We start from the raw sequence: 68983 nt of genomic DNA on the forward strand, positions 1-68983 counted from the left end.
ATTTGAGGATTGGGAAAAGCTGTGGAAAGTGGATTTGAAATTCACTCCACACCAGTACAAGTAACAAAAATGTACAAAACCGGGTCAAATATATGTTGGAAATGTAAAGAAAAAGAAGGTACTATGTATCATATGTGGTGGGAATGTAGAGAAGTTTTTAAAAATTGGGAAATGATATATAATGAATTGAAAAAAATGTTTAAAATGACATTTGTAAAGAAATCAGAAGCATTTTTGTTAGGGATTTTAGGACGAGACCTGCCAAGAAAAACAAAGAATTTATTTATGTATGCCACAACAGCGGCAAGATTCTTGTTAGCACAAGGAGGGAAGAAGGAGGAAATCCCAACGAAAGAACAATGGCAAGAAAAACTGATGAGTTGTGCAGAGTTGGCAAAGTTGACACACAAAGCCACTCCCGAACTACGGAGGGGGGGGGGTTGCGGGCGCACGCACCCACCCACATTCTCGCGGGGCTGGCGGCAGCCCCGCGGCACTCAGGGATGCTACCTGAGGGCACTTAAGGTCAGGGCAGCCCGGGATCGCCCCTTTTCCTCCGCTGCAGCAGCCGCGTTTTGCAGCCGTGTTTTGGATCATTTCTTGACGAGGATTTTCCCTGGATTTCTCCGAGGTTTTTTCCGAGGATTGCTCCCTCCCACCCCTCAACACTGCTTTGAGCGTCATGGCTCTGAGACGCTCCCGCCCGGCATTCCCCACTTCGATCACCGCTTACCAGCTGAGCCCGCTCCGGTTCTCATCATCGTATTTATCGGTTCCGCGTTCCCAGCGGCTCCCGTCTCCTGCCTTCCTCGGCCGTTTGGAGGACTCAGCCCCTTTAAATCAGGTTTTGCTGCTGGGGTTCTAAGTTTAGCTTTATTTCAGCACAGCGGAGCACCGCTGCGTGTGCGAGGGGCGGGTGCGGCTGCAAGGATCTTTGGGTTGCCTATAGCTCAACCTTAATTGAGGGGTTGTGGAGCGGCTAGGGATTTTTTCTTTGGCTTTGGGGCGTGAAGCCATTTGCGGGGCTGGTGGGATTTGCGAGCTGCGAGGGAGCGTTTCGTGAGGCTGCAAGTGAGTGCTTTTACTTGGGGGCTTGGGGCTGCAAGGGAGCGCTTTTATTGGGTGGCTCGGGGGCTTGAAGCCGGGGGGGGGGCTCCTCCGCTTCTTTGGGGTTGTGTTCTTATCTGTTGCCTGAGTTTATTCTTGCCTTGGTCCGATCGCCGAGCACGAAGCGGCACCGTTGCTAAGCTACGGGTCCGCCCCCGGCCGCCATTTTGTAATCGCCCACGTGGCTTTGAGGTGGCAGCCATTTTGCGATAGGCAACCAAGTGTGGGAAGGCCCTCTCACCACAAGGCCAGGCGGACAGCATTGGTCTTTTCAACACAGCTGCTGGGTTATAATTCACTGCTAAATAGCCCTATTATTGCATGAAAACAGACGCGCGAAGGGCCGATACCCCTTAGCTTCTAAGGCTTTATACATCGATCGGTACAGCCCAATTATTTGATTTTAAGTGAATTTAGGCCTCTAAGAGGATTGGCGGCTGATTCCCAATTGTGCTAAGGCTTATTATTTTCCTGCAGTATATCTTTAATTTGCTGATTTGGCTAAAGTGCGGAGGCGCCCAAAAGGGATTTGCCTGCTCAAAGCAGTGCATTGACTGGTAATGTGAACTGGTTATATATTGAATTAATTAAATTTTTTGATTTAATTGGCAATTAATTCATTTGGTGGATAGAATACAAAGCCTTAGCGTGTGGCTCTATAGGGCTATATTTAATTCTGCAGGGATAGCCCTTGCTTGTTTCCCAAGAGGCTTGCATTGGCCAACATTTTCTGGCCCTATGGCTCAGCCTAATATCATTTAGTGTTGGCAACAGCGTTTTAACTATTCATAGAGGAAGGTCACTTCCAAGTTAAGCAGTTCGCTGTCATTTCCGCTTACTCATTTTAGTTTGGGTTGGCAATACCAACAATATAAAGGCTTAATTTTAGCCGAATATCTAAATTATCAGTTATTAATAAATAGTATTTCAATAATAAAATAAATATAAATAAATAAATAAATATTAGTTATAAATAAATAAATAATTATATATAAATAAATAAACAAATAAATAAATAGAAATATAATAAATAAATAAATAAATAAACAGCACAAAACGAAAGAAATAGCATAAAATTTTGCATATTACATAATTAAGAGATAGTTCAGTAGATATTCAAGTAGTATGGCAAACAGGGGCAGCGCGCAAGCACCCCAGCTGGCTGGCGCCCTAGTGCCCATTGCACCCGGTAATCCACAAGCCATAGCGCAACTTGTCGCGGCAATACAGGCCTTTTATGCGCAATGCGGGCCTCCGGCAGCCCCAACGTCCTCCATAGTGGAGCTACCACAAGATTGCATACCTGACACCCCACCCAGCCAGCAGGGCCAGGCAGGGCCCTCCTCAGCTGGGGCTGGCACGGCCACGGCACAGCATGGCTCCAAACGGCCCCAGACACGCTTGCAAACCGCACGTGCACAGCAGTCCAAGGCTAGTACCCAGAAGGCCAGGCCTGGTGTGCAGAAGGCCAAGACCAGCACCCAGAGGTCCAGGCCATCTAGGGCCACCTCCTCTAACGCAAGTCAGGAGGCTTTAGGTGTTCCTAGTGTTTTCCAGGAAACTCCACCCCAGCGCAGTTCGTCGGAAGGGTCATCCTCAGACGATGAGTTGCCACCCCAGCAAGCAGCGTCGGCGTCGAGCGACCCAGCTCTGCGAGACAGCAGCTCCCGCGGCGGAAAACGGAAAGCCAAGAGGAAGCACGTGTCCAAGAACAGCAGGAGGAAGGACCCATCTGACTCCGAGGAGGACACAGGTACTTCTTCTTCTGAGAGTGATAGTGATGTGCCCATGGAAACGTACTGGGGGGAGGGCGAAGAGACAGGTGCCCCTTTGTGGGTCCATGAGAGGCGGGCCAATTCGCACCGAAAAACCTTTAATGGGACCCTTGAGTGGAAAGATGGGGCGCTAGTAGAGGATGTAAAGGTTTCAACTCACTCATCTACCGATTTTATCTTGGGAAATCACCTTTCTAAGAGGAAAAGGGATAAGATACTGAATGGGGATTTCATAGATATGTTCACGCTGCTGCCGCCGGCACAGGTAAAGGGAAAAGGGGAGAAAAAGAGGTTTTACGGTAAGAAAAGATACAGGACCCCTCGGGCGGAGCGAACATTTGAAAACTGTTCCCATCCCAACGAAAGAACAACGACAAGAAAAACTGATGAGTTGTGCAGAGTTGGCAAAGTTGACACACAAACTACGGGAGAAGGACAATCGTGACTTCAAGGAAGATTGGGAACTTTTTATCAACTATTTTTTAAAAAAAACAAAATGACTTGGACTCCTTGGCAGGTTTTGAATAAACATCCACAAATTTATTAATAGAATATATGATAGATAAGGTGCTGGTATGTACAATTTTTAACATGCAGAGAATAATATGTGCAAGCAAATCAGAGAGGGGAGCTGAGGGAAGTCTTTGGTGGGGGGGGGAGAGGGAGGGATGGGGAGGGGGGATAAAAAGGGGGGAGATAATGTAATTGATTATTTGGATTGATAATTTGTTTTGTTGAAATTGTCTAATAAAAATATATTTTTAAAAAGTAAATACATGTTGATCAATCGCGTTTCTATTGTTTGCTATGACAAACTACGCAGAACTATATGCATTTCCACATAAGTAGATGACAAAGTGGAATGCTGATTTATGCAAAATTAAAGCAATTGCAGTGGAACAGAAAACACTGGCTAAAAGTACAAGTGGAAATCAGGACAGACAGAGGCATTTTAGCACATTCCTACTGAGAGTGAAAATGTTCTGGTGTTTAAGTGGATCCTTCTCACTAGATGCATTACAGACTCCTCTTCTTTCTTTCTTTCTTTCTTTCTTTCTTTCTTTCTTTCTTTCTTTCTTTCTTTCTTTCTTCTCTTCTCTTCTCTTCATGAATTTCCCTTTCCACTTCCCTTCGTATTTCCCTCTTCATCCTCTCAACCTCTTCTCATTGTACTTATTAGAGTATATTACATGCTGAGCGAAATGAATATAATAAATCATTTGCTGCCCTGGCAGCTGCTTCCTTTTCCACCTCCTCACGTATTTTCCTCTTCATCTTCTCAATCACTTCTTGGTCCTCCTCTAGCATGTCTTCCGTGTAGCAGGGGGCTGCCTTGTTCTTTTGGACCAGGTGGTCGATCATCCCAAGCAATTCGGCCACCTGCTCCTCTCTTTCCTGCCCTTTCGCCTTGTTGTTGAAAGCCAGGCATCTCCCTCCACACTGAGCGATCTGGTTCTGCAGATCCTGGTCTCCCTCTTTCAAGAACTCTTTCAAAGGCCTATCGTCCAGGTCTTCCTTCCGGGTGAACAAGATGATCATGTAGTCCTTGGCTTTGCAGCTAAATATCTTCTGGATTAACTGAGCAACGGCTTTCTCCTCTTTGCTGAAACGAGTCAGCTGAATGACTTGTATGATGACATGGGCTCCTGGGTAGATGTACTTCACGCAGGTCTTGATTTCCTTGGTAGTCACATCTTCTGGAATATTTGTGTCGAAAAAGCCAGGTGTATCAACCACCACAATTCTCCTACCACCAATGACAGTGTCCTCTTTCTGACACTTTGCTGTCACGGAGGTAGGAGAGAGGCGTGATGAAAACCTTTTGTCACCCAGGATGGTGTTTCCTGTTGCGCTTTTCCCAGCTCCAGTTTTGCCGACCAGGACGATTCTCACTTCTGCAAGAAAGAGGCAAGAGATGGTGAGCAACTCTTCTGCATTGTCACCAGAGAGGAAACTGAGGGGAACATGGGCACCAACCCTCCCCTGCCCATCTCCATCACCCAGGAGCTGTGGGGAGGGAGAAACAAATCGGTCAAGTTCTCCTTCCCTCAGGTTCTCCTTTCTCCAGACTTAAGTTCAGTTCTCCACTTTTTGGCATGACAATCTGTACACATTTAAGTGAATTTAACCCAATACATGTGCACTTATTCCCACTATAAACATTTCTGCAAGCAATTTCCCCTAATATAATTCATTTCTCCACAGATATATGCTTATTTGTGTGCAAGGTCCCAGGGTAAGTTACAAATAAAACACAAAGTTAAAAACAGGTTAAAATTACAGAAATAAGACGGGTGCCAAAGTTAGACACCTCAAGCTTCAAAAGAGGTGCACCTTCAGCATTTGCCAGAAGCTGCACAATGAAGGCTCCAGGTGCTCCTCTCTGGGGAGGAAGTTCCACATCTATGGGGCCACCACAGAGAAGGTCCTGGGCTGACCTTTTGTAGGTGGTAGAACAACCAAGAGGACCCCTTCCCCCAATCATAGCACCCAAGAGGGTCTGCAAGGAAAGAGGGGGGTCTTTCAAGTATTGGAGACACGAATCATTTTGGTCTTTAAACACCAATGTGAGCACCTTGAATATGGTCTGGAAACAAACCATGAATCAAGCTAATGTCTCTCCCATGGTTACACTGATTCCATCCAACACCGTCCAGGAATCTGCGAGAATGAGATAAAACCAGCTCGGTCTTACCTGTGCTTCTCCCAGCCATATTCAGACAAGCAGAAAAATTCACAAGCCAATATTCAGGATTTCTAGATTGGAAGCAAAAGGAAACAGAATCAGCCAATGGGGAGCTTTCTGTATTAGGCAGAAATGTGTGCTGCTCCCCCCAAAAACTTGCCTCACAGAATTCTTTTTACACTTTACAGAGGGATCTTCCTAAGTGTCTGCTGTCCCAAATATTTGGCCATCATGTGTGCTGAAAGGAAAGGATGTCTTGGGGAGAAATGGCAGGTCCCACAAAACAGGAATGGCCCTCACTGACGGCTGCCCCAGAATGGAGGCTGGTCAACTGGGGCAAGAGGGACACTGCCCCACCCAGCCCAGCTGGCTTTCCCAGCCCCCACTTGCTCCCCCTTCCTTCCTTCCTTCCTTCCTTCCTTCCTTCCTTCCTTCCTTCCTTCCTTCCTTCCTTCCGCTCTAGGGTGCAGCTTTGAACATCTTCTTCCTCCTCAGCCTCAGAGTTGCCTTGGTAGACGTCAGTAGGGAGGAGGATGGGCACCACAACAGAGAGAGTTGACTCCACCCATCAGTGGTTCTGGCTCCGCCCACTCTTGGGCTCCCTGCCTCCCACCCCTCCCCCAATCCAAATGGCCACCCCTGGGACTGGGAGTTTCTTTTTCTATTAATGCTTTTTATTAATTTTTTGTTACATAACATAAACCCAAACATTAAAATATAACAACAGCAGCAACAAAAACTAAAAAGAAAAACAGAGAACAGATAATGAACACATAACCATATAACAAATAACGAACATATAACCATAAATCCATAAATTCTTGCCCACAAACTTATGTTACCCTACTTTATATTTCCCATTCTTCTTCTTTCATTTCTAATAGACTTCCTTCCTCCTCAAAGTGGGTCTATTTTCCTACTTGTTAAGCTGTTTCTTTCTCAATTCTTCATTCCTAACCTTCTCTGTCCACTATACTTCTAGCGCAAATTGTGGTTTGTGAAAATTATTCAAAGCAAATCCAGGTTTTTATTTGGGGACACTGATTTTTAAAAATAATCTCAATATATTCCCCACTCTTTTTGGAACTTTTGGTTAGACTGTCCCCTAATTGTGTCCTTCATTTTTGCCATTTCAAAATATTCAAATAGTCTATCCTGCCATTCTTTTTTTGTTGGTACTATTTCACCTTTCCAATTTTTTGCTATTAGTATCCTTGCTGCTGTTGTTGCATATAAAAATATTCTCTTATTTTCATTTGGGATGTCTGAGTCTAATATGTCCAATAAGAAAGCTTATGGTGTGTGTGTGTGTGTGTGTGTGTGTGTGTGTGTGTGTGTTTAAATATTTTTTTCAGCTCTTCATATACAGTATCCCAAAAATTCTTAATTTTTTTGCAGCTCCACCACATATGTAATAGTGTCCCTTCTACCTGATTACACCTCCAGCACATATTAGATTTCTTTTTAAAAGATATTTAAGGTATTTTGCTGGGGGTTATATACCACCTGTAAAACATCTTCCACAAATTTTCCCTTAACGAGTAACAGGCCACAAATTTCCATTCTTTGTTCCACAACCTTTCCCACGCTGATAACTGAATAGTTTTACCCACGTCCATAGCCCACTTAATCATTACTTCTTTCACCTGCTTATCTTTTCCCTCCCATTCTAAAAGAAATCCATACATTCTAGAGATTACATTTTTCTTATATTGTATTAATTCTTTGTCTATTTTTTATTCTTTATTCTTTTTATTCTTCTCTCGCAAAACCTTTTTTGATATCTATCTTAAAGACCTCATTTATCTGATGATATTGGATCCATTCTGTCAGATTATGTTTAATTTCCTCATATTTTTTCAATTTCAATTTATTGCCTTCTTCCCCCAGTAGATCTTTATATGCAGCCCACTCCATTTCCAAATTCTTCCTTTTAACTGCTATCTGGGTTCTGGGTTCCAGCAAGTCTTTGTATTTTTCCCATACCTTATATAATGGCTTCCTTATAATATGGTTCACAAAGCCTCTATTGACTTTCAATTTTCTTTTGTAATTGTTATATGTTGGAAATCAATAAAACTATACAGTGGTACCTCAGGTTACATACGCTTCAGGTTACATACTGTCAGCGGCTGCCTCAGGTCCCAGCTCACAAAGGACCAACGCCAGTTGCTCTTTATAAACAAAAGTCTTTATTGTGGTTCATTGTTGGTTTGACATCCGTGGCGCGCAGCGCTACGTCTGAGTCCTTAGACCGGCGAAGTCCCGTCTGAATCCGCCCCTCCTTTACACCAGTTCAATACCCGAGCTTTGCTCCACCTCTTCCTTTCCTCCCTCTGCTCCTTTCGCCTCCGGGTCCTCCTGCCCTCTGGGGTCCCCACCCTCCTGGACTCTTCGGAGGCGGATTCTTCTGACTCCTCCCCCTGTCTCCGGCGGGCTTTGGGACCTGGCTCCCAATCCGGATTTTCTGCTGTCCCGCGTGCCTCTACATTTGAACTTGGCGCGCGCGCCCAGCCGCCCACTTTCCTCCTAACGGCTACACTGCTCCCTTCACTGCTTTCTCCTTCCGGGAGGCTGGCCGGCCCTGCTCTCTCCTCCGCCCCTCCACTCTCTGACGGAGGCGTAGTCAGTCCTGCCTCACTCCCTCCTCCTGCAGGAGGAGGCTTTTGTTCTAATCTGTGGGATTCTTCCCCCGCGCTGTGCTCTGGTGGGGAGGCTACCCCTGATTTCCAGCTGCCGCTTGGCGACTCCCCACTGGCCCCCCTTGCCCTGACCCTGGGGGCCTCCTTCTGGGAATCTTCTGATTCGCTGGAGAGACTCAGGGAATCTCTCTGGTCACTGTCACACCCTCCTGCGCTCCCCTCCGATTGTTCCCCTTCGCTCTCCATCTCCTCCTTCTCCTGTGGCTCAGTCCCTGAGCCCCTGACACATACGCTTCAGGTTACAGACTCTGCTAACCCAGAAATAGTACCTCGGGTTAAGAACTATGCTTCAGGGTGAGAACAGAAATCATGCTCCAGCGGCACGGCAGCAGTGGGAGGCCCCATTAACTAAAGTGGTGCTTCAGGTTAAGAACAGTTTCAGGTTAAGTATGGACCTCCGGAACGAATTAAGTACTTAACCTGAGGTACCACTGTACTTATTAAAGAAAAAAATAGGACTTGCAGCTAGGTAAGTATTCATAGTGCAAGTCCCACTGAACTCTAGACCAGTGCTTTTAAAATCAAGAAGATCTGTTCCATAGAACTGGATTGGGATCAACGGATCTGCATCCTCAAAGGGATTCTCATCTGTCTTGACAATCTGAAAGTGGGATAAAGTGGCTTGGAAGTTCAATTCAGGGGAAGGTTCTTATTTTATTTTATTACTGCATTTTTCTTTGCTTTTCCCAGAGCTTAATTTTCAAAATACCACCTTGTGAATGTACATTTTTCTTGCCCTTCAAGTGTCCCCTGAAAAATGAACCGTTTTGGTAAGACCCCAAATCCACACAATACCTTATTTTAGGGCAACTCAAGGGGAGGGGAGGAAATTCTTTTTAAAAAGCTCCAAACTTTATTTGGTAACCGCACTTATCTCCAGCCCAAATAAAGGCCACCTGTGCAATTGCATGTGCTCACATGGATCATTTGGAACAATCCCACCATTCTGTCTCCTGTGTAAAACTTTCTGGGTTGGGAGTGGGGAGGAAGAGAAAAGACCCTGATCACAGGGCAGCCAGGAGTTTTGTGGGGGGGGGAGGGCAGAGCCGACATGATTTGTCAGTTAAGTATTTTTATTGTTTTACTTGAACTAGGTGGGGGGGCTGTGCCCCCTGCCCCCCCTTAGCTATGCTCATGACCCCGATACCAGTTAAACAATTTCACCTCCCATTGACTTTAATGGAGCAATTAAGCCAGCCAGTCTTTCACTAGAAAGTTCAGCACAATCCCTTGTCTATGTAGACTCAGAGGTAAGCTTCATTATATTGCACTGGTCTTACTCACATGCTAAGTGTCCCAGGATCAGGGTCTCAGAGATGCTCAAGGGCTTCTGCTTTCAGACTGCAGGCCCATAAACCTAATCCTGCAATTAGGTTAGTTTTGTATTTTGGTTATTATTGATCCCACGGACGTATTTCAGGACTGAAGGCTAGGTATGTAGGGTGGGGGTGTCAAGTATTTTTTGTTCCCCCACAAACAAACCCTATGCACATTTTCATGCAGTAAGCTCCACAGAACTTAATGGGGCTTCACACACCCCCTCCTTAAATTGTACTATTAAATTTCAAAGATATGGGGCTTTTGCTCCAGTTAGAACCACAGCATTTTAGGCTTAGAGCAGACATCTCTCTCTCTCTCTCTCTCTCTCTCTCTCTCTCTCTCTCTCTCTCTCTGTGTGTGTGTGTGTTAACCCTGGCCATTGAGAATCCCAGCCTGTGTGTCTGTGTACCCAAATGCGGGGGGGGGGGGGCGTTGCCAAGCTGGGTCTTTGACCAGGGCGAAACAAAGGCTACTTTTGCACCTGAGAACAGACTTCGGAAGCCCTTGAGTCCAACCACTGAACAAATTCATTATGAGAATTGGCAGACTTCACCCCTTTAGAAAGGGTGACCATGTCTGCAGATTGCAGCCATTTCTGGCAGAAAAGAAAATCGCCCCAGAGTTCTTTACAAATGCTCTTTAAAGGGTACCCTGTGCGGAAACCGAAGTTTTCTGGGCCACCCCCTCTTGGTCCCATAAATTCATCTCCATTACCCCCTAATCTGCTGTGTAAAAAAGGTAGGTAGTAACACAATTGTAACATTTTGCACGACAACAACAATTGCACAATCATTCAAAACTATTTCGTTTAATTCATTCAACCATGCTGGTGAACTTGATTCAGTGATACCAGCTTTTCAAAGCCATTTGACCTCCAGCGTCCCCCCTGCCGCCCCCTTAGGCAACCCCACTGCCCCCCAACCCCCAAGCACGGGGTGGTACCTCCCAGTTTGGGGGCCACTGCCTGGCCGGCTCTGCCTGCAGGTTGGCAGGCTTAACTCTGTGAGGAGAGGCTCCTTCGCCTAAAAGTTTCACAGGACGGAAAGGGGAAAGAATGTTACAGCCATTTCGAGAGTCACAATTGTCGGGGGTGGGAGGAGGGGGCGGAAACAGAGCTGCGTTTCCTACATATCTGACAAGTCCCAAATTAAAAGGCGAACAGGAAAGACACGGAGCATCTCCAACACAGACTGATCTGCTTCCCAAACCTGCAGACTCGGACCTTCAACTCTTGCAGCTGCTGCTCGCGCCTCCCCGGCACCAAGCTGTGGGTCTCTAAGGGAAGTGTGGGGTTCCTCTGCCTCTCGGGTGCTTCTGCAAGCCCCACAGAAGACTCAGTGGGGCGAGCAGAGTCGTCTCCGCTTGGCAATTCTCTTTTGGTGAATGAGAAACAAGTCAGAGAAACCTCCCTGACGTCTGAGAAAGGGCTCTGGGCTGCTAGCCAGAAATATTTGGTGGCACTGCAGGGTGAGAGGGGGGCTGGATTCGCCCCTCTCCGTTTTATTCCCCTCTGAACCGAGTCCCTGGTCCACGAGAGAGAGAGAGAGAGAGAGAGAGAGAGAGAGAGAGCGCCCATCAAGCGCAGCTGCTCTCTCCAAGCAGCGCAGACAACGCGGAGAAGAAGGTGCGCTTCTTTTTCTGCGTTTGGGAACCCCAGGCGTCGCCTTGCGCAGAGTGGGGCCCTCGCTCCGTCTCGCGCAATGTCTCCTGCACTGACTGGCAGGCGCTTCCCAGGCGCAAGTCTCTCCCCCAGCCCCACCTGGAGAGGCCGGGGATCAAACCTCGGACCTTCTGCATGCAGGGCAGCTGAGCTGATTCTCCCTCTTGGCGAAAGATTCCCTTGCTCTGAGTTCGAGTGCGGATGGGCTGGAGAGAACAGAGGAGGGAAGGGGGAGATTCCACTTTGACCGGCGAGCCGAGGTCTTGATCCCTGAATTATTTTCCCAGCGCCCTCCACCCCTCCTTTCCCGATTCCCAGTGATTTGGGAAGAGATGCCAACGAAGGATTGATTTTTCAGAGGGACCCTTTCTCTTTCCTCTGCCTCTCCTTTCTCTATCCAATTTAATAGAGAGATTTCTTTCTTGCAGGGAGAAGCTGTGTGCCGAAAAATCCCTGGTGTGGGGCAGAAGAAGTCATTTCCATTCCTCCCCCCTACTGATTTTTTCTTTGTCTTTTTGTACCCCCCCCCCCATGGCAAAGGAAACACTTGCAGCTCTAATTCTGGGATTTGTCAGTCTCCATGTCTGCAAATTTCAGGCAATTCTGGCGGGGGGCGGAGGGGGAAAGGACTTGTTCTTTTCAAAATAAGCTTTAAAACCCCTAAAAAGATGTTCCTGCAAATTGTCAGGCTCAATCCACCATGGAGGGACTCCTTTAACTGCTAATTTAATAAAAAGGAAAAGATTCATTATTATACACGCAAGCCAAAGTTTTGCTTCCAAGAGCTTCACGACTCAAGATTTTCTTCAAAAAGTTTTTATGTGTTTTATGTTAAGATAACCTCAAATTAATTTTTAAAGGTTTTTTGGTCCAAAATTGGGTGCAGGAGAATTTTTTGAAATTTTCGATTTTCAGGCGATTTAGGCTAATGCAATTTCTGCGTCAGTGTAGGAAAAACCTCCTGTTTTGCTTATTTTTCAATGATTGGGCTTATTTTGGTATCAAAATAAAGGTAATTGTGGTCTCTTTCAAAATAAGGTATAAAAATGGTATTAACTGCCACAGAAAAGGGTCACCGACTATTCAAAGTGAATTTTTGTCATTTTATTCCTGGTAGGTTCAATAAGCCATAGTGCGCAAACCACAACTAACACATGTATCATACTTTTGTTGTAGAATGGGCTAACCATGTACTTGTTATAAAAATAAGGAGGGTGTTTTTTGTGGTTATAAAATAGATTGATTTTTAAGTAATTTTTTTACAAAACAAATTACTTCTTTGGACAGGTTTAATGTCTCTTTGAACCTGAAATAACTCTCACATTCATGAGAATAGTTAAAATTGTAACCTCTTATGTTACAGTGTCATCAGATATGTTTTAAAAATTAAGTTTTATTGATTATATAATAATAAAATGCATCTCAAACCCCTTGTTCATTTTATGGTGTAAAACACTTCTGCAAGAAATTGCATTAGCCTAAATCACATGAAAATTGAAATTTTCAAAAAATTCTCCCATGTCCAATTTTGGACCAAAAAAACTTTAGAAATTAATTTGAGGTTATCTCATAGGTATCTACACAAAAAAATTTTTTGAAGAAAATCTGAGTCATGAGAGCACGGTCGAGTATTAAAATCAGGTTGTTTGGCGTGGAATGACCCAAGAGCTCTAACCCAGCCTCTAGCAACAGGTCAAACAAAGCAGACCTTGAGCATCTCTGAGGCAGGTTGAGATACAGAAGAATTAAAGTCAAACCTTGTGGCTGGTGCTCCCTGCTCCCAAATACTAACCTGTGGTCCGTCTGAGGTGTGGGTCTCCCTCCGTGTGGGTCTCCTCCTTCTGCTGCTGCTGCTCTTGGCTGCTTCTCCAAGAACTGCAGGAGACCAAATGCAGCTCCTCTGAAATTATCCTCCCAGAGGGCAGTTTTGTCCTCTCCTGTAGCCAATAGAAACAGAAATGCAATTCCGGGAAGCTGTTTTGGCTTCTCAGAACATGATCTGGCTGCTAGCCATGAATGCTTTTGGGGTGGGTGGGTGGGTGGCGCTCATGCTTGCCTTCTCCATTTTATTCAGCTCAGAACAGAGTCAGCCATTGACCGAGAGGGAGAGAAGAAACTGCAGAGCAGAGGAACCATCAAACACGAGAGTCTTCTTCAAGCTCCAGAGGCGTCACAAAGAAGGTACTGTTGGCTTCCTTGTCTGAAGCTCCTTTTGCAAGGAGATGTCACCTGGCTCAGCCATGCCCCACCTGGAGATGCCAGCAGTGAAACCCAAGACCATCTCTATGCAAACCAGAGGCTCAGCTGCTGAGCTGTGCCCCCTGCCCCAAACCACATGGAGAAAAAAGGAAGCTGTTTTGTACTGAACCAGACTGACTGGTCCATTTAGATTAGCATTGTCCACACTGGCAGACAGTGGCTTCTCCAGGGCTTCTGAGTGGGGAGGTTCCGCGGAGGGGGGCTGGAATGGCGACATGCAGCAGAAGGAAGCAAGTGGGAGAGAGTCCACTGGCTGGAGGGGGGGAGGGAACTGGTTGGCATCAGCCCCCTCCCCACTGAAAAGCAGCTGCCTTCAAGAGGTGGTCATCTCTGAAGGGTATTTTCATCAGGACTAGGCCCCAAGGAGTCTACAGACCATCATCCTGAGTGGCTGTAGCTCTTCAGGGCCCTCCCCAAACCAGCCCACCTGCCTGGGAGCTGCAGAAGGGAGGATATCAGGCCAGGCTGCCAGGGACCCCCAAGGCAGAAGCAGGTAAGGGGGGGGGAGATGCAGCTCTGGCTGGAGGAAGGGAATATCCGGGTGCTTTCCCCCCCCCGTTTGAGGAGTGGGGAGGGCGAAGCAAGTATGCCCGCAGATGTAGAGGGTGGGAAGATTCTGGCAAGAGATTGTGAAGGGCAAAGTGTTAGGCATGTTTATTTATTAATGCTTACACACCTGTTGGTGATAAAAACCACACGCCTTCAAAGCCGTTTCCAAAAAGATAGAACAATGAAATTATCAACAGGAAAAATTAGCAAACCTAATTTAGGACCAATGCATGTAAAAAAAAGTCATCAACTGCCTCCCTAGTAATTGAATCCCAAATCTGCAGGGGCAGAATATGGTGCTTTGAGGTTCTTTCAGGGTTGTGTTTACATCCTAAGCTTCCTCTGGTGATGGAGAGGAGTTTGGGCAAAGCAGGAGCTAATGAACTTCATTTTCTGGTTCTCTTCCGGCTCAGCATTCTGCCTGGACAATGGATGAATGGAGAGCGGAAGTTAGAGGTAAGTCTCTCCCTTCTCCTGACCCTCCTCTGAAAGAACCACGTGATGGGAATGGGGAAGGTTGGACCATTTGTGGGCCACAGTTGGAAGGGTGAGGTGACCCCAGGTGCTTAGGGGAATTGTTGCAGTGTATGGACCCTGCATGGTGGCAGTTCGGGGGGCGAATTCCCAGGCAACAATTCTGTGGGAATGTTGTGGATACTAGGAGAGGATATTGTGATTAAATATTATCCTTCCTCACTCATGCTAGTGAGCTAGTAGCAGAGCACATTCCCTTGCACATTGCAGGAAGTGAGTTGATGGATTCGTCAGAACCATTTGAATTATGCAATCGAGTCTGGCTTGTCCAGATTGGATTGTTCCTGGTAAACACCCTTTGTTCCCTCTTAAGAACAGTAATGGCACAACAGTCTTCTTTTAGGAAGTAATGATAAGATTTACTCACATTCAGTTCACAGTATGATCCTGAAGGCAGGCTTTTGCTTTTAGTTACAGGGAAAGGTGAGGGTTCATCCTCTAGTGAGGGATGAGCCCATGTGCTGCTGACTGAGGGCCAGCAGACAGCAAAAGGGCCTCAAGATGGAACAAGGTGGAAAAGCGAAAAGGGAAAAGGGAAGGTGGCTGCATGACAGGCCCTTTTATGGGGTCTGCCAGGGTCACGCCCATCTACCTGGTCACATGCAAGGGGAGGATGCTCCAGTTCAGGTGTGACAGGAAGTCCTCCTGGCTGGAGCAACATCCCCTGTGTGTCCACTCTAGGCAACCAAGAAATGTTGATTTGACTGCTTTTGTGATGTTACATCCCACAAGTTCAGTCCTGGATGCCCAGACATCTTCCTAATTCCTTTCCAGAGACTACCAAGGCACAGGAGAGCAGAACAAGAAACCTCAATGAAGATCTACGGATTGTTCTTGTTGGGAAGACGGGAGGAGGGAGAAGTGCCACAGGAAACACCATTCTGGGGAAGAAGACCTTTGAGTCCAAACTCTCCCCGAAGCCAGTGACCGAGACTTATAGCAGAGAGGTCCGAGCAGAGAGGTGGAAGGGGAAACAAGTCGTCGTCATTGACACTCTGGACATTTTTGATGCTCAAACACAGCATGATATTCCAGAAGTCCAGAAGTGCCTCTCTCTCTGTGAGCCAGGTCCCCATGCCCTGGTGTTTGTGACGCAGGCCGGTCATTTCACCGAGGAAGACACTGTGGCCGCCAAGAGGGTGGAAGAGGTCTTTGGCCCAGAGGCCACAAATTACATGATTGTCTTGTTCACCCGCAAAGAAGACCTAGAGACAGAAAGCCTAAAGGAGTACATAGAGCTATCTGGAAACAGAGCCCTGCAAGATTTGGTGAGGAAATGCAATGACCGTTGCTGCGCTTTCAACAACAAAGGGACGGGAGAGGAAAGGGCCAGCCAGGCGGAAGAGCTGCTGGTGAAAATCGAGCAGATGATGAAGGACAACCAGAACAAGCCTTTCCTGGAGCTTCTTCCAAGAGGACCTACAAGAAGTGCAGCTGAAATGAAACCAGAGGAAGAGGCAATGGACACAGACGAAGGAGGACCAAGTGTATTCCCTGAAGGTAGAGTCAAATTATGATTCTGGAGCAGTTATAGATTTCCCTGAGTTGAGTTTCCCAAGGTAGCCCTTCCTTAAAGAGACCCACCAAATACCTGCTCTTCTTCTTTGTACAAGGAAGAGCTCAAAGGGGAGCAGAATTCTGCACCTAGATGGGGGTGGCTCTGTAACTTGCTAACATTTTGCAAACTACGGAGATGGGTGCAAGAGTTTGCTTGCTTTATGCAATTCAGCACATGAGACCTGTGTTCGAGAATGTTTGTTTGAATCATAGAATCATAGAGTTGGAAGAGACTACAAGGGCCATCGAGTCCAACCCCCTGCCAAGCAGGAAACACCATCAGAGCACTCCTGACATATGGTTGTCAAGCCTCTGCTTAAAGACCTCCAAAGACGGAGACTCCACCACACTCCTTGGCAGCAAATTCCACTGTCGAACAGCTCTTACTGTCAGGAAGTTCTTCCTAATGTTTAGGTGGAATCTTCTTTCTTGTAGTTTGGATCCATTGCTCCGTGTCTGCTTCTCTGGTTTGTTTGTTTGGTTGGTTGGTTTTTGTGGTGAGGTTTCCCCACGACAACTGACTGTCTAAAGGTGAATCAAAGCAAATGTCATAAAATCATAGAATTGGAAGGGAGCCCCATCGTCATCTAGTCCCAACCCTGGCAATGCAGGAATCCCAGCTCAAGCATCCATGACAGACGGCCATCCAACCTCTGCTTAAAAACCTCCAAGGAAGGAGAGCCCCTCACCTCCCAAGGGAGACCGTTCCACTGTCAAGCAGCTCTTGCCCTCAGAAAGTTCTTCCTGCTGTTCAGTTGGAATCTCCTTCATTGCAACTTGTAATGTCAATTCAGGTTTTCCAAGGATTGACATTTGCTCTGATTCAGCTTTAAAGAGCAGGTTTTCTTGGGGAAACCAAGACCAGGTCATTGGACACAGAGCTATAACCTGAGGACTGTGTCTGGGAAGCATGGAGGAAAGGGACGTGTGATTAATATGAACATTCCTTATTCTTTCCCAACAGAGCCTGGGAACCTGAGTCTCTTCCACAAGGATTCAGAACTGCGGGTTGTTCTTGTTGGGAAGTCTGGTGGAGGGAGAAGTGCCACAGGAAACACCCTTCTGGGGGAGAAGACCTTTGAGTCCAAACTCTCCCCGAAGCCAGTGACCCAGACATGCAGGGGAGAGGTCCGAGCAGAGAAGTGGAAGGGGAAACAAGTGGTCGTCATTGACACTCCGGACATTTTTGATGCTCGTCCTCTAACACAGCATGATATTCCAGAAGTCCAGAAGTGCCTCTCTCTCTGTGAGCCAGGTCCCCACGCCCTGGTGTTTGTGACGCAGGCCGGTCGTTTCACCGAGGAAGATGCTGTGGCCATGAAGAGGGTGGAGGAGGTCTTTGGCCCAGAGGCCACAAAGTACATGATCGTCTTGTTCACCCGCAAAGAAGACCTAGAGAAAGAAAGCCTAAAGGAGTACATAGAGCTATCTGGAAACCAACCTCTTCAGGATTTGGTGAGGAAGTGCCAGGGCCGTTGCTGCGCTTTCAACAACAGAGGGATGGGAGAGGAAAGGGCCAGCCAGGCAGAAGAGCTGCTGTCTCTGATTGAGAAGGTGGTTCAGGAGAACAGGGACCAGCCGTATCTCAAGCCACGTCCGATGGAGATGTCACTGAGGTCAGATGGAAGGAATCCTGGGGAGACTTCAAAGCAAACAGCAGCAGGGGAACCAGTGGAGGATGAAATGAATGCTGGAGCAATCCCTGAAGGGCAGCAGAAGAAGAAATCAAAGAAGGTAGGGTACAAAGAATAAGAATGGGGCCCCTGTCTTTTCCAATTGCTGATGACTTACATTGTAGACAAATTCTAGCTTGGAAAAGGAGGGTGGAACAGGGCTGTTTTCAGTTGCTCCAGAGGGTAAGAGCTGAACAAGCAGCTTGAAAGAACAAGGAAAAGGGATTTAGACCAAACATTAGGAAGAACTTTATGGTCCTGGGGAAGAATTTATTAATTTAATGCATTTATATCCCACCTTTATATCCGTGGGACTCAAGGTGGCACAAGTGGTTCTCCCCCCTTTATTTAATCTCCACAAGAATGCTATTTCTATTTCATTAGAGGTTTTTAAGCAGAGTCTGGGCGGGGGGGCTCCCTATTGAGAGGCTGCAGAAGGATTGGGCTAGATGACGTTTGAGGTCCTTCCCATGAGCTTAAGGGGGGGGGTTAAATTCTTGCTTATTTGAGAATTTCCCCCTCCTTCTCTCCCTTGACATCTTTCCCCCTTTCTCTTGACTCCACACCAATCACTTACCCCGGGTTTGTTTCCAACAGGCATTTAGTTCCCTTTGTTCGTACTTTGTCCCAGAATCTGGAGAAGCTCCCAAAGAAGGCAAAAGAGGAGCAGGAAGATCTCATCCTCCAATGTAGACGGAAGCAGTATCATCAATAAACACAGCAGAATAATTTGCGTTCTCCCATCATTATTGCACGTCCTCCGTGTGGCACTATTTCACGACCCTCATTCCCCCTTCCCTTCTCAACCTCCTTAAGCCTAAAGTGGGTTTCACATTTTGGACACATGGAATTCTGTGGCTTATCCACACTTCCTCTTGTTTTGCTGCCTCCCCACAGGAAACCCTCTCCTTGGCACTCAGTTGGAGCAAATGTCAATCGTCTTTCCTAAGGATTGATGTTTGCTCTGATTTGGAGCAGAAGAGGGGGTGTTCCATCGCAGAGGAGTGTGAAAAGGGGGGAAACCACTCAAACCGGTGTTTTCTAGGGACGGGATTGAGGAAGGGTGGACAAGCCCAGTGTGTGGTAAATAAATCAAGAATCCTATTTTAAAGTCATCCATGTTGGTGGCCATCAATATGAGCTTATTGTTCATATGTTGAATTAGATATATATGAGGGCACAAACATATTTTAAATGCTTAGAGCCTCTACAACCCTCTCAGGCCCTGGCAGTGGGCATGGGGAGTTCAGTGGCTGTGTGTGCACCAGGGGAAGGTGTCGAGGGCACAGTTGTGCCCCTGGAAAGCATATTGGCAGCTGCTGGTCTATGAGGCCAGGCTCCAAGGCAGCTGGAACATCCTTTTCTTCCCTTTCTGAGATCACTTAGCTCTTTCTGCCTCAGCAACGGACACCTGGTATCCGTTGCGCACCTGATGCTTCTCATTTCCTTTCCCCCTCCCCTCTCAATAAGTTGACATGACTCCTCCTTTCTCCGGCTTCCTCTCATTGGTAACACAGATTGACAAATGCTCCTGAGTTACCTTTTCAAGGACCCCGGAAGAACTGGGGGGGGGGGGAGTGTGTGTTTACACTGATCTCCTCACTCCTCTGAGTCCCGGTTTTGTCATGGCAGCTTATCAAAAGGTGTATTGAGTGTTGGGGCACAGCCCTGCTATGGTATATTTCTCCTGGTTTCCTTCCGTTCTCACTGTCACCCAATTCACTTTTCCTGCTATTCTGTATTCCATCTGATAACCTTTCCATAGGCTGTTGGCTTAAACGTAAGCTGAACACTGTGGGGGTTGATTTTGTGGGAAGGTTTACTTTATTTTTAAAAAACAATATTTTTACTAAACAATTTCAACATAACCAATCATCAATCCACATAATCAATTACATTATTTCCCCCCCCTTTCCCCCTCCTTCTCCCCCCCCCACCAGGGACTTCCCTCAGCTCCCCTCTCTGATTTCTTTACACATATTGTTCTCTGCATGTTATAAAATTGTGCATATCCTTGCCTTATCTATCATGTGTTCAACTAATAAATTTGTGGATGTTTATTCAAAACCTGCCAAGGAGTCCAAGTCATTTTGTTGTCTTTTTAGGTAATTTGTAAAAAGTTCCCATTCTTCCTTGAAGTCACAATTGTCCTTTTCACGCAGTTTGTATCTCAGTTTGGCCAGTTCCGCGTAGCTTATCAGTTTTTCTTGCCACTGTTCTTTCGTTGGGATTTCCTCATTCTTCCATCCTTGTGCTATCAAGACTCTTGCCGCTGTTGTAAATAAGTTCTTTATTTTTCTTGGCAGGTCTTGTTCTACAATCCCTAACGGGAAGGTTTACTTTAGCAGAGTTAAACAATCCCCTTTATAAGTTTATGCAGTGATCAGCTTGTACTGACTCGTCTGAGTTCTATTAGTAAAGATGACTCCTAGTTAAAAATCCCTTTGAATCCTTCTTAAAGAATACACACACAAATCTGATTCATGTTAATATAAAACTATTTTACTCTCAGATTCATTCAGTTTACAGAACTGTACCTGAAGGCAGGCTTAGGTTACATAACAAGCAAATAAACTAGACTAGAGGGAAGCTGGTCCTGAGGTGAGTGCAACTGAGCAGTTATCTTTCAAAACTACCAGCAACCGACAAACTGGTTGTCACAGCAACCGGTTAGAACATGGAGGCTGTTAGTCCTCTGTCGGAATGTTGCACTTGACTGCAGCTTTACATCCTACAGATTTCACCAATAAGCGGCTTGGAGGGCATCACCCTTGCCTTCCCTCTTGGCCGAGTAAGATTGACACCATTGACCATAACATCCTTCTGGACCGTCTTGAGGGACTGGGAGCTGGGGGCACTGTTATACAGTGGTTCCGCTCCTTCCTCCTGGGCCGTGTTCGGAAAGTGGTGGTGGGGGATGAGTGTTCAGACCCTTGGGCCCTCACTTGTGGGGTGCCTCAGGGTTCGGTCCTCTCCCCCATGCTTTTCAACATCTACATGCAGCCGCTGGGAGAGATCATCAGGAGGTTTGGGCTGGGTGTTCATCAGTATGCGGATGATACCCAGCTCTACCTCTCTTTTAAATCAGAACCAGTGAAGGCGGTGAAGGTCCTGTGTGAGTGTCTGGAAGCGGTTGGAGGATGGATGGCGGCTAACAGATTGAGGTTGAATCCTGACAAGACAGAAGTACTGTTTTGGGGGGACAGGAGCCGGGCAGGTGTGGAGGACTCTTTGGTCCTGAATGGGGCAACTGTGCCCCTGAAGGACCAGGTGCGCAGCCTGGGAGTCATTTTGGACTCACAGCTGTCCATGGAGGCACAGGTCAAATCTGTATCCAGGGCAGCTGTTTACCAGCTCCATCTGGTACGTAGGCTGAGACCGTATCTGCCTGCAGACTGTCTCACCAGAGTGGTACATGCTCTGGTTATCTCCCGCTTGGACTACTGCAATGCGCTGTACGTGGGGCTACCTTTGAAGGTGACCCGGAAACTACAACTAATCCAGAATGCGGCAGCTAGACTGGTGACTGGGAGCGGCCGTCGAGACCATATAACACCGGTCTTGAAGGACCTACATTGGCTCCCAGTACGTTTCCGAGCACAATTCAAAGTGTTGGTGCTGACCTTTAAAGCCCTAAACGGCCTCGGTCCAGTATACCTGAAGGAGCGTCTCCTCCCCCATCATTCTGCCCGGACACTGAGGTCCAGCTCCGAGGGCCTTCTGGCGGTTCCCTCACTGCGAGAGGCCAAGTTACAGGGAACCAGGCAGAGGGCCTTCTTGGTAGTGGCACCCGCCCTGTGGAACACCCTCCCATCAGATGTCAAAGTGATAAACATCTACCTGACATTCAGAAGACATCTGAAGGCAGCCCTGTTCAGGGAAGTTTTTAATATGTGACATTTTAGTGTATCTTTCATCTTTGTTGGAAGCCGCCCAGAGTGGCTGGGGAAACCCAGCCAGATGGGCGGGGTACAAATAATAAATTATTATTATTATTATTATTATTATTATTATTATTATTGCCGGGACAAACGTTGCATTTTCCTGAGAAGAAACTGATAGTGGAGCAAAAGCGGTTCAGCAGGTCCCAGGTATGCCAGCAAGGATAGTGGCAGGTGAACTCGCAGTTCTTGCAGTTGGTTGCATATTGATGAGCTCCAGAAAGGTCTTGCTTCACTTTGACGGTGACTGGGAGCTCATACGCAAAATCTCTGTTGGCCGCCATGTCAGCTTTGTGCTGGTCAAGGACTTGTTCTGTTTGCTTCAGTTCTTCCAGTTTGACCAGCGCAGTTTTGATCTGGGGCAACAGGCCCTGCACAACCGTCTCCAACTCTTTCCGCTCCCTGAGAACTTCCTTCGTCAAAGACAAACTCCTCGTGTTCAGTTTGCTTAACGAGTCAAAGTAGGTCTTCATGCTGATCATACCCATTTTCCAAAACATTTCGTCAATGTTAGGGCTCTCCCCGTCCCCCACGACATTGTTGGCAAACAGGGCGGAATTGTTGAATTTGAAATGCATGGGGTTCCCCTTGCCATCTTTGGCGCATGGAACGTCGGCCGTCTTAATGGCCTCAAGGACCAGGGGAGTCTGTGAATCTGCAAAGGTGGTCAGGAACTGGATGTTCTTCTTGATATCTTTCCCAAAGATGGAGAGCACGGAATCAAAGACGTATTTCTCGGCTGCTGTTAAGCGGTTTGTGGAAGCCTTGACCACGAAGCAGACGCAATCGATGTGGTCGATTCCTCCTGGGATGGAGAAAAACTCCCGGATCTTCTCCTCTAACTTTTTGTCCTGTTCTATTCCTCTCGTGTCTCCGAATCCTGGAGTGTCAACAAAAGTGAGAGAGCAAGGGATCTTGAGACCCTCTTGATAGTTCACCACGTAAGCCCTCACTTCGGATGTCTGGCTTTCTGCTTGGTTTCTGCCGGTCACTTCATCAATAAGTTTGAACCGGAATTCGTCTCCCCATTGCACGCCCAGGATGTAGTTGATCATCCCATTGATGAGAGTGGTTTTCCCTGATCCAGACGCTCCCATCATCATGATCACTTTGTTGGCGATCTGCAAGTTCTCTTTTCCTAGATGGTACTTTGGAGACGTTTCAGAAGCCTTTTTCAGTTTTAATGCATAAACAGAAGGGTCACCCCTTTCTACAAGGATACTTTCTTTGAGATATTTCTGAGGTGGTTTGATTTTACTTCTTTCCTGTGTTCTGGAAGATGCCATCTTCTTTTTAACAAACTTGCTGTCACAATTAAAAGAGAAACACATGTATTAGAAAAATAAATGTACTCTTTTTCCTATCATTATCATTATGATTTTATCACTTTCGACACACGTTGAAAGTACAAAATGCAATAAAAACAGTTCAAAAACATTTTAAAACAAATAGCAGCAACTTAAAAATTAAAAACCCCAATACCAAGCAGACCATCAAGGCACAAACTTCCTTCATTCGGCTGTGAAGGCTTGTTGGAACAGAAAGATGTCTTCTATTTTTTTCTGGGTGCCTGTCCTATCTTGACAGAAATGCTGTTCCACAGATCAGAGGCAGCCACACTAAAAGCCCTGCTCTGAGTTACCAGTTAGAACCTGGGTGCATATCTCGGGTAAGAATTTCTCAGTTATCAAAGAAACAAACAAACAAAATCAGGACTGTCCCAAGTCGGAACATTCAGGTGTGATTCCAGTAATGCAGAGGATCGGGCCCCTTCCAACTCTGCAATTCTCTGATTCTATGATTTGGAGCATATGGGAGACCACATATTCAAAATATTCAAAATCAGCACCAGATGACATCACATTTGGATGGAATTTGCCACCTGTGTGACTGTACTGTGAAATAAGCTACAGAAAGCCAACGGGTCCACTTCTCTTCTGAGAACCCAGATTTGGTGGGTCAATTTCTCTGATGGGGCTATGCCTAAGGCTTTTTAAAACCAGGTCATAATAGATTACATAGAAATATCCTTCCAGTCCTGAGCTCCAACTAAATGGGCAGCTGTGAGCAAATGAGTTGTTAGTATCTTGCTATGTAAATTGGAGTTACATCCCAGAAACATGGAGACTAAACACAACCAGGGACATTTCGAAAAGCATCAAATCCCAAATTTTGCTTACATGCTCATAATACCACCACAAATGGTAGTTAAGAACCTTTCACATTGGAAACCCATCAACAAAAGGGGGAGCAGCGTTTCAGCATGTGGTTTAGGCGCACGGGGGTTTACATATTGTTTTTAGTGAATGTTGATGAATCCGACCATTTTCAATGCACTTCCTTTTCCCATTAATTGATGAAGACTGGTAAAACAAACAAACCAAGGGAACACACAGAAATGTCTAGAATGCAATAGCCCAGATGGTCCACAGCCGCCTGCCCCCTCCCTCCTGCAAGGAAGCAACTGGCAGCAGCAGAGGTGCTCAGCATCTTAGGAAGGTGCCATATCCTGAGTCAGGGCAGGGGTCCCCCTAGTTCCACCCCAAAGCCCGGGAGAGCCTTGCGCTGCAGCCTTCATTCCTTTGCTCCAAGTCTGGGCCCTGTCAGGATGGATTTGTGGCCTTTCCAAAGAGCCAGAGAGCAGGAGGCATCAGCGCAAGATCCCTGTCACCAAGTCCCCTCTGAAATATGCTGTGGTTTACAGCAGCCATGCAAAAGAAGCTTTGGACAACAAAAGAAGCCGCAACAACTTCTAATGTGCAAATGCATCTTACCAGAAACATGGAAAACGGATGACTCTCCCTTTGTCCACAAGTGGCTCTCTTGCTTGAGTTTGTCTCGACTTGCGTTGGTCCCCTCTTAAAGCACAAGTCTGTTTCAGGCACAGAGGCCACTTCTCCTTTTATCTATGGTATTTGGGAGTGACTAAGTGCAAGGGGACAAGGTTCACTTTCAAGGGGAGAAGGAAGTTGCGAGATGGTGGAAGCCGCTCCCACTCGTCAGCATTTCACTCCAAAAAGGCTCTTCAGCAGTGCATCGTAAACTTGGAAGGGACCCCAAGGGCCATCTAGTCCAACCCCTCCTGCGGTCTCCCCACAAGTCGGATCCATGCAGAAACAAGGTCCTTAGTTGCACAACCCTCCCTTTCCTGGTAAGGTAAAGGGACCCCTGACCATTAGGTCCAGTCGTGGCTGACTCTGGGGTTGCAGCGCTCATCTCGCTTTACTGGCCGAGGGAGCCAGTAAAGATATAGATATAGGACACAATATAGATTTTAACCTCTGAGGAAAACTCTGGAAAAGTGACTTGAAGATTACAGCATGTTATTCTTTGAAGGAGAACTACCTGAAAATGATTGACAGATGGTACTTTACTCCGAGTAGGCTTGCTAAGATGTATAAGACAGAATCAAATAATCCGGAGCGATGTGGGGTGAGTGGCGCGGTGCTTCGAATTGACTGTTATTTTCACGGAGTGAAGCCGCATTGCTGTTGCCGGAGAGCGCTGACTTTCTCCTGTGGACAATTGGATTTTAAACAACTACCCGTGAGTAGAACGGAAAATTGGACTATGAAACTTCTTAATTTGGCACCAAAGCGGGAAGGTCGAAACAGGAAGTCCGCCTTCCGCTTTTGTAAATAGATTGAAGCAAAGACATTGCAAGCTAAAGTCTGGAAAGTTGTTTGTAAAGGACTAAATTTCCATCAGTTAAAACTACCAAACCCCCCTTGGAAGCAGGAGAAGAGGGGGGAAATCTTAGACTGTTTAAACCTGCAGAAGAGAGAGTAAAGAAAGATAAATTTCCACCGTCTTGAACCTGGGAACGGGGTGTCAGAGACAGACGCTTTGGGGAAGTTCATTGACTGTGAATAAAATGTTTTTTGACAGATAGTTAAAAAAGAGAAACATATTGATTCCAATGTTCCCTTTTGCATTTAAAAGGAAAAAAATATCTGAAAAACGAAAGGAATTTTGTTGCTGGATCGGCTCTTCAAAAGACGGATACAAACAGAAATTGTTTCCTCTAGAGGGAGCTTGTGAAACTGTTGCTGGAGTCGATCTGGGGAATTCTACAGCTGTAGAGATTAAAGATCGTGAGAACCAGACATTGACCTTGAACAAGAATGTGCCCAGAAGAAGCTTTAGTGCTTGCTTTTTGCAAGACAAGCCCTTTACTGGAACAGCTACATGAGAAGATGGATTTGATGACTGTTGCGGTTAGCAATTTTGGACAAACAGTGAATACCTATATAGAAACCACTCAGGAACCAACCCAGGAATGTGCTTTGACAGGGCAAGTTGTGCAGAAGATAAAGGAGGAGGTTGTTGCTGAACCTCAAGTAATAGAAATGGAGAGAGCCGCGGCCTTGCAGGAACATAAGTTGTTGTTTCTGATGATTGAACCTGGAGAAAGTCGGATTTGGAGAGATGGAGTACTGTTTGGTTTGGAGATGGGAAGTTGGATAGATCCCCCTATGCAGGGATGTTTTGACTTTTGGGATCTGGTTTTGGGCCAGGGGGAGTTTGGAGTTGTGGGGGCCCTTAACCTTGGAGGGACTTTGAAACATGCCTTCAAATATCTTTTGGATTTCAGTGCTGACTATGGAGAATGGGCTGACCTGCCGAGAAGGGATAAAGATATTGTCAAGTTGGAGTCTCCCCGAGATCTACCCCTCAGTGAGAAAGGAAGGAAATTAAGAATAAGATCAGCAGAAGACAAAGTAAAGTGCAGGTATAAACATGAAGAAGACCTGCAGAAGGGACATGGAAAAGACTTAAGAGCCTCGGATAGAAGGTCACCAGGTTGATGGACTAGATGGAAGGGATAGAAAGGACTGACAAAACCCGAGACCAGGAAGAAGAGACGATGGATGAAAATTGGAAGAAAGTTTAAAAATTCATTTAGAGAATTATTGTAAAATTAATGAGTGTTAGAAAAAATGTTGGAATGAAACTATTTGGCTTTAGTAGAAAGGTTAAAAGGAATTATGTATTAATAAGTTTTAAGTTTTAAGCTTTAGGGCTTTTTATGGTAAGATAAGGTTAAAATAAATTAAGGTAATTTAATGACAGAATATAGTGAAAGATGGAAAGGATTTGCTGAGATAATTAACAACTAGAATACAAAAAAGGGAGGTGTGAGGAGGTCGATGAAACAAGTTAACGAAAGATAAAGATTTGGGAATATTGCATTTGTTTTTAATTCTTTTTGTTTATTTTGGTTTTTGGTTTTGATGTGTTGTGTGTTTTGTTTTTTGTTTTTCTTATTGACGTGTATTGTTTAATTTCTCTTTTTGTCTACCTTTTTTCCTTTTCCTTTTCTTTTTCTCTGTAATTTTAAATTCTCAATAAATATCATTTTTTTAAAAAAACAAATATGTGCTGGAGATGCAAAGAGATTGAGGAAATGTTGTTTAATATGTGGTGGACTTGTAAAAGGGTAAAAGGGTATTGGAAAATTATTCATAATGAATTGAAAAAAAATTGTTTAAAAGTACTTTCCCAAAAAAACCTAGAGTCCTTTCTGTTGGGGATAATTCAGACGGAAATTCCCAGGTGTCAAAAAAGGTTATTTATGTATGCTACTACTGTGGACCATGTTTTCTTAGCCCCCAAATGGAAAACGAGCGAGATCCCAACCAAAGAAGAATGGCAACTTAAGTTGACAGAATATGCACAGCTTGCAGACTTAACATATAGAATAGGAGAACAAGAAGAACATATGTTTAGAGAAGATAGGAAAATGTTTATTGAATGTATGGGAAATAATTGTGTACAGCTGAAAATGCTGGCAGCATTAAGATACCGTAAATTCAACAGTGTAAATTAGTTTTGATGGCTGTAATAATGGAATACTGATTGGTATAGTTTTTGTAAAATATGCAGGGATTTATGATATGCAAAAGGAACCGTGGAAAGAGAAGAAGGGAAGTCATTGGCTAACAATAAGCTCTGGGCATTTCCTGGGAAGGGAGGAGTGTATGTGTCTGAGGGATTAACACACTCCATATATATGCATGTGAAATAAGGTTTGCGTGCAGCATAAACAAAACATAGCATGTGAAATGAAACTGCGAGATCTCTGCTGCGCTGTTGTGCAAAGAGGAGAGAAACTGCTATCTTGTTTTGCATTTAAGGTTGAGCAGAAGATAGATACGACTGATATGAAAAATTCCTGCCTATCGGGGTTTCGCACACTAGGGCAGGGTGTTATTTCTAACAGTGCAAATTCTCTGAAATGGTCCACAGCACAAAGCTTTTGCTTTTGCTTTTGCTGTTTACTCCCATAGTTTCCCTGCAGCTTTCTCTGCCTTGCTTGGCCTCCTGAGCAGGGAGAGCCTTCTGAAATCTCAATCAGGGATAGTCCAACCACGAGGTGGGAGAGTGCATGTTCTCAAAGAGCCCCTGTTTTCCAGGGACAGCCCAGGAATTGCATAAGCCATCCCAGTTTCTGATTTGATCCTGGAATGCCCCGGTTTTCCTTTTTCCTCCCCTCGAAGTATCGGAGAACAATTAAAAGTGGTGTGTAGGAGCAAAAATGGACTCCTGTTTACCCTGAAAATAAAATTCCTGCACCAAATGGAGGAAATGGTGATGGTGGCGCACAAAGCCCCTCCTATAATTTTGAAGGAAAAGGTCACCAATCCCCTTTCCATTCTGTAATTGCAATGCTTCAGTGGCCAGCCCTTTCTCAGGAAACACTGGGAGTGTTTATTCCTTAACTGAAAATGGAGCCTTGCGCTGTCTGTTGTTGTTTAGTCGTTTAGTCGTGTCCGACTCTTTGTGACCCCATGGACCAGAGCACGCCAGGCACTCCTGTCTTCCACTGCCTCCCGCAGTTTGGTCAAATTGCGCTGTCTACTCATAAGTAAATCCCACGGTATTCAATGGTGCTTACTCCCATGTAACTGGGTAAAGACTAGGCAGCTTCACACTGCAAGCCGAACCATTTTTACTCAGAAGTAAGTCACACTCAGTTCAATAGGATTTCCCATGGGGCTGCCCCTATAAATACCAGACAGATGGGCGATTAAAGGGTCTGAGGAACAAGGAGGTGGAATGAGGGATGCAAGACAAATTTGATGCAGCTTCCATTGAAAAGTGAAAAGTATTTGGTACGAAGTTGTAAGTGGGACAGGGGGAGGGGGTTAAATATGCTCTCTGTTCCTGTTTTCAAATATGAGAAAAAAGAAGAAGAGTTGTTTTCTGGAGATGGGTGTTAAATAATTCCCTTCCCAAATGGTAAAATTTCAGAACTTTGGGAAGTTCAAGCATGTCTCTCGCTGTGCAGGACCTGGTGTCCAGGCACTCATAAGAATTCACTGTACATTTACAGACAGTGTGGTGTAGTGGTTAAGAGCGGTAGTCTTGTAATCTGGGGAACTGGGTTCGCGTCTCCGCTCCTCCACCTGTCGATATGCAGGGAGTGTTGGTGCTGCCACACCGAAAGAACGATTTGCTATCAATGCAGAACAGATATTATGTGGCACCTGTAACTGTGCCCATTCTGCCAATCGAAGCATCCAGAGACCACATGTGGGGTCAGGCGATCTCAGGGCTAAACTGCTCCCAAACTGTTACGGACTTAATATCCTGAGAGCAATGCCTTGAACTTGGCCTGGCAGCAAATCGGGAGCCAGGGCAGGTCTCTGAGCCAAGGCGTCCTAGGCTGACAAGCACCCGCTGCCGTCAACAATGGTGGCATCCTGCACTCATTGCAACTTCCAGATTAGGCACAAGGGAAGGCCCACATATTTTAGAAAGAAATGAAACACTATGAACTAGAGGATATAAGAGCATCCTTCAATTCTTTCCCCTTTCCTCCTCTTTCCCTTTTTCTTTGCAGGGCCTTGATCCGTCCCCGTGAAGGATCTCCCAGAGCTTTTCCATCAGCAGCTTGGAGGCCTCCTCCTTCTCTTCTCCAGCTGCCTTGTTATTCAAAGCAAAGCAGCGATTCCCACATTTCTTAACCAGTTTCAGGAGCGCCTTCTTTTGGAATTCTCCACATATTCCTCCAAGGATTCACCTTTCAAATCCTCTTTGTGGGTGAACAAGACAAGCATGCGCTTCCCAAACTTCTTCCTAAACACCTTCTTGACCATTTTAGCAATTTCCTTGTCTTCCGGAGTGAAACAGCCCACAGTGATCACCAAGACCAGAACGTAAGGACTGGACTTGCAGAGTTTGTTGATCTCTCTCTGTTTGAGTATTTTGAACTAGAGACAGCGGGCGTGTCAATCACAGAAAACCTCTGACCCTTAAATTCCCCACTCTCCTTCTCGACTTTCTGAGTTGTTGGCTTAGCTGAAAAAGCCGAGTGAAATTTCTCCCGTCCGAGGAGGGTGTTCCCTGTGGCACTTTTCCCAACACTGGTTAGGTGGCCACCTGTCATGGATGCTTTAGATGAGAGTCCTGCCTAGCAGGGGGTTGGACTAGATCAGAGGTTCCCAAGCTTATTTGACCTAGTGCCCCCTTTTCAGAAAACCAACAACTCAGTGCCCCCTGGAAATCTACCTTCGTTAAGTGCAGAAACAGAATGATGCCATGACAAATTTGCATTCTTTTTATGTATCTATATTTCTAGCTACATCCTAAGTATATAATCACTCTGACTTTAACTCTACGTTACATTGATAAGCATCATTATACAACAAATGAAACCATGCACTCAATGGTTTTTCAAAATTTTATTCTCTTCTCGTCTTTCTTCATGCTTTATTCTATTATTTAGACTACACTAACAGGGAGAAGATGCTTGATCTGAGAGCTGCTGCCATTCAATGGATGGAGCTGTGAGAACATAAGGATGGGGGACAACCTGGCTTGCCAGTAGTACATGTGAGAAGAACCTCAGGGGTCTTGGTGGACTCCAAGCTTAACGCGACTCAATAGTGAGATGCAGCAGCAAAAAGAGGTTGGGTGGCCGTCTGTTATGGATCCTTTAGTTGAGATTCCTGCCTTGAATAGGGGTGGACCAGCTGACCCTCAGGGTCCCTTCTAACTCTGCGATTCGACGATTCTATGATTCTGTGAGCAGGATGAGATGTTGCCCAGCTGGAGGGAGCATCTCTGAGCAGGTGCAGAGTGCCAATGGCCTTCTTTAGCTGCAGCAAAGCCAGGCACAGACCTAGAATTCAGAGGAAGCACCTTCCTGGGTGTGACGGCAGGGTTCCCAGTTGGGTTTGTACCCCCAGAGATAAAGCTACTGGTCTTCGAGGGTGTCTGTGAGACTGTGTTGCTGCTGCTGCTGCTGCTTCCTCCTTCCACCCCTCTCCCCTTCTCCTCAGCCCCCTTTTCCTGAGTCATGCGCCCCAGGGCCCACCCCCACTGTAACCATCTCACTTGTAGAGGCCCACACTTTAATAAACGAAATTGTCAGGAAAAGCAAATGTTGAAAGCACATTTTTGGAAGCACATTTGTGTAGGCTGGCTTATTTGGCATCCACCCATTTCCGGGAGTTGCAAGGAAGGGCCAGGAATGCTGAAGGACCCTGGGCATTCCTGCTCAGCCCCTTTCTCCTCACCCTCCTTAGCCCATGCCCATCTTTTAAGATGTCACCCTCCCAGTTCTATATCTGCAGCCTTAAAGGCTGGCCACTTGGCCAGCCGAGATGGAATCATAGAATCGTGGAGTTGGAAGAGACCCCCAGGAATCTCAGCTCAAGCATCCCTGACAGATGGCCATCCAACCTCTGCTTCAAAACCTCCCAGGAAGCAGAGTCCACCACCTCCCAAAAGAGTCCATTCCATGGTTCAATGGCTCTTCTGATGTTGAGATGGAATCTTCTTCCTGGTCATTTGAATCCATTTGTTCAGGTCCTACCAAGGTGTGTGTGTGTGTGTGTGTGTGTGTGTGTGTGTGTGTGTGTGTGTAGCTCCCACAAAACCTTGCCTTTCATCCTCCTCCTCCCTGCCTAAGCTGGGAGCTCCTGAATGGCTGGTTTGTGTGAATCTGCCCTCAAAGCCCACACACCATTTTGAGCCCTTCGTTGGAGGCATTGAGTGAGTGTGTGTGTTTGTGGGAATGAGGGTTGTCCTTGGGTGGAACGGACTCCCTTGGAAAGTGGTGAACTCTCTCTCTCTCTCTCGTTGGAGGTTTTGAAGCAGAGCTTGGATGGAAATCTGCTTGAGTTGAGATTCCTGCATTGCAGAAGGTTGGGCAGGTCCCTTCCAACTCCACAACACTACGGTTCTGTGATTCCACCCACCAGGGCCTCTAAGCCCCACTGCCCCACTGCCTTTTTGCTGCCAGCCTCCAAAGAGGAGAGGGCAGGCCTGCCAGGCACCTGGTGGGTCTCCCTTGTCTGTTCTCTTGTTGAATGATGGGGCACACCTGGGCGTTCTGTGCATGTGTGAGTCCACCCGGAGGACTGTAGTCAACCAAGCTCTTTACTGGAACAGCTGGTTCCTCCTGGGAAGGGAGGAGTGTATGTGTCTGAGGGATTAACACACTCCATATATATGCATGTGAAATAAGGTTTGCATGCAGCATAAACAAAACATAGCATGTGAAATGAAACTGCGAGATCTCTGCTGTGCTGTTGTGCAAAGAGGAGAGAAACTGCTATCTTGTTTTGCATTTAAGGTTGAGCAGAAGATAGATACGACTGATATGAAAAATTCCTGCCTATCGGGGTGTACCACACTAGGGCAGGGTGTTATTTCTAACAGTGCAAATTCTCTGAAATGGTCCACAGCACACAGCTTTTGCTTTTGCTTTTGCTGTTTACTCCCATAGTTTCCCTGCAGCTTTCTCTGCCTTGCTTGGCCTCCTGAGCAGGGAGAGCCTTCTGAAATCTCAATCAGGGATAGTCCGACCACGAGGTGGGAGAGTGCATGTTCTCAAAGAGCCCCTGTTTTCCAGGGACAGCCCAGGAATTGCATAAGCCATCCCAGTTTCTGATTTGATCCTGGAATGCCCCGGTTTTCCTTTTTCCTCCCCTCGAAGTATCGGAGAACAATTAAAAGTGGTGTGTAGGAGCAAAAATGGACTCCTGTTTACCCTGAAAATAAAATTCCTGCACCAAATGGAGGAAATGGTGATGGTGGCGCACAAAGCCCCTCCTATAATTTTGAAGGAAAAGGTCACCAATCCCCTTTCCATTCTGTAATTGCAATGCTTCAGTGGCCAGCCCTTTCTCAGGAAACACTGGGAGTGTTTATTCCTTAACTGAAAATGGAGCCTTGCGCTGTCTGTTGTTGTTTAGTCGTTTAGTCGTGTCCGACTCTTTGTGACCCCATGGACCAGAGCACGCCAGGCACTCCTGTCTTCCACTGCCTCCCGCAGTTTGGTCAAATTGCGCTGTCTACTCATAAGTAAATCCCACGGTATTCAATGGTGCTTACTCCCATGTAACTGGGTAAAGACTAGGCAGCTTCACACTGCAAGCCGAACCATTTTTACTCAGAAGTAAGTCGCACTCAGTTCAATAGGATTTCCCATGGGGCTGCCCCTATAAATACCAGACAGATGGGCGATTAAAGGGTCTGAGGAACAAGGAGGTGGAATGAGGGATGCAGGACAAATTTGATGCAGCTTCCATTGAAAAGTGAAAAGTATTTGGTACGAAGTTGTAAGTGGGACAGGGGGAGGGGGTTAAATATGCTCTCTGTTCCTGTTTTCAAATATGAGAAAAAAGAAGAAGAGTTGTTTTCTGGAGATGGGTGTTAAATAATTCCCTTCCCAAATGGTAAAATTTCAGAACTTTGGGAAGTTCAAGCATGTCTCTCGCTGTGCAGGACCTGGTGTCCAGGCACTCATAAGAATTCACTGTACATTTACAGACAGTGTGGTGTAGTGGTTAAGAGCGGTAGTCTTGTAATCTGGGGAACTGGGTTCGCTTCCCCGCTCCTCCACCTGCAGCTGCTGGGTGACCTTGGGCCAGTCACACTTCTCTGAAGTCTCTCAGCCCCACTCACCTCACAGAGTGTTTGTTGTGGGAGAGGAAGGGAAAGGAGAATGTGAGCCGCTTTGAGACTCCTTAAAGGGAGTGAAAGGCGGGATATCAAATCCAAACTCCTCTTCTTCTTCTAATTGGCTGTATGACAGTATATGTGTCTGGCTTAGAAACAGGCCTCTTTTTGTTTCCTGGGGCTTATTCCCAGGAAGTGGGTGCAGGAGGGCAGTCTAGGCTTCGGTTTAGGATTGGTGTTTGGGGAAATGGGGTTATTTAGCCTTTGAAAGTTGTCTGTCCACAATGACCATAGCTGTCAACTTTCCCCTTTTCTTGCGAGGAATCCTATTCGGAACACACACCCCTGCCAGCAATTTTATGACTACCTCCTCCCAGCATGCTCTCTCCAAATTCAAAATGTACCCCCTGATCCAAAATGGTCGGTGACCGTTTGATCCAGCTCCCATTGAAAGGTGGAAATTATAAATTTCCACTTTCCAAAGCAAAATGAAACACAGCCAATCTCTGAAATCCTCGCTTTGTGGAATTTCGCGATGCAGTTCTCCAGCCAGAGTTCACAAGAATGCATATAACTGTGAAAATGACATGCAAATATGCATTTTATTAGGAACAGTGTCTTGCAAAAGTATGTATGTAATTTACAAAGGTGTTTGTTAAGGGAAATTGACACAAAAAAACACAATTGACACAAAAATACAGTTAAACTTTCATAATGGTTCAAAAATAAAACATTTCCAGAGAGTTTAAGATGGGGAAAATGAGAAACTGAGAGAACTAAAGTGGACTGATGTATCCACTCCTTTATGGGGTTTAGGCAACTGCGGACAGTTAGGCATGTTATTATTTTCATAAAATCCTTTACCACTTGATTGTAGAAAACCTCAAAGCGCTCTGCAAAAAGAATAATGCAACAGGATTATGATTAATAATGAAAACATCCACAAATTAAAACCAGCGACAAACTACAAACATATCAGCATTCTAAATATGTGAGTAGCCTTGTCTAAACAAAAATGTTTTTTGCAGGCGGCAAAAAAACGGTAGAAAAGTTGCCTGCCTGATGTCGATATGCAGGGAGTGTTGGTGCTGCCACACCGAAAGAACGATTTCTTATCAATGCAGAACAGACATTATGTGGCACCTGTAACTGTGCCCATTCTGCCAATCGAAGCATCCAGAGACCACATGTGGGGTCAGGCGATCTCAGGGCTAAACTGCTCCCAAACTGTTACGGACTTAATATCCTGAGAGCAATGCCTTGAACTTGGCATGGCAGCAAATCGGGAGCCAGGGCAGGTCTCTGAGCCAAGGCGTCCTAGGCTGACAAGCACCCGCTGCCGTCAACAATGGTGGCATCCTGCACTCATTGCAACTTCCAGATTAGGCACAAGGGAAGCCCCACATATTTTAGAAAGAAATGAAACACTATGAACTAGAGGATATAAGAGCATCCTTCAATTCTTTCCCCTTTCCTCCTCTTTCCCTTTTTCTTTGCAGGGCCTTGATCCGTCCCCGTGAAGGATCTCCCAGAGCTTTTCCATCAGCAGCTTGGAGGCCTCCTCCTTCTCTTCTCCAGCTGCCTTGTTATTCAAAGCAAAGCAGCGATTCCCACATTTCTTAACCAGTTTCAGGAGCGCCTTGTTTTCGGATTTCTTCACATATTCCTCCAAGGAATCACCTTTCAAATCCTCTTTGTGGGTGAACAAGACAAGCATGCGCTTCCCAAACTTCTTCCTAAACACCTTCTTGACCATTTTAGCAATTTCCTTGTCTTCCGGAGTGAAACAGCCCACAGTGATCACCAAGACCAGAACGTAAGGACTGGACTTGCAGAGTTTGTTGATCTCTCTCTGTTTGAGTATTTTGAACTAGAGACAGCGGGCGTGTCAATCACAGAAAACCTCTGACCCTTAAATTCCCCACTCTCCTTCTCGACTTTCTGAGTTGTTGGCTTAGCTGAAAAAGCCGAGTGAAATTTCTCCCGTCCGAGGAGGGTGTTCCCTGTGGCACTTTTCCCAACACTGGTTAGGTGGCCACCTGTCATGGATGCTTTAGATGAGAGTCCTGCCTAGCAGGGGGTTGGACTAGATCAGAGGTTCCCAAGCTTATTTGACCTAGTGCCCCCTTTTCAGAAAACCAACAACTCAGTGCCCCCTGGAAATCTACCTTCGTTAAGTGCAGAAACAGAATGATGCCGTGACAAATTTGCATTCTTTTTATGTATCTATATTTCTAGCTACGTCCTAAGTAGATAATCGCTCCAACTTTAACTCTACGTTACATTGATAAGCATCATTATACAACAAATGAAACCATGCACTCAATGGTTTTTCAAAATTTTATTCTCTTCTCGTCTTTCTTCATGCTTTATTCTATTATTTAGACTACACTAACAGGGAGAAGATGCTTGATCTGAGAGCTGCTGCCATTCAATGGATGGAGCTGTGAGAACATAAGGATGGGGGACAACCTGGCTTGCCAGTAGTACATGTGAGAAGAACCTCAGGGGTCTTGGTGGACTCCAAGCTTAACGCGACTCAATAGTGAGATGCAGCAGCAAAAAGAGGTTGGGTGGCCGTCTGTTATGGATCCTTTAGTTGAGATTCCTGCCTTGAATAGGGGTGGACCAGCTGACCCTCAGGGTCCCTTCTAACTCTGCGATTCGACGATTCTATGATTCTGTGAGCAGGATGAGATGTTGCCCAGCTGGAGGGAGCATCTCTGAGCAGGTGCAGAGTGCCAATGGCCTTCTTTAGCTGCAGCAAAGCCAGGCACAGACCTAGAATTCAGAGGAAGCACCTTCCTGGGCGTGACGGCAGGGTTCCCAGTTGGGTTTGTACCCCCAGAGATAAAGCTACTGGTCTTCGAGGGTGTCTGTGAGACTGTGTTGCTGCTGCTGCTGCTTCCTCCTTCCACCCCTCTCCCCTTCTCCTCAGCCCCCTTTTCCTGAGTCATGCGCCCCAGGGCCCACCCCCACTGCAACCATCTCACTTGTAGAGGCCCACACTTTAATAAACGAAATTGTCAGGAAAAGCAAATGTTGAAAGCACATTTTTGGAAGCACATTTGTGTAGGCTGGCTTATTTGGCATCCACCCATTTCCGGGAGTTGCAAGGAAGGGCCAGGAATGCTGAAGGACCCTGGGCATTCCTGCTCAGCCCCTTTCTCCTCACCCTCCTTAGCCCATGCCCATCTTTTAAGATGTCACCCTCCCAGTTCTATATCTGCAGCCTTAAAGGCTGGCCACTTGGCCAGCCGAGATGGAATCATAGAATCGTGGAGTTGGAAGAGACCCCCAGGAATCTCAGCTCAAGCATCCCTGACAGATGGCCATCCAACCTCTGCTTCAAAACCTCCCAGGAAGCAGAGTCCACCACCTCCCAAAGGAGTCCATTCCATGGTTCAATGGCTCTTCTGGTGTCGAGATGGAATCTTCTTCCTGGTCATTTGAATCCATTTGTTCAGGTCCTACCAAGGTGTGTGTGTGTGTGTGTGTGTGTGTGTGTGCACGCGCGCGCGTGCGCGCCTGTAATGATGCTGCCATTCCACAAGCTCCCACAAAACCTTGCCTTTCATCCTCCTCCTCCCTGCCTAAGCTGGGAGCTCCTGAATGGCTGATTTGTGTGAATCTGCCCTCAAAAACCACACACCATTTTGAGCCCTTCGTTGGAGGCATTGAGTGAGTGTCTGGGAATGAGGGTTGTCCTTGGGTGGAATGGACTCCCTTGGAAAGTGGTGAACTCTCTCTCTCTCTCTCGTTGGAGGTTTTGACACAGAGCTTGGAGGGCCATCTGCTTGAGTTGAGATTCCTGCATTGCAGAAGGTTGGGCAGGTCCCTTCCAACTCCACAACACTACGGTTCTGTGATTCCAGGCCACCCATCAGGGCCTCTAAGCCCCACTGCCCCACTGCCTTTTTGCTGCCATCCCCCAAAGAGGAGAGGGCAGGCCTGCCAGGCACCTGGTGGGTCTCCCCTGTCTGTTCTCTTGGTGAATGATGGGGCACACCTGGGCGTTCTGTGCATGTGTGAGTCCACCCAGAGGACTGTAGTCAACCAAGCTCTCTAAGAGGAGACCTGTTGAGCCAGAGCAAGCCACGCCTATGGGCATCAATGGACAGACCCATTGCACGGGCTCCCGCCCAGAGTCGCTGTGTGCCAGCCGAACCCTCGGTCATCCACTCTCCTGTTTCTGTTTGATCTTCACTCCCTGCTGGATTGTAAAAGGGTCTGAACAGCCAGACGCCCAGCTTGGAGTCCCTACGGCAGCTGGAGGTCACGCCCAGCAGCGAGTCCACCTGCGAGACCCTCTCTCAATTCGGCAGCACCGACTCCAGGGTAAAAAGCAAGCACACACCCCTTCCCCACCACCTGACCCCACCCCGCAGGTCTCCTGCTCTCCGCCTGACACCCTTTGCCACGCCAACCCTCGTGTTTTCCCCCTCCCTCCCTTGCACCGCCTTCCCCATTGCCTGTGAGAATCCCACCCTGCAGTGTTGCCCACAAATGCACAGCACCCCCTGTATGTGTGGGAGCAAAGGGTTTTTGCTGGCAGTGGGGTCAGCACACAGCCCTTGGAAGCCAAAGGAGTCCAGGGGGAGAGAGGGTTGGATGTGCTGGAAGCGAGCTTAGGAGGACCGAAGGGCAGCTGTTATCAGGGCATGCATGCGTTCTGAGTGGCACAGAGCTCTTCGTCAGACACACTCTATAGAAGCTGGAAATAGAGAAGGCTGCAGCCCCTCTTCACATGCTCTCATGGGATGCATATAGAAATAAAGAGATAATATATTTGTTAGGTATTATCCTTCCTTACTCACATTTGTGAATTCAGCAGAGTACATCCCCTTTGCTGAAAATAATAATAATAAGGAAGCTGTTGATAATCTAGTGTTATCCCTTTAATTTAAGCAATCCAGGATGATTTATCACAGATTGGATTTCCTGGTATTCCCCCTTTTCCTTCCTTAAAACAATAAACACACAAAACAGTATTCTTATTAGTAAAGACAGGTTTACTCACCCAGTTTCACAGCAGCAGTCTTGCACCAGGCTTAAAAGGTAGTTACAGACATATATGGTAGTTTAGATTAAAGTGTTGTGTCTCATACTCAACGCATGTCGTACATCCCTAGTCATTGAAGAGATGAGAGAGATCGGAGATCAGGAATCAGAGAAGGAGCAGGTCAGGGACATGACCGGCTTATATAGGCTGCTCACCTTTACCTGGCTAGAGACAGTGGGAGTGGCTCTCCCAGGGAGGAGTTCCTGTAGAGATCCACCTTCCCCTGTGTTTGCCTTTCTAGCAAACACACCTTGTTGGTTTGACTGCCTTGTAGACATCCCACCTGCTCTGCTGTGGCATGTCTCCGGCGTTACCTCGAAAGCAATTGGGTCCCATTAGTTTCAGCGCCCTGGTTCAAGCCACCATCCTTGGAGGAAGGATTTTGGGCTTGAGCCATGATGCAGCAGCATCGAGGCCCCCCCTGTCCTGTAGACAAGACGGAGAACCTTTAAGCCGTGACTACCCCTCCAACGCAATGACCCCAGCTCCCTGGGCTGCTCCCTCCCTTTCTCTTTCCCCAGGAGGAAGAGGTTGTCCGCGAGAGCCGCTTCTACTTCCGGGGCTACGGCCTGGGCCACTGCCTGCAGCACATGAAGGACAGTGGGGCAATGGAAAGTCTTGACATCTACAGGCCACCCCCTCCCACCTCGCTCCTGAGGGAGGACGAGATGCTCCAGAGGCGCTACCTGGACAGGGCCAAGCGCATCGACACCATCTCTCGGGCGGTCTTCCCCTTCACCTTCCTGGTCTTCAACATCTTCTACTGGGTGGTCTACAAAGTGCTTCGCTCAGAGGAGGTCCACCAAGCCACGCCCTGAGCTCTTACCAGACTCGGAAGCCAAGCCACAAGGACCTTGGGAGCTGCATTCTGTCTGGCGTTCACCTTGCAAAGCATTGGGATGTTGACCTCTCTCTCCCCCACGCCCTTCGTGTTTCCTGGACACAAGTTTCCCAGTGCTGGCCAAGAAAGTTGTCGAGCTGCGCATGGCATGAGAAGGCCCAAAGCAAAGCTTGCTCCCACTTCTTCCTCCAGGACCTCCACCACCGGAGCATGGCGTTTAAGGGTGGGGCATGTTTCTCAAAGTGCCCCAGGGATTTTAAGGTGCCCCAGCCTACTGGAGGCACCAGAGTTTCTACCCTAGACCTGTGTTGCTGCTCCTTCGCCCCAGCAAGGAGGTGGGAGAGTCAGTGGGACCCAGTTTCCCAGCTCTGTAGCACAGTGTGCTGCCACCGTCCCCCTTGACATCTAACCCACCAATACTTAGCCAGCATGGTCCAACAGAGGATCCTTGAGGAGGACATTTCCCAGTCACACAGCATGGTCCTTACATCAGCTGGGCTCCTGCCCTGCATTAGCAGCATGGATATGTCTTGCAAGCAGCGTCACTTCCTACCATCTCCCCAGCACCAACACAACCCATAGATCTGGAAGACCAACCAAACCAGCAGTGGTGCAGGGGGTGGGGGTGGGGGGACTGGGACATGGTGCAGAGATGAAGGTCCTTAAGGACAAGGCAGGTGTGGTCAGTCCTTGATGGTCCAGAACCTGCCCAGAAATGGAGGCAAAAGGAAGGCACAAGTAATGCAACTCTATCTCGCTGCGTGTGTGTTTATACTTTTTAGAAATGTTTAACTGCTGCTTGAATGGACTATGGGAGAAATGTTTGGGTGTCCTCATTCAACGCAGTTCAGTTTTTTGGGGGGTGGGTGGGTAACATAGTTCTTATTCCTTTTCATCTTTAAGCTGTTTATCATGGTTGCATTGAGATATATCTTTGTTTACATTAGAGCATATGACATGCAACAATTACATAAAATTAAAACAACAATCAACACACAGACAAATGTTTCTGTCAAGGTTGTGTCAAAGTGTATATAGCAAGAGTATGACAATTACTACAGATATGAAATGGTGCAAAGTAACAGTGACAATAAGTAAGAGGAATTTTGTATCAATAACAATTAGAATTTATAGGAATTTATAGGAAAGGGGTAGGGGGAAAGTTAAAATATGTCCTTCATGCACGCTAGACTGTGCTGTAAACTTTGGGTACGGTTCTTCCATATGCCTCTTTATTTGTGTAATCAATAAAGTCACATCAGATTGCATAAAAATCATCATGATTCTTTTGCCCGCTTGCTACTTTTAATTTTTGTGGCAGTTTTTCCAATCCTGTTGTTTGCCAGATAGCATTAGACTATTAGTCCACAACCAACCATTATTTGTAATTATTTCCATGTCTTGGCAATGGTTGTTCTTGCAGCGGTTAATGGATGTGTTATGAATTATTTGTTTCTAAGTTGCAACATATCGTGACTTACAAGTTGAGTAGAGCCAGTCCTGGGGTCCTGGGGTCTGTCTGCCTTGTAATCAAATATATGCTGGAGACACAGGGCAAGGGAGGGCGTTGCCCAGGGTGTTTTTCCTGAAGGCTTCAGCTCTCCCCAAAACAGGGAGACCGTCTTGAAGGAGAACACAAAAGGACAGGGATTCAGAATCCCGCTCCCTTGGCACCTAAAGAGGGACAGTGTTGGCATGGGATGAGTTTTTCAGAGGAGAGTTCTCCTTAACAGAATAAGGGAAAGCGAAGAAATGGAACACTCCTAGGCCTATACTGACATCTAGGGACCACTGAGGGAAGTCTGCCTCAGCGCAGGGCAATCTTCTTGAGAGCTCAGTACAGTGGTACCTCGGGTTACATACGCTTCAGGTTACATACGCTTCAGGTTACATACTCCGCTAACCCAGAAATAGTGCTTCAGATTAAGAATTTTGCTTCAGGATGAGAACAGAAATCGTGCTCCAGCGGTGCGGCGGGAGCAGGAGGCCCCATTAGCTAAAGTGGTGCTTCAGGTTAAGAACAGTTTCAGGTTCAGTACGGACCTCCGGAATGAATTAAGTACTTAACCCGAGGTACCACTGTATACGTTTCTTTTAGACTGCACAATTCTCCCCAACCAGTGGCGTAGGAAGGGGGGGTGCAGTGGGTGTGGTCCGCCCTGGGTGTCATCACTGAGGGGTGTGTGTGACAAAATGGCAAAAATATTGTGTTTTTAAAATAAATTTAAAAAATTGGGCTCATGACACTTTTTTGGGGGGAAAATAATATTATTTAAAACGAGTTTAATAACTTCGCCTGACAATTAATTAACCTCAACAAGTCAACACAATACGTATTGAAACTTTTTAGTTCAGTCAAGAAATACAACGAAACATGGCTGAACTCGACGCTGTGTAGTGGAGAGCAAATGGACAAGGAAGGAGAGGGGTGTTTCTTTCCGCCGAAGTCTGTCTCTGCAGAGCGAGATGTAAACAACCGTGACTCATCATCACTCAACCCGCAGCCAGTCCTCTCCGCACCGGGTACCAGCTGACCTTGCTACGCCACTGTCCCCCATATCCCGCCTCCTCCACTGACATACCCTTTGCAGGACTCTCTGTGGAGAGTGAAGGACCACAAGCCAGTTTGCTCCGCAGTGTTGATAAAACACACTTTTAATAAAATGCCCCCCCCCCCAATTCTTTTAAGGATCAAGGGAGATATGTTCTGTCTGTTGTCTCCTCCAGTCAAATCAAGGGGTCTCTCCAAAATCTGCCTGTGCCCAGGCCCAAATCTGCCCAAGCCTTGGAAAATCCTAGGCAGCCGTCTCTTGGACCAGAAGTTGTTTCATCACTGGCAACCCTGCAAGTACTTTCCACCCCAAGTGAGCTTGTGCGTCACCTGGGCAGGCCCTCTCAACTAAGCATGGAAACCTGCTCCAGTTCACATTTAAAGGTGAACCAACCTAATTCACACTTTCTTGAAGAGCGCGGAAACCAAAAGACAGCCATCTTTGGAATTCTCACTTCTTTGGGTTTTGTAAGCCAGTCCTCTAGCCAAATAATGTGCGTAAAAATGCACATGACAGGGCAAATAGTGCATATAGAAGTTTATACATTGGTAACTTGGTTCTCAAACGCCTTGGTTCCCAAACACCAAAAACCTGGAAGTGTTTTTTTGGAAGCCAAATGTCCGATGCAGCTGTTGGCTATTGTTTCTGGGGCACCTGCACCAACTAGAAGCTACGTCTTGGTTTTTGAACATTTCAGAAGTCAAATGGACTTCCAGAACAGATTAAGTTCGAGAACCAAGGTACCACCGTATTTGGCACTTTTGTTTTTGCTATTTATTTTGCATTTTTGTTTTTGAGGCTTTTTTGGTTAATTTGTTTTTGTGACTGTGTGGAACCCAGTTCAACCACTGATTGATTGATTGATTGATTGATTCATTGTGTGACTGCGGAAATGGATAAAAGCCCCCCAGCCTAACAATGACTATCATCAGTGCAGGTAAGAATTTTTTTAAAAAAATCATCTACAATACTTTCTTATTCATTTTAGTTGTACAATACATTGATTATTGCTTTCATTTTATGGATCAATGGTCTCGTTAGAGAGTAAAATGCATGTTAAATTGCTGTTTTAGAGGTGGTTGTTAAAAGTCTGGAATGGATTAATCCTTTTTGCATTACTTCCTATGGGAAAGTGTGTCTTGGTTTTGGAACGCTTTGGTTTTGGAATGGACTTCTGGAACGGATTAAGTTTGAGAACCAAGGCAAAAATGGAATTGTCAAAAATGGAATAGAGAAATGCATTATTTTAAGAGAAATTGCTTTGCAAGCTTGTGCGTGTTAGACAAACTTTCATACAAATCTATGTATGTTAGGAGTAAATTGAACTAAGATGGGGTGAATTTTCAGCAGGACTTGAAGCAAATATATACTCACAAATTGATGTGGAAATGTGGAGGAGTGGACTTGAGAATTGAAAAATGAGAAATGAAGATAAACCAAAATTTGCCCACCCCTAACCCCAACCTGAGCTATGGAATACAGGACATCCCTAGTGGGGTGTCATGTTGCTTATTTATTCTTATTTAGCAAGATACGCACATACCTATGTAATTTAAAATACCGATGAAAACAGACTTTAAAAACATTAAACATATCTGAATTATCAAGATATATTACAAACCAATAGCTTTTTAAAAGCAATGTACCCAATGAAATGCCATGTCTTTGTAGGCTTGCCTGTGGAAAGGAAGTTTAAGCAACGTTTAAAAGAAGCCTGCCCAATGAAGGATGGAGATTATGTGGCCCTTGTGCAGGGCCGTCTTAAGCATATCCGGCGCCGTGGTGCAAAGATCCCTCCAGCGCCCCCCCCCCCCGTTTCCCAGAGTTGTTGCCCTTTCCCAGGCCTCTGCAGGGATCGCTCTCCTCCTGAGGAGGCTTGGGAAGGAAGCTGCACGCCCACCAGCCCCATGGTTGAGGGGGCACAGCTGGCGGGTGTGTAGGGAAAGGGGAGGCAAAGCCACGCAGCTCCCCCACTCGCTGGGGCGCCCCTGAGAGGCCAGCGCCCTGGCGCAACGCGCCACTAAGACCAATGGGAAAGACGACTCTGCACTTGTGAAAAGTCCCAGTTCCGGAGATGGGAGTCAGGCAGGCCAATCCATCAAGTAAACTGATCCCAAGCTATTGAGGGCTTTGTATACTAATAGTCACCCCTCTAATTTGGCTGAGTAGCAAACCAGAAGTGCAGACTGAAATGCTCTTTGATGGTGTTGAGGGGAAGGATGTAGAGAAACAAGCCTCTCCCTCTTCCTGTTACTGGAGGAATCTCTGTGAAAACGAGACCTATCACTGGGTATGTTTTTGCTAGAATGAACTTAGTTGAACATTGAGGAAGTGAGCTTCCCCCGCCTCCGAAACATCAATTCGGCCTGTTTCCTGTTTCTGTGAGAAAAAACACATAAAGCTGCAAGTGAGTTTCAAGTGGAAGCAAGCGTGCAGATAGAGATATCTGCTCTGCCTGCACCTAACTTGCTTCACCGCAAAAACGAACAGGAGTGGACGATGAAGTCCCCTCTCCACAGAGTCCTGGTGTTGCATCTGATGGGAATCTTCACAGGAGACAATCAGGTATGAAAAGGCACCTTGGAGGGTGGAGGAGGGGGCAAAGGTGGGCTTCAGTCCAGAATTCAATCTTAAATCTGGAGAGAAATTGGAACCCAAACTAATTTGCAAAGATGAGGAAGGGAGGATCCTGGGAATCCAAATCACACACCAAGGGGAAAGATTTAACGTAGTAACAGTTTATGCCCCCAATACAAACAAAACCGAGTTTTTCAGGAAATTGGAAAAAGTGCTATTGGAATTGGAAAATCACAATCTAATTGTATTAGGTGACCTGAATGGAGTTCCGGAACCCGAGATAGATAGAAGTGAAAAAAGAAAGAAAGGGAAACAGGGGAAACTCCCCAAAACCTTTGATGACCTCCAAGAAAATTTAGATCTGATTGACATCTGGAGGTTTAAAAACCCCACAGAAAAACAGTTTACTTTTTTTTCAGGAGTTCATCAAAGCTGGGGGAGAATAGACCAGATTTGGGTCTCCAGAGAGCTTTCGACAAGGTCACTGAAATGTGAAATAGAGCCCAGAACACTCTCGGATCACAACCCAATATATCTGGAAATAAAGTGTAAGCTACCAGGACCTTATAGATGGAGAATGAATGATTACTTGTTGGAACAAGAGGAGACCATTTCTAAGGCAAAGAATATTTTGAAAGAGTATTTTGATCAAAACCTGAACAAAGAAACCAAAATTGATGTGGTCTGGGATGCAAGTAAAGCAGTACTCAGAGGTTTTCTGATACAACAGAATAAATACAGGAAAAACTTAAGAGAGGCAAAGAAAGATGAAATAGTTAAACAATTAAAAGAGATAGAGATAAAATTAACAAAAAACCCGGGAGATGAGAAGACCAAACAATTGGGTAAATTACTACAAACTCAATATTCATCACTGCTAAATCAGGAAATAGAATGGGGAATAAGAATGATGAAACAAAAATACTTTGAGTTTGCGAACAAAACAGGTAAGCTATTAGCATGGCAATTGAGAAAAAGGAAAAAGCAAAGAGTAATTAATAAAATTAAATCGGAAGAGCAAATAATAGAAGACCCTAATGAGATAAAAGATAAATTCCTCCAATACTACGAAACTCTGTATAAAAAGAGGGAAGAGGAAGATATAAACGAGATTGGAAGATATTTAGAAAGGAGTGGAGGAGAAGAAATAACAGAAGAAGAAAGGGCACTTCTAAATGAACCAATAACGGTGGAAGAAGTTAGGGATGCAATTAAGAAAATGAAACCGGGGAAGGCTCCAGGCCCAGACGGCCTGTCTCAAAAATACTACAAAACTTTAGAGGAACATCTGGCCCCGGTACTGTGCAATGTAATTAATAACATCTTACAAGGGGGAGAAATACCTGATTCTTGGAGGGAGGCCTACATCACGGTAATACCGAAAGCAGACTCAGATATACTTGAGATAAAAAATTATAGACCAATATCGCTGCTTAATAATGACTATAAAATTTTTGCGGGAATAATGGCATGTAGATTAAAGAAATATTTGAATAGAGCGATACACAAAGACCAAGCCGGATTCCTGCCAGGTAGGCAGATAAAAGACAACGTAAGGCATATAATCAATATAATTGAATACCTGGAATCCAGGAACGATATCCCCGCCGCCCTAATCTTCATAGACGCCGAGAAGGCTTTTGATAACGTATCCTGGCACTTCCTTATAGGATGCATGGAGAATGTAGGAATAAGAGGACCATTTCTGGAAGGCATAAGATCGATCTACTCAACTCAAAGAGCGAAATTAATAGTCAACGGCAACCTGACAAACTCATTCATGATCTCCAAAGGCACAAGACAGGGGTGCCCTCTATCACCCCTGTTATTCATTATGGTCTTGGAAGTTATACTAAATAGAATAAGAGGAACGCCGGAAATTAGAGGGATTAAAATAGGTACAAAAGAATATAAAGTAAAAGCTTACGCCGACGACCTAGTAGTCTCAATAGAAGACCCCACAAAAGGGATAAACACAGTCATTGAGGTAATGGAGGCGTTCGGTAGGCTATCCGGGTTCAAATTAAACAAAATCAAAACAAAGATCCTGATAAAAAATCTAGATGAACAACTAAGAAACAAAATAGAACTGGATTCCGGGATAAAAATATCGAAAAAGGTTAAATATTTGGGTATTTGGATTACCCCAAAAAGTATAAACCTGGTGGAGGATAACTACAATAAGATCTGGAGAGAATGTAAAAGGGATCTAGACAGTTGGAGTAGACTACAACTCTCATGGGAAGGAAGAATGGCCGCCATTAAAATGAATATCTTGCCAAAAATGATATTCCTATTCCAAAATATCCCAGTAATTAGGGGCACAACGATGTTCAAAGATTGGCAGAGGACCTTGACCAGATTTATCTGGCAAGGCAAAAGGGCCAGAATTAAATATAAGTTACTCACCGACAGAAGAGAGAGAGGAGGCTTCGCAGTACCGAACCTGCAACTATACTATGAGGCTTCATGCCTCTGTTGGATTAAGGAATGGATAGTCTTAGATAACACCGACCTATTGGATTTAGAGGGGTTCGACGCCAGGTTCGGGTGGCATGCGTACTTATGGCAGGAGAAAGGGAGAGTCCATAAAGGTTTTTCCAACCATATCATAAGAGGAGCACTGCTGGAGGTGTGGAACAGATGTAAAAACTTAGTAGAAAAGGACACCCCATGGTGGCTGTCACCTATTGATATTCTAGTAATTAAAAAATTAAATATGGAAGGCAAAAGGTGGACGTATGCTGATCTCCTGAAAAGAACAGACAAAGGTTGGGAAGTCAGACCTTATGAGGAATTAAAGGATAAACTAACGGGGTGGATGCAATACCACCAAATTAACGCCGTTTGGAGGGAACACAAAAAAGTCGGAATGAGTAAGAATAAATCCAAGTTCCAGCTAGAAATAATAGAGGGGAAATCTAAACTGCTAACTAAGATGTATAACCAACTATTAGACTGGGATACAATGGATGAGGAAATCAAAGAAGTAATGGTTAAGTGGGCCATAGACCTAGGACACCCTATAGAATATGAAAGGTGGACAAAACTCTGGAATAAAGATATGAAATTTTCAGCTTGTGTCAGACTTCGGGAAAATATGGAAAAGATGATGTACCGATGGTACATCACACCAACGAAATTAGCTAAAATGTATAAAACCGGGGAGAAGACTTGCTGGAAATGCAAGAGGAAGGAGGGAGACTTCTTCCATATGTGGTGGTCCTGCGAAGAAGTTAAAAGATTTTGGGGGTTGGTCTACGATGAGTTGAAAAAGATCCTAAAGTATAACTTTCCCAAAAAGCCCGAGGCATTCCTCTTAGGAATGGTGGGGGAAGAAATTAAAAAAGACGACCAAACCCTCTTTCAATATGCAACAGTATCCGCAAGGATACTGTTAGCACAGAATTGGAGAACAGCCAACGTTCCAATGATTAGTGAATGGCAAACTAAACTAATTGAATATATGGATACAGCAATAATGACACAGAAGATCAGGCAACAGAAGAATACCAAATTTATTAACGATTGGAATAAATTTCTCTCATACATGGAACGGACCTTGGGAAATGACAAAATCACAGTAGGCATAATATAAAAATCGCGAGGTGAGAACAATGATTAGATAAAGACACTGCTGAACGTAATATTGAGTTACCGCTCGCTCGAGGTGGTGGGAAGTCAACAATGTTATAGATTTGTACAATGTTTGAGTGTATAGTCAGTAAGGAATCCAATTGTGTTTTTGTATATTCTGTTTTCCTTTAGGTTTTCATGTTTTTCTTTTTTTCTTTTATGGATGATGTATATATGTTTTTAACTGCTGGAATATAATAAAGGTATTTTTAAAATTTAAAAAATAAAAATAAAAATCTGGAGTTTGGGTTTCACCAGCCTCCTATTAACAGGACTGGAGGAACCAGTAGCTGTGGCCAGGAAGGCCAGATCTGGAAGATGAGAAGCCACCAGTGTTGTCTACAGGGTTTCAGGCCAAGGATTTTCCCAGCCATTTCAGGAGATGCCCACCTGGGACCTTCTGCTCTAACACAGGGCTTTGACCATTCCTCAGACTTAGTCCAGGCATTCTCCAAGGAGGTCAGTCACTGACTGCTAACCTCCAGGGTTGAGGGTGCTATACATTGGCAAGGGCTGGCTTTTGCAAGTATCTAATTGGTCAGTGGGCACTGTAGGTAACTGGATGCCAGACGAGATGGAGCCTGGAAAACATAAGAGCCTGCCTGTTGGATCAGGCCAGTTGCCCATCTAGTCCAGCATCTTGTCCTCACAGCAGCCAACCAGATGGGAAGCCCACAAGCGGGGCATGAGTGCGAGAGAAACTGGTATTCCAGCAACTGGTATTCAGAAGGATTACTGTGCACAGCTGTGGAGGCAGAGCGTAGCCATCATGGCAAGCACCCATGGAGAGCCTTCTCCGTCCCCTAGAGATCCAGATCTTTACTGAAGAAGTTGTTCACAGCTCTGCCCCCCAACCCACAACATCTAGGGGCAGAGGGATCAATGCCTTTGCATGGAGCTGGAGAAGTCTTGCTTGGAAGGCTTGCTGAGAGCCCTAGAAGATACCAAGGGAAACATCGCTTCCTTGTTCTCAGTGCTAACTGGACACAATCCTACTTCCAGGAAGCCAGACCCTCTTCACTTTGGGCATAAATATATTTTTGTTTTTTGCACCTGTGCAGTTGGAAACAGCCTCAGCACACACCCCAAACAAGGAAAAGGGGCAGTTTGTAAAGAGGTCTCATTTCCTTCTTATTGTTTTCTTAAAGCAGGTAGTGATTCCGGGAACACCTTATTGATTCATAAAAAATTATGCACTGCTTGATTTGTGAAAACTAAACAAACCTCAACGTGCTTTACAAAAAAAATAGAACAACAACAACAATAATTTATTATCTATACCCCACCCATCTGCCTGGGTTTCCCCCGCAACTCTGGGCAGCTCCTAACAGAATATTAAAAACACAGTAAAACATCAAACATTAAAACTTCCCTAAACAGGGCTGCCTTCAGATGTCTTCTAAAAGTCAGATAGTTGTTTATTTCCTTGACATCTCATGGGGGGGGGGGCATTCCACAGGGCGGGTGCCACTACCAAGAAGGCCCTCTGCCTGGTTTTCTTGTCAATAAGAAAAATCAACAATGTAAAACTTTCAAAAAAATTAAAACAACAATGGAGTAGAAACAGATTGAAGGACACACTCCTTTTTTGGAGGTTTTATAGCAGAGGTTGGATGGCCACTTGTCAGGGATGCTGCATAACTTGACCTGTGATAGGAGCCTCTATCGCAAAGTCTCCCCTTCCCAGCCTCTTCGCATGCTAAGCTGCTTACCCATCTTGTTCTTTTCTGCTTGAGGTCTCCCATAGCTCCAGCCCAAGACAAGACCGTTTTTCAGGCAACGAGTTAACGCTTGACATGGCCCTGGATTCCTTCGATGACCAATACGAGGGCTGTGAACAGACGATGGAGAAGGAGATTGCACGGCTAAACCAAACCGAGCTCCTCAAAAACAAAATTTATGCCAAAGCCTGGAAATTAGCAGCCAACTTGAGGGATGATAGTAACTGGCCCAGAAACCTCAAGCCAGAGTACGCTGCAGCAATCATGGCTTATACCCTTGAAGAACCCAGGTTGTATCCTGATTTCAACGCAGCTGTAAGAGAAGCTGGGGAATCCAAGGAACATTACCGGAATAATTTCGACTTCAAGACCTTCCACTTTCTCCTGACCAGAGCCCTTCAGGATCTGAGGACCTCCAACACCCCCAGACCCCCCTGCTACGAGGTGTTTCGAGGGGTCAGCAATATCCACTTCAGCGCTACTGTTGATGATACGGTCCGTTTTGGGCAATTCACGTCCTCATCACGGCAAGAGGGGATTGCCCATGGTTTCGCTGCAGATCCTGAATCGAGAGTTGGACAGCCTGTGGCCAAAACCATCTTTGAGATTTACACTTGTCACGGGGTTCTCATCAGAGGATTTTCTTCCTTCCCCAGTGAGGACGAGGTTCTGATCCCACCTTATGAGCAGTTCAGGGTTGTAAGTTCCAGAAAGGATGTGGATGGTACAACCCGCATACAGCTCCGCTCTGCTGGGAAATTCAGCAAATACAACTGTGCATATGCAAGTGGTAAGAACCCAAGCAATTACTCCTGAGATCAGAGAATAGCAAAGTTTCCTTCCTTCCTTCCTTCCTTGAATGGAAGAGGGATAACTGTCATTAGTCATAGAGTAGACCTATTGATATCAGTAGATTTAAGTCAATTTATTTCATTGCTCCCACTCTGGATATGTCTAATGTTGGATGTCAACCCCTAATATAACGAAGTAAAAGCAGCATCAAATAGCAGAGTTAAAATTATAGTTACAAAGCAGAGGCAAAGAAAGCAAACTTCTAACAGGAAAATTATATACAGTACTGTAGTTGTTAAAACAAACTCATTGAAAGATGAACCCTGTTTACCCAATATTGGAATTGTAAAATAGCAGATCATTTGTCTCCTTATTTATCCACTACAAGTTAACTTCCTACCCAGACACACTTTTCTGAAATGGTTCATCCACTTTCTCCTTTATTGTATTTCAACTTCGAATTTTCTTTTGTATTTGGTAGTTACTCTCCTTTTTATTGCAAATTAATACGATAATAAAAATCAATAAAGGAGAGTGAAAAGGGCATTTGTTTGTCACCAACAGGAAAAGGGTTCCTGGATTTATTACTTCTCCCTAATACAGAATGAGATAGGCGTTGCAGGGTTGCCATATGTCCTCCTTTTCCAGGACACGTCCTCTTTTTCATGGGTAGAGAGTTAGAACTGGAAGTTGGCAAATGTGTCCTCTATTTTGCTCTAGAAAGGTTGTTTTTAGAGGGCTAACGGTGCCCTATATCTGGGATGGGGAACCTCAGGCCCAGGAGCTGAAGGAAGATGCCTCAGGACTCTCCCTTGGCCACAGCCCTTTGCCTCCTGGGCTCCACTCCTCGCTGGCTCAGCTCTGCAGGCTCCTCACATACTTCTCACGGTGTGGAATGTGCTCGTGGGGCACAATAATGCCGAGAGAGAAACGGGGGTGGGGGGTGGATGACCCCTTTTGGAGCATGAAGGTTAATAATACATGAATGAGTCATGTTGTGGTTCTTGTTTCAGGTGGGAACTATGAGGACGATGCTGTGGACCAGGGGTCACCCAACGGTTTGGACCAGTGGGAACACTTCGAATTCTGAGAAGGTGCTGTGGGTGCTGGTAACCAGAGACGCCAGCTTGTGAAAGCGACTGGAGGGGCCAACGTTGTGTGTGCGACGGCACGACGTCAGGAGGAGTTGGGGGCAGAGCTGAACGCAGCAGCTGTGTGGCTTCAGTGGCCAGTGGCTCTGCCTCTCCTCCTCCCAGGGCCACCACCGACAGGAGGCTGCTTTGAACCTCCTTCCCTTCCACAGCAGGAAGAGGAGGAGCCAGATGCCAGAGTTGGGCCACTGTTGGCTCCACACTCTGCCTCCATGATTTTTGAACGTTGGCAGGGTGTCCATACCACCCAAAATATGGGGTGGGGGACAAAAGGTCTCAGCCCCCAGGAGCTGGTGCCCCTGCCAGTCACAAAATGGCTGCATTGGGGATGTGGAACAGCACAAAATCCTAGCCTAGCCTATTAAAAGGTGGACATCAAATCTGGTTGGACACATACCACGTTGAGATCCAACACACTCCCTGCTGTTAAAGACAGAAAGAGGACAATGCGAGCTAAGATGATCCTCAAATGTTTTCCATAACCCAGGAAGGTGATAAATTTGGGGACACATTGATCTCTGTCCTTGTTTGGATGGTGATCATCTGGGCATTTTGTGCAACGTTCTGCATCTGAGGAAGCAGGAAAGAGCGGCTTCCGCATCACTTACCTCCAGAACCACCTGAGCTCAATTACATTATGAGAATATATGCTGCTGTGGGGGGAGGGGAGGAAATAAGTATTTGTCAATAGGTAGAGAGAGGCAAAAAAAAAATATTTAGTTCATAATTATTATTTTTTAAAGTTTACCCTTGTTACTGACTTTCCCTCAAGGAGACAGAGGTGGCGCACAAGGTTTTTCTCATTTTGATCAGCAAAGCAACATTGTGCTCTATGATTGAGAGGCAATGACCTCTGCAAATCAGCTGCGTTGAAGGATTCCTGCCTAATCCTGAAGACATACCCCTTTACCTTTGCTTTGCTAATGCAAACAGTTTCCTATTGCTTCCATACAATGCTCCTAGTAGTTGTATTGCAAACATTTCCATATAAGGTATTGTTAGCACTGTGCTTTTACTATGTTAAAAATTTGCCACTTTTCATCATTTGCCTTCATAATTTTCCAAATCATTGCCTTTTTCATGTGGCTTGGTATAAAATAGCAAAAAGGAACACGTTGTGAGCAGTGCATGCTGAGTCCTCTCTCTGCTGATTTTGAACTCCAGAGATGGCTTCCTTGTGGTCATCTCTTTCAACTCACTTCCTGGAATTGAGGTGAATAAAAATTGAGAAGCCAAGAAGGATCCAAATTCAACAATTTATTCTGAATTCTCACAAAAAAGTAGGAGTGAATTTCCACCATGAATTTGGGACAATAAATTCCCTCAAGGAACGCCCTCTCCCTTGCAGTCTCTCACCTTCCTGTGCCGAGAACACAGAGAACAAGCAGAGCAGCAAACAGGCTTTGCTCCACAATGCTTAGTATTCATTACATTGACTTATTGCCAGTGGCGTAGCGTGGGTTGTCAGCACCCGGGGCAAGGCAAGTAATTTGCGCCCCCTAACCCGTGGATTTGCGTCCCCTAACCTGTGGATTTGCGCCCCCTAACCCGTGGATTTGCCCTAACCCCAGATGTTGCACCCGGTGCGGCCGGCCCCCCCTGCACCCCCCACGCTACGCCACTGCTTATTGCATTTACAAAGGTAAACGGACCCCGACCGTTAGGTCCAGTTGTGGCTGACTCTGGGGCTGTGGTGCTCATCTCGCTTTACTTGCCGAGGGAGCCGGTGTACAGCTTCCGGGTCATGTGGCCAGCATGACTAAGCCGCTTCTGGCGAACCAGAGCAGCGCACGGAAACACCGTTTACCTTCCCGCCGGAGCGGTACCTATTTATCTACTTGCACTTTGACGTGCTTTCGAATTGCTAGGTTGGCAGGAGCAGGGACCGAGCAACGGGAGCTCACCCCGTCGTGGGGATTCGAACTGCCGACCTTCTGATCGGCAAGTCCTGGGCTCTGTGGTTTAACCCACAGTGCCACCCGCGTCCCTTATTGCATTTATATCCAAACCCTATTCTATTCTATCCATTACACAACAAAGACAGGGAGATTCAGGCTTCATTTCAGGAGCACACAGTCTTGACAGAATAAAACTGACTAAAAATGGATCACCCACCTCCCAAGTTTGTAAAATACTGTTAAGTTTTGCTGCAGTAGTTTTGACTGTTTCAAACGGGGGCTGTATAAAGCCCCACTTGTACTTCAGAAGGAAAAATGAGGGTCAACGAGGGGTATAATCTGGGGAACCGGGTTCGCGTCTCCGCTCCTCCACCTGCAGCTCCTGGGTGACCTTGGGCCAGTCACACTTCTCTGAAGTCTCTCAGCCCCACTCACCTCACATAGTGTTTGTTGTGGGGGAGGAAGGGAAAGGAGAACGTGAGCCGCTTTGAGACTCCTTAAAGGGAGTGAAAGGCGGGATATCAAATCCAAACTCTTCTTCTTCTTCTTCTTCTTCTTCTTCTTCAGAAGGAAAAATGAGGGTCAAGGAGGGTTTTTTTGTTTTTGTTTTTAACCAAGGATGACCACAGGGTAGAAAGCCGGTAGCTAAACAGGTAGTTTAAACAGGTAATTAAACAGCCATTTGAGTCCAGGTGGGGAAGCACCAAACACCTCAATATATCTTCACTTACAAATGAGGCCTGGTGGGTTGAAGGGGTGTGTATGTGTCTGTGTGTGTGTGTGTGTGTGTGTGTGTGTGTGAGAGAGAGAGAGAGAGAGAGAGAGAGAGAGAGAGAGATGAATTGTGCAAACAGAGTAATAATAAATAAAATCCCTGAACCTTGGAAGTGGCCAGAGTTTCATGCCATCCTCCCTTCCCTCCTACAAGTGGGATGAGTCAGAGCATCCTTTGGAGCCCTGAACAGATTCCTTTGCATTATTGTGTCACCACCTTCAAAAAAACAACACAGAAGGAGGAATAAGAAAATATCTTGCTAAGGGAGACCCAGGAAATGAGGAAACAGAAGAGGCAGGTAGGGAATCTTTTGTTGGAGAGCGCTCTGGGCTATCTGCAGCCCCCGGATCTCCAAGCGTCCTCTGGTGAGCATTGCTCTGGAAAAGGGATCCCCTTCTTCTCCAGGGCGCTCCAGCGACATAAACCAACATGATTTAGGCACACTAATCTTCTGGCATTGCACAACAAGAAGAATGAACCATCCGTAGATCTAAACTCCCAAATATGGGAGCGGAGCAACCTCTATGGGTTTCCTCGGGAGCAGCGTCCCCGGAATCTCAACCACGAAGTTTTGGAGCCCAAAAAAGAAACGAAGGGGAAAGTGAGCGACTCGCAGTTCCTTCCGGGGCCGTGGGAGGCAGACGCAAACGTGGGCGCAACAGCGAGGGCACTTTCGGTTTCGTTTCCATTCACTCGGGCGGAGTTTTTGCGCACCAGCTGGGCGGACGGGGAGGGGCGCAGGGGAGCTCGGCAGCGGCTCTCCAGGCCCCACCATCCCCGCTTTGTCTCCCGGTCCTCGCGCCAGAGGACAGCGCGGGCTGGGCGTGAGGACTCCGGCTGCCCTGGGCAGGCTTCGTGCTAGGAGGGGGGACCTCGGACGGATGGACTTGGCATCGCCCATGGGCCCCGATCCCCCTTCCCTCTTGCAAGCTGGCTCTGGCGTTGGACGGGGAAAGCGCAAGGCGCTGCCCACGCCCGGTCTCCCCGGGTCTCGCCTCTGGCCAAGGATCTGGAAGGAGATGCGCGCCACGGCAGCGCGCTCAGCTGAGCTTCCAGGAACCCGCCGCTCTCCCCGCCCTCCTGAAGGGCGTCTTGGAACAAAAGGAGGCGCGATCGTGGGGTGCTGAGCTCCGCGCCCATCCACCTTCAAGGCTGAGAGATTCTGGCACAGTGCCGGATCGAGGTATAAGCTCAACAAGCCAGAGCTTAGAGCCCCACTCTCTTTGGGGGGGGGTCGGGCAAAAACTCAAAGGGAAAAAAACCCCTGGATGTACATTTCCAAAATATAAGATAAAAAGCAAATAAAATAAAACCTGCATCCAGCAACAGTGTTTTGTGTTGTGCAGGCTCCTATGATGTAAGTCCTGGGCCCCACCTACTAACCTGCTCCCTCAAATATCCCTGGTTTGCTCCTTTCTATATATAGGGTGCCTACATCCTGCTATTTAATTAATAGTAGTTTGCATCATATATTTACACCTATTATTTCATGTTATAGCAAGTTTCTGGAGACTAGATGATGAGTCTTTGTAAATGGTGTTTCTAAAGGAACTTTTGTTTTGTTTTTTTTAAATGATATTTATTACTTTTTCAACATTTCCAACACAACACTACAAACAAAAAAGAAAAGAGAAAAAACAATACAAATACAATACAAAAACACTACATAGACTAACAAAACAAAGCAAAAACAAACAAAAACAATTTAAAAACACCTCAAACATTTTCAATATCTTATATTTCATTCACTTATTTCCAGCGACCTCCTCACACCTCCCTTTTTGTATTCCACTTCTATTAATTCTTTCAGCAATTCCTTTCCATCTTACTCTGTTTTCTATCCTATAATTATCTTGCCTTATTTTCCCTTTAATTTTCTGTTAATCTATTTATACTTAATTCCTTATGACATTTCTACTAAAGCCATATAACTTCATTCCAACATTTTTCTAAATTCCTTAATTTTACAATATTTCTATAAATAGTCTTTAAACTTTTTCCAATCTTCTTCCACCGACTCTTCTCCCTGGTCCCGGATCTTGCCAGTCATTTCCGCCAATTCCATATAGTCCATCAACTTCGTCTGCCATTATCCAACACTTCAGTGGTTTCAAGAAGCAGCCATTCTCTCAACCAGCAAAAAGCAGATGGTTCACAACGAAATTTAAAGGTCTGGCAGGGCAGGTCCACCTCCTTCTATGGCATCGCTCAATATCTTAAGTTTTACTCGAGGCTTCCGGCCCTGCCAAACAACTCTAAAAACATCCCTCTGCCACCTCCTGAAACAATCCATCCCATCCACAGCTTGCAATGTTTGAAACAAAAGCAACATCCCCACCAACACAGCAGCCCTCATCCCCACCACAGTAACTTGGCCCAACAGTAACAACTTCTGATTTGTCCATATTTCCAAATCCCCCTTCTCTTCAATCCAACATCCTTCACAGTTATCCTTAAACATTTAGGTATAAGCCAAAGAAGCCATAGCTTAGAGCCCCACTCTCTTGGGGCCCCCAAAAAATTTAAAGGGAAAAATCCCCTGGATGTACAATTCCAAAATATAAGATAAAAAACAAATAACATAAAACCTACATACAGCAACAGCGTTTTGTGTTGTGTAGGCTCCTACGATACCAGTAAACCCCGGTTCACCCATCAGCCCCTAGGGTAATTTCCAAGTGGTTGCAAAATAGCACAGACCTTCCTTTTTACAATAAATAAAACATTGGAAGAGTTTGTTTTGTTTCCAAAGGGCAAGTCTTAGAAGCGGATGGTTCTGCTGACTCAAGAGGAGGCTGCAGAAGACACTTGCCTCCCCCCCCCCCCCCGCTGTGTGTTTCTTACCAATGAGAGGAATCAGGAGAAAGTAGGAGTCATGTCAACTTATTGAGAGGGGAGGGGGAAAGGAAATCTGCCCAAATAGAAATGAGAAGCATCAGGTGCACAGCGGATACCAGGTGTCTGCTGCTGAGGCAGAAAGATCCAAGTGATCTCAGAAAGGGAAGAAAAGGATGTTCCAGCTGCCTTGGAGCCTGGCCTCATAGACCAGCAGCTGCCAATATGTTTCCCAGGGGCACAATTGTGCCCTCGACACCTTCCCCTGGTGCACACACACAGCCACTGAACTCCCCATGCCCACTGCCAGGGCCTGAGAGGGTTTTAGAGGATCCAAGCATTTAAAAGATGTTGGTGCGCCCATATATATCTGATTCAACATATGAAGAATAAGCTTATATTGATGGCCACCAACATGGATGACTTTAAAACAGGATTCTTGATTTATTTACCACACACTGGCTTGTCCACTCTTCCTCAATCCTGTCCCTAGAAAACACCGGTCTGAGCAGTTCCCCCCTTTTCACACTCCTCTCCGATGGAACACCCCCTCTTCTGCTCTAAATCAGAGCAAACATCAATCCTTAGGAAAGATGATTGACGTTTGCTCCAACTGAGTGCCAAGGAGAGGGTTTCCTGTGGAGAGGCAGAAAAACAAGAGGAAGTGTGGATAAGCCACAGAATTCCCTGGATCCAAAATGTTAAACCTGGTTTGGGCTTAAGGAGGTTGAGAAGGGAAGGGGGAATGAAGGTCGTGAAATAGTGCCACGCGGAGGACATGCAAAAATGATGGGAGAACGCAGATTATCCTGCTGTGTTTATTGATGATACTGCTTCCGTTTACATTGGAGGATGAGATCTTCCTGCTCCTCCTCTGCCTTCTTTGGAAGCTTCTCCGGATTTTAGGGCAAAGCATGAACGAAAGGAGCCCATGGCAGAACTAAATGCCTGTTGGAAACAAGCCCGGCGTAAGTGATTGGTGTGGAGTCAAGAGAAAGGGGGGAAGATGTCAAGGGGGAGAAGGAGGGGGGGAGTTCTTAAATAAGCAAGAATTTACCTTTCCCCCCTTAAGCTCATGGAAGGAACCTCAAACGTCATCTAGCCCAACCCTTCTGCGGTCTCTCAATAGGGAGCCCCCCCCCCCCCGCCTCTGCTTAAAAACCTCTAATGAAATAGCATTTGGGGGGGTTAAATGAGGGGGGAGAACCGCGTGTGCCACCTTGAACTTGGAAGAAAAGGTGGGATATAAATGCATTAAATTAATAAATTCTTCCCCAGGAACATAAAGTTCTTCCTAATGCTTTCCATTTTTCATTTTACTTTTGAGCTGCTTGTTCAGCTCTTACCCTCTGGAGCAACTGAAAACAGCCCTGTTCCACCCTCCTTTTCCAAGTCTGAATTTGGCTACCATGTAAGTCATCAGCAATTGGAAAAGACAGGGGCCCAATTCTTATTCTCTGCACCCTACCTCCACCACCTGATCTTTCGATTTCTTCTTCTTCTGCCCTTTGGGGATTCCTCCATCATTCCTTTCATCCTCCACTGGTTCCCCTGCTGCTGTTTGCTTTGAAGTCTCCCCAGGATTCCTTCCATCTGACCTCAGTGACATCTCCATCAGACACGGCTTGAGATACGGCTGGTCCCCGTTCTCCTCAACCACCTTCTCAATCAGAGACAGCAGCTCTTCTGCCTGGCTGGCCCTTTCCTCTCCTGTCCCTCTGTTGTTGAAAGCGCAGCAACGGCCCTTGCATTTTCTCACCAAATCCTGTAGGGCTGTGTTTCCAGACTGTCCTATGTACTCCTGTAGGCTTTCTGTCTCTAGGTCTTCTTTGCGGGTGAACAAGACGATCATGTAATTTGTGGCCTCTGGGCCAAAGACCTCCTCCACCCTCTTGGCGGCCACAGCATCTTCCTTGGTGAAACGACCGGCCTGCGTCACAAACACCAGGGCGTGGGGACCTGGCTCACAGAGAGAGAGGCTCTTCTGGACTTCCATAATATCATGCTGTGTTTGAGGACAAGTATCAAAAATGGCCGGAGTGTCAATGACGACCACTTCTTTCCCCTTCCACTTCTCTGCTTGGACCTCTCGGCTGCATGTCTGGGTCACTGGCTTCGGGGAGAGTTTGGACTCAAAGGTCTTCTTCTCCCCCAGAAGGGTGTTTCCTGTGGCACTTCTGCCTCCTCCCGTCTTCCCAACAAGAACAACCCGCAGTTCAGAATCCTTGTGGGATCGACTCACATTCCCAGGCTCTGTTGGGAAAGAATAAGGAACGTTCCTATTAATCACACTTCCCTTTCCTCCATGCTTCCCAGGCACAGTCCTCAGGTTATAGCTCTGTGTCCAATGACCTGGTCTTGGTTTCCCCAAGAAAACCTGCTCTTTACAGCAGAATCAGAGCAAATGTCAATCCTTGGGAAACCTGAATTGACATTACATGTTACAAGGAAGGAGTTTCCAACTAAATAGCAGGAAGAACTTTCTGACAGTAAGAGCTGCTTGACAGTGGAACGGTCTCCCTCGGGAGGTGAGGGGCTCTCCTTCCTTGGAGGTTTTTAAGCAGAGGTTGGATGGCCGTCTGTCATGGATGCTTGAGCTGGGATTCCTGCATTGCAGGGGGTTGGACTAGATGGCACTGGGGCTCCCTTCCAATTCTATAATTCTATGGCATTTGCTTTGATTCAGCTTTAGACAGTCGGTTGTTGTGGGGAAACCTCACAGCAAAAAAACAAACAAACAAACATTCTCAAACACAGAGTTTCAAATCATGGGTGTGTGCCTGGAATGTGGTGGGTAAAATATCAGTGTGGATAATCTCTCAGTGTCAACTGAAACAACATTCAGGGCTTTCTGGTCCCCATTTAAGGTGTTATCCAGGGCTTTCAAGTCTACACTGACCTGGGTTCCTTGGAGCACTTCTCCCTCCATCGGTCGCCCCAGATCCTCCTGGGATTGGCAGGGGGTTCCTTTCTTCCTGTCCTGTTGGTTGGGGAGGCTCAGGGTGCCCCAGTGACGTGGTGTGGCCAGGCCTTCCCAGTGGTGAGGATGCGATTGTGGAGTCTCTTCCCCTGGTGATCCGATTCAAACTTTCTGAAACAATATTCAAACCAAAACAACCATCCATTGAAATTGACATTTCTCCATGTCTGAGCAGCCAAGTAAGGTGTAGGAAAACGTATATACTAGGGTATATGTTGAAATGTGGAGAGCTGTGCTTAATTTGGGGGGAAAGTGAGGAGGAGAGAGAAGTCAAAACTTAAGAGATTCTCCCATGTGTAGCCAGGAGGAAGAACACAGATGTCCACCTGCCTATGTCCTGGCTAGCACTGGCTCCACTCTGGACATTATGAAACAGGGTCTGAAGGGGCTTCTAAGCACATTCAGCCAAACACAATTAGAAGCCACCCCACAACCAGGAGCCCCAATGACCCGGAATTTCCAACCATTGGGTTGCTGGGCACATGGTTTGCATGTGCGAATCAAATGCCTGCATAGGTCTCATGTGCTGAATTGCATAAAGCAAGCAAACTCTTGCACCCATCTCCATAGTTTGCAAAATGTTAGCGGGTTACAGAGCCACCCCCTTCTAGGTGCAGGATTCTGCTCTCCTTTGAGCTCTTACTTGAACAAAGAAGAAACACAGGTATTTGGTGGGTCTCTTTAAGGAAGGTCTACCTTGGGAAACTCAACCCAGGGAGGTCTCTAACTGCTTCAGAATCATAATTTGACTCTACCTTCAGGGAATTCATTTGGTCCTCCTTCGTCTGTGTCCATTGCCTCTTCCTCTGGTTTCATTTTGTCTGCGCTTCTTGTAGGTCCTCTTGGAAACAGCTCAAGGAAAGGCTTGTTCTGGTTGTCCTTCATCATCTGTTCGATTTTCACCAGCAGCTCCTTCACTTGCAGCTCCTGCTCGTCTCTTGTTGCTCTGTTGTTGAAAGCGCAGCAACGGCCATTGCACTTCCCCACCAAATCCTGCAGGGCTCTGTTTCCAGACAGCCCTATGTACTCCTTTAGGCTTTCTGTCTCTAGGTCTTCTTTGCGGGTGAACAAGACGATCATGTAATTTGTGGCCTCTGGGCCAAAGACCTCCTCCACCCTCTTGGCGGCCACAGCGTCTTCCTCCGTGAAACGGCCGGCCTGCGTCACATACACCAGGGCATGGGGCCCTGGCTCACACAGAGAGAGGCACTTCTGGATCTCTGCATTATTCTGCTGCTCTGGAAGGCAGGTGTCAAAAATGGCCGGAGTGTCAACGACGACAACTTGCTTTCCTTCCCATTTCTCTGCCCGGACTTCTCTCCTGCAGGTCTGGGTCACTGCCTTCAGTGAAGATTTGGACTCGAACTTTTTTCCGCCCAAAATGGTGTTTCCTGTGGCACTTCTCCCTCCTCCCGTCTTCCCAACAAGAACAATCCGTAGATCTTCATGGAGGTTTCTGCTCTCATGTGCTTTGGTGGTCTCTGGAAAGAAATTAGGAAGATGTCTAAGAATCCAGGACTGAACTGTTTTAAAGGGATGTCAGTTTCATTGCACATTGCAGTAGCCCAACTGAGAGATTACCTTGTAGAAACACCACGCAGGTTCTTATTCTCAAGAAAGACCCTAAGGTGGCTGACCCTAAGTCAGTCAGGAGTGAAAACAATATTGACCTGGCCACACTCACACCTTGGAGACCCAAGTCAACAACTATTCCTGCAGCACCACTAAGTCTTGTTCCTTAAGGGAGAGTGTGCTGCTCATTTCCAGATTTGTGGACCTGCCTCTTGCCTGGGAATTCGCCCCCTGAATTGCCACCATGCAGGGTCCATTTGTTGTTGTTTAGTCGTTTAGTCGTGTCCGACTCTTCGTGACCCCATGGACCAGAACACGCCAGGCACCCCTGTCCTCCACTACCTCCCGCAGTTTGGTCAAACCCATGCTGGTAACCTCGAAAACACTATCCAACCATCTCGTCCTCTGTCGCCCCCTTCTCCTTGTGCCCTCCATCTTTCCCAGCATCAGTGTCTTCTCCAGGGAGTCTTCTCTTCTCATGAGGTGGCCAAAGTACTGGAGCCTCAGCTTCACGATCTGTCCTTCCAGTGAGCACTCAGGGCTGATTTCCTTCAGAATGGATGCGTTTGATCTTCTTGCAGTCCATGGGACTCTCAAGAGTCTTCTCCAGCACCATAATTCAAAAGCATCAATTCTTCGGCGATCAGCCTTCTTTATGGTCCAGCTCTCACTTCCATACATCACTATTGGGAAAACCCTGGCTTTAACTATACGGACCTTTGTTAGCAAGGTGACATCTCTATTTCTCAAGATGCTGTCTAGGCCTGTCATTGCCCTTCTCCCAAGAAGCAGGCGTCTTTTAATTTCGTGGCTGCTGTCACCATCTGCAGTGATCATGGAGCCCAAGAAAGTAAAATCTCTCACTACCTCCATTTCTTCCCCTTCTATTTGCCAGGAGGTGATGGGTCCAGTGGCCATACACTGCAACAATTCCCCTAAGCACCTGGGGTCACCTCACCCTTCCAACTGTGGCCCACAAATGGTCCAACCTTCACCATTCCCATCACGTGGTTCTTTCAGAGGAGGGTCAGGAGAAGGGAGAGACTTACCTCTAACTTCCTCTCTCTGTTCATCCATTGTCCAGGCAGATTGCTGAGCCGGAAGAGAACCAGAAAATGAAGTTCATTAGCTCCTGCTTTGCCCAAACTCCTCTCTATCACCAGAGGAAGCTTATGATGGAAACACAACCCTGAAAGAACCTCAAAGCACCATATTCTGCCCCTGCAGATTTGGGATTCAATTACTAGGGAGGCAGTTGATGACTTTTTTACATGCATTGGTCCTAAATTAGGTTTGCTAATTTTTCCTTTTTGATAATTTCATAGTTCTATCTTTTTGGAAACGGCTTTGAGGGCGTGTAGGTTTTTTTTACAACCAACAAGTGCATAAGCATTAATAAATAAGCATGCCTAACACTTTGCCCTTCACAATCACTTGCCGGAATCTTCCCACCCTCTACATCTGCAGGCATACTTGCTTCGCCCTCACCAGTGTTCAAATGGTTAAAAAAAGCACCCGGATATTCCCTCCCTCCAGCCAGAGCTGCATCTCCCCCCCCCCTTACCTGTTTCTGCCTTGGGGGTCCCTGGCAGCCTGGCCTGATATCCTCCCTTCTGCAGCTCCCAGGCAGATGGGCTGGTTTGGGGAGGGCCCTGAACAGCTGCAGCCACTCAGAATGATGGTCTGTAGGCTCCTTGGGGCCTAGTCCTGATGAAAATACCCTCCAGAGATGACCACCTCTTGAAGGCAGCTGCTTTTCAGTGGGGAGGGGGCTGATGCCAACCACTTCCAGCGCCTCTCCCCCCTCCCCCTCCCCCCAGCGGACTCTCTCCCACTTGCTTCCTTCTGCTGCTGCTGAATGTCGCCATTTCAGCCCCCCCCCCCCCCCCCGGAACCTTCCCACTCAGAAGCCCTGGAGAAGCCACTGTCTGCCAGTGTGGACAATACTAATCTAAATGAGCCAGTCAGGCTGGTTCAGTACAAAACAGCTTCCTTTTTTCTCCATGTGGTTTGGGGCAGGGGGCACAGCTCAGCAGCTGAGCATCTGGTTTGCATGGAGATGGTCTCGGGTTCAACCGCTGGCATCTCCGGGGGGGGGGGCATGGCTGAGCCAGGTGACATCTCCTTACAAAAGGAGCTTTGGATGTTCCTAATAATAATAATAATAATAATTATAATAATTATACCCCGCCCTCCCCAGCCAGGACCGGGCTCAGGGTGTCTAACACCAAATATAAAAACAATTGATTGAAATACAGCTTAAAAAACAAGATTAAAACACAACATTAAAACATTAAAATGCAGCCTCATTTCAGTGGAAACTCAATCAAAAACTTTTGGGGGGATAAAAATGTCAAGTCTTCACCAAGTCTAACTATCCAGACTGGTCCTATATGGGCCAGGAAAAAGCCAGGGAAGTCTCCAAATAGGAGCCCCCTAAGACAAGAAAGCCAACGGTACCTTCTTTGTGACGCCTCTGGAGCTTGAAGAAGACTCTCGTGTTCAATGGTCCCTCTGCTCTGCAGTTTCTTCTCTCCCTCTCTGTCGATGGCCGACTCTGTTCTGAGCTGAATAAAATGGAGGTGGCAGGCAAGAGCTCCACACACACACCCCAAAAGCATTCATGGCTAGCAGCCAGATCATGTTCTGAGAAGCCAAAACAGCTTCCCGGAATTGCATTTCTGTTTCTATTGGCTACAGGAGAGGACAAAACTTCCCTATAGGTGGAAAATTTCAGAGGAGCTGCATTTGGTCTCCTGCAGTTCTGGGAGAAGCACCCAAGAGCAGCAGCAGCAGGAGACCCACACGGAGGGAGACCCACACAGAGAAAGACCCACACGGAGGGAGACCCACACGGAGGGAGACCCGCACCTCAGACGGACCACAGGTTGGTATTTGGGATCAGGGAGCAGCAGCCACAAGGTTTGACTTTAAGTCTCCTGTATCTCAACCTGCCTCAGAGATGCTCAAGGTCTGCTTTGTTTGACCTGTTGCTAGAGGCTGAGTTAGAGCTCTCGGAAGCAAAACTTTGGCTTGCGTGTATAATCATGAATCTTTTCCTTTTTATTAAATGGGCAGTTAAAGGAGCCTGACAATCTGCAGGAACATCCTTCTAGGGGTTTTAAAGTTTATTTCTAAAAGAACATGTCCTCCCCCGCCCCCCCCGGCAGAATTGCCTGAAATTTGCAGACATGGAGACTGACAAATCCCAGAATTAGAGCTGCAAGTGTCTCTTTTGCCATTTTGGGGTGGGTACAAAAAGACAAAGAAAAGGTCAGTAGGGGGGAGGAATGGAAATGACTTCTTCTGCCCCACACCAGGGATTTTTCGGAACACAGCTTCTCCCTGCAAGAATGAAATCTCTGCAATGAACTGGATAGAGAAAGGAGAGGCAGAGGAAAGAGAAAGGGTCTCTCTGAAAAATCAATCCTTCGTCGGCATCTCTTCCCAAATCACTGCATTCAGGGATCAAGACCTCGGCTCGCCGGTCAAAGTGAACTCTCCCGCTTCCCTCCTCTGTTCTCTCCAGCCCATCCGCACTCGAACTCAGAGCAAGGGAATCTTTCGCCATGAGGGAGAATCGGCTCAGCGGTAGGGCAGCTGCCCTGCATGCAGAAGGTCCGAGGTTTGACCCCCGGCCTCTCCAGGTGGGGTTGGGGGAGAGACTCGGGCCTGGGAAGCGCCTGCCAGTCAGTGCAGGCGACATTACGCCAGACGGAGCAAGGGTCCCTAACCCTAACCCCACCCAAGGCGACGTCTGGGGTTCCCAAATGCAGAAAGAGAAGCGCACCTTCTTCTCCGCGTTGTCTGCGCTGCTTGGAGAGAGCAGCTGCGCTTGACGGGCGTTGCTCTCTCTCTCTCTCTCTCTCTCTCTTGTGGACCAGGGACTCGGTTCAGAGAGGAATAAAACGGGGAGGGGCGAATCCTGTCCCCCTCTCACCCTGCAGTGCCACCAAATATTTCTGGCTAGCAGCCCAGAGCCCTTTCTCTGACTTGTTTCTCATTCACCAAGAGAGAATTGCCAAGCGGAGACGACTCTGCTCGCCCCACTGAGTCTTCTGTGGGGCTTGCAGAAGCACCCGAGAGGCAGAGGAACCCCACACTTCCCTTAGAGACCCGCAGCTTGGTGCTGGGGAGGCGCGAGCAGCAGCTGCAAGAGTTGAAGGTCCGAGTCTGCAGGTTTGGGAAGCAGATCAGTCTGTGTTGGAGATGCTCCGTGTCTTTCCTGTTCGCCTTTTAATTTCGGACTCTTGTTAGATATGTGGAAAACGCAGCTCTGTTTCCGCCCCCTCCTCCCACCCCCGACAATTGTGACTCTCGAAATGGCTGTAACATTCTTTCCCCCTTCCGTCCTGTGAAACTTTTAGGCGAAGGAGCCTCTGCACACAGAGTGAAACGCCTGCCAACCTGCAGGCAGAGGCCCCCAAACTGGGAGGTACCACCCCGTGCTTGGGGGTTGGGGGCAATGGGGTTGCCATGGGGGGGGGGCGCTGGTGGTCAAATGTCTTTGAAAAGCTGGTATCACTGAATCAAGTTCACCAGCATGGTTGAGTGAATTAAACGAAATAGTTCTGAATGATTGTGCAATTGTTGCTGTCCTGCAAAATGTTAGTGGGTAACATTAGTAGGTTTTGCAAAATGCTATTCTGAATAATACTTTTTTATACAGTAGATTAGAGGGCAATAGAGATGGGTTTATGGGACCAAGAGGGAGTGGCCCAGAAAAGTTTGGGTTTTCGCACAGGGAACCTTTCAAAGGGCATTTGTAAAAAACTCTGGAGTGGGGTTTTTTTCTGTCAAAAATGGCTGCAATCTGCTGACATGGTCACCCTCTCTAAGGGTCTGGCAGTTTCCCACAATGAATTTCTTCAATGGTTGAACAAACTGGCTTCAAAAGTCTGTTCTCTGGGGCAAAGTTAGCCTTTTTCTCACCCGGGTCTGTGAGTAATAGTGAGGATATCTACTCTGGTGGGAAACCCCATTAAGTTCTGTGGAACTTACTCCAGGAAAATGTAGGAAATACCCCTGTACAGTGGTACCTCGGGTTACAAACACCTCGGGTTACAAACTCTGCTAACTCCGAAGTAGTACCTCGGGTTAAGAACTTTGCTTCAGGATGAGAACGGAAATCACCCGCCGGTGGCAGGGCACCAGCGGGAGGCCCCATTAGTGAAAGCGCACCTCAGGTTAAGAACGATTTCGGGTTAAGAACGAACCCCTGGAATGAAGTTTATAATCCGAGGTACCACTGTGCTCTGACACCAGCAATAATTTTGCAGTAGCGCTTTTTGGGTTTCCTATCAAGCAGGAGGCACACTGAGAGATGCACCTCGGATTCTTTTCTTATAATATTATCAGACTGAGCAAGGCAACCATGCGGGTGGCAGGATTATGGTGACTGATGCAGGTCTTTGACCAGAGGCACAATGAAGGAGCGCAAGGAGGTCTCAAAGGGAGAGATGTGTCCAAAACAGGGATGCTGAGAAGGTGCATGAAAAATGAGGCCTTGAGGTGAAAACTGACTTTTGGAGAATCTCATCTTTTTCTTCTTTCTCCATAAACAACAGATGTTTCTATACCACTTAGTGTAAACAGAGGCAGAGATCTGCATTCCTTCTCTGTTACTGATCTGTTTGCTGCTTTCCACACAGACAAAACATTAATTGTATCTTGCGATGGCTCCATGTCTCTCTCCTTCCTCTTGGAATTTTTGATCCAGGCCTCCCCGGCATTCTTGTGCTGCTCATGTAGAAATCTTGGCCACCTTCTTTGGTTCTGCAGATTAGTATACTAGATTTTCTCTGAACTGTCCCGCCTGGGCTGTGGCTTGCGTCCAAAGAGGTCACTTTAATCTCCCGAACTTTCTCAGTTACCTTGAGATGAGAAGCCCTCAACTTGTTTCAGTCTCTGCCTTATTATATGGTCCAAAAGAAGCAGCATTTTGGAGGTGGGACGCAGACAATAACTAAGAAATGTAGACTTGCCCCTGTCCCCTGGGCATGGGGTGGTAGGAGATGAATAGTATTCCCAAGGACAGAATGAGGAAGAATATCTTTCTTTGCACCAGGTCTTGTGCAAATTGCAAGATGCAAGCTTTAAACTCACACAGAGCTCTTCTGTATGTTAGCTGTTCAGACAAAAAACAAGGGAAAGTGAGCAATCCACAATAATACTTAGGCCTGTATGTATCTGTACTCTCTTCTGCTTCCACCTGATGGAGAAAACTATGTTTACCACTAAATCCTTGGCATAGTTGCAGCTCTGGAAGTTATGATGTAGAGGATGCTCAGAGAGCTCAGCCCCGTCCCCGTGCATGAATTCAGTGAGCTCATGGGGCGGAGGAATGGGATATTGTCTTCCAGCCCCAGTCTTAAGGCTGCTCAGCAATGCCCTCTGGCAGACCCTCTCTGTTACATAAGCAGAGCCACGCTATAGATTCCGCACTATTAAGACCACGGCGGGGAAGGGAGTTTCCTCAGACTGCCAAGGCTCTTTGAGCAATAAGTCCTGCCCTTGTTTCCCAGAAACACGCAAGGCTTCTTCCCTTGAGAAGGGTCTTTTCTGCCCTTCCCAGTTCAGCCAAGGAATTGGAAGCTGATAGGCATTTTCCCATTTCCCTCAGTGGGGAAGAAGACATCCAGAGCTTTGGACAGTGAACCAAAGCCAGGTCCATCTTGGGATCTGAGGCGAAGAAAGTCCCAGTCCCAGGGGTGGCCATTCGGACTGGGAGGCAGGGAGCCCAAGAGTGGGTGGGACCAGAACCACTGATGGGCGGAGTCAACTCTCTCTGTTGTGGTCCCCATCCTCCTCCCTACTGACATCTACCAAGGCAACTCTGAGGAGGAGGAGGAAGATGTTCACAGCTGCACCCTAGAGCAGAAGGAAGGAAGGAAGGAATGAAGGAAGGAAGGAAGG

General features: G+C 46.6%; 6 protein-coding genes across 9 annotated transcripts in view; 3 read left to right on the plus strand and 3 right to left on the minus strand.

Moving 5' to 3' along the window:
- Window positions 1-3974: 3974 nt before the first annotated feature.
- Window positions 3975-13197, minus strand: LOC114607313 (GTPase IMAP family member 4-like). Of its 4 annotated transcripts, none has more exons than XM_028750416.2 (3): window positions 13043-13197; window positions 5578-5639; window positions 3975-4777 (listed from the first exon to the last, which is right to left on the minus strand). In XM_028750416.2, exons 2-3 carry the CDS (start codon window positions 5594-5596, stop codon window positions 4059-4061), a joined length of 738 nt encoding a protein of 245 aa, XP_028606249.2. In that variant the 5' UTR covers window positions 5597-5639; window positions 13043-13197; the 3' UTR covers window positions 3975-4058. The 4 variants fall into 4 exon arrangements, with proteins under 4 accessions (XP_028606249.2, XP_077772788.1, XP_077772787.1 ...); XM_077916662.1 differs by lacking the exon at window positions 13043-13197 and adding an exon at window positions 11350-11517; XM_077916661.1 differs by lacking the exon at window positions 13043-13197 and adding an exon at window positions 10813-11483.
- On the plus strand, window positions 11175-19725 carry LOC114607282 (GTPase IMAP family member 8-like). Its single transcript, XM_077916685.1, has 6 exons — window positions 11175-11214; window positions 13325-13431; window positions 14472-14514; window positions 15367-16049; window positions 17143-17883; window positions 18420-19725. Exons 3-6 carry the CDS (start codon window positions 14487-14489, stop codon window positions 18513-18515), a joined length of 1548 nt encoding a protein of 515 aa, XP_077772811.1. The 5' UTR covers window positions 11175-11214; window positions 13325-13431; window positions 14472-14486; the 3' UTR covers window positions 18516-19725.
- A 1995-nt stretch (window positions 19726-21720) lies between these two features.
- On the minus strand, window positions 21721-23662 carry LOC144324980 (uncharacterized). The gene has a single exon (XM_077916656.1). The coding sequence runs from the start codon at window positions 23092-23094 to the stop codon at window positions 21736-21738; it is 1359 nt and encodes a 452-aa protein (XP_077772782.1). The 5' UTR covers window positions 23095-23662; the 3' UTR covers window positions 21721-21735.
- A 20323-nt stretch (window positions 23663-43985) lies between these two features.
- On the plus strand, window positions 43986-52214 carry LOC144324984 (erythroblast NAD(P)(+)--arginine ADP-ribosyltransferase-like). The gene is made up of 3 exons (XM_077916666.1): window positions 43986-44696; window positions 50081-50855; window positions 51871-52214. Exons 1-3 carry the CDS (start codon window positions 44631-44633, stop codon window positions 51945-51947), a joined length of 918 nt encoding a protein of 305 aa, XP_077772792.1. The 5' UTR covers window positions 43986-44630; the 3' UTR covers window positions 51948-52214.
- A 6106-nt stretch (window positions 52215-58320) lies between these two features.
- On the minus strand, window positions 58321-63145 carry LOC144324933 (GTPase IMAP family member 8-like). Its single transcript, XM_077916266.1, has 5 exons — window positions 63118-63145; window positions 61252-62019; window positions 60416-60607; window positions 58985-59769; window positions 58321-58464 (listed from the first exon to the last, which is right to left on the minus strand). Exons 1-5 carry the CDS (start codon window positions 63143-63145, stop codon window positions 58357-58359), a joined length of 1881 nt encoding a protein of 626 aa, XP_077772392.1. The 3' UTR covers window positions 58321-58356.
- A 1667-nt stretch (window positions 63146-64812) lies between these two features.
- The window catches only part of LOC114607320 (GTPase IMAP family member 7-like), a 6367-nt gene continuing 2196 nt past the window's right edge, over window positions 64813-68983 (plus strand). Inside the window, exons 1-2 of the mRNA XM_077916672.1 lie at window positions 64813-64865; window positions 64898-64955. The gene's annotated coding sequence lies outside the window, so the exon portion shown is untranslated. The remainder of the gene's footprint in view (window positions 64866-64897; window positions 64956-68983) is intronic.

This window comes from Podarcis muralis, chromosome 12 (genome assembly GCF_964188315.1).
Source record: "Podarcis muralis chromosome 12, rPodMur119.hap1.1, whole genome shotgun sequence".
Classification (NCBI taxonomy): Eukaryota; Metazoa; Chordata; class Lepidosauria; order Squamata; family Lacertidae; genus Podarcis; species Podarcis muralis.

Coding starts and splice junctions, on each gene's coding strand:
- LOC114607313 (XM_077916662.1), bottom strand. CDS start 11,387: ATGCAGAAGGTCCGAGGTTTGATCCCCGGCCTCTCCAG. Junction 5,640..11,349: donor TTGATCCCCGGCCTCTCCAG/GTGGGGCTGGGG, acceptor CTTCCAATCTAG/AAATCCTGAATATTGGCTTG. Junction 4,778..5,577: donor TATGGCTGGGAGAAGCACAG/GTAAGACCGAGC, acceptor TCTTTCTTGCAG/AAGTGAGAATCGTCCTGGTC.
- LOC114607282 (XM_077916685.1), top strand. CDS start 14,487: ATGGATGAATGGAGAGCGGAAGTTAGAG. Junction 16,050..17,142: donor AAATGAAACCAGAGGAAGAG/GCAATGGACACA, acceptor CTCTTCCACAAG/GATTCAGAACTGCGGGTTGT. Junction 17,884..18,419: donor AGAAGAAGAAATCAAAGAAG/GTAGGGTACAAA, acceptor TGTTTCCAACAG/GCATTTAGTTCCCTTTGTTC.
- LOC144324980 (XM_077916656.1), bottom strand. CDS start 23,094: ATGTGTTTCTCTTTTAATTGTGACAGCAAGTTTGTTAAAAAGAAGATG.
- LOC144324984 (XM_077916666.1), top strand. CDS start 44,631: ATGAAGTCCCCTCTCCACAGAGTCCTGGTGTTGCATCTGATGGGAATC. Junction 44,697..50,080: donor TCTTCACAGGAGACAATCAG/GTATGAAAAGGC, acceptor TTTCTGCTTGAG/GTCTCCCATAGCTCCAGCCC. Junction 50,856..51,870: donor CAACTGTGCATATGCAAGTG/GTAAGAACCCAA, acceptor TTCTTGTTTCAG/GTGGGAACTATGAGGACGAT.
- LOC144324933 (XM_077916266.1), bottom strand. CDS start 63,145: ATGGATGAACAGAGAGAGGAAGTTAGAG. Junction 60,608..61,251: donor ACCAAATGAATTCCCTGAAG/GTAGAGTCAAAT, acceptor ATATTGTTTCAG/AAAGTTTGAATCGGATCACC. Junction 58,465..58,984: donor CGAAAGATCAGGTGGTGGAG/GTAGGGTGCAGA, acceptor TGTTTCCAACAG/GCATTTAGTTCTGCCATGGG.